The sequence below is a fragment of the Chinchilla lanigera genome, unplaced genomic scaffold (assembly GCF_000276665.1).
Source record: "Chinchilla lanigera isolate Chin_1 unplaced genomic scaffold, ChiLan1.0 scaffold00071, whole genome shotgun sequence".
Taxonomy (NCBI): Eukaryota; Metazoa; Chordata; class Mammalia; order Rodentia; family Chinchillidae; genus Chinchilla; species Chinchilla lanigera.
In genome coordinates this window covers 1,367,968-1,432,572 of record NW_004955472.1, presented here as the reverse complement: position 1 = coordinate 1,432,572, position 64,605 = coordinate 1,367,968, and the positions used below count along the sequence as shown (strand labels likewise).

Genomic DNA, 64,605 nt, shown 5'->3' with positions numbered 1-64,605 from the left:
GCAGGCCGGCGAGGACGCGAGGGCGCGCGTGGTCCCCTGACCGACCCGCGCAGGCGGAGCGCGCCCTGCGTGCCGGGCCGGGGCCCCGCCTCTCGCTTCTAAAAGATCTCGGAACAAAGAACGCGCCTTTGGTGATCGGGTCCCTCGCGGGGTCGGACTGATGAGGAAAGAACGAAGTAGTGGTTAGCCAAGAGCGTGTCCCGGGGGAAAGATCGTAAACACCTGGTTCTTAGCGGAATCCTGGGATTTGGTTTCACGTTCGCGTGACTGAGGTTGTAAAGTTATCGCTAGCGGCTCTGTCAGAGAGACCCTGGAGAGGCCGCGGCGAAGGGGCGGGCGGGGGTCGCCGGAAGCTTCAGGCTCTGCGGCAGCTCCAACGGGGAGCCAGCTGGGTCTGCGTGGGCTCGTTCATTTGCACCCGCGCGTGTGCGGGTGTGAGATCCATTTCATAGAAGAGAGCAGTGAGGTCATTTACACACAGTGTGAGTGTTTGAATAACAGGCTGCCTTACTGCTGGAAGCTAGCAATCGCTCATTTTTGAAGCAATGAAATGCTTTAGTGTTAAGGGATAATTTAAGATTCCCGGGCTCACAACACTCTCACGTTCAGAGGATGGTGATTTTGTAAATTTTGGAGGTAACTCTTCAGTTTTGCACTTCTAGAAGCAGCCATTAGTAGTTTTCCAGTTGGCTCCTGGCACACTAACATTCCGCAAAATGCGTGTTTTTAGTGTCCACAACAAGGAGATGTTGGAAACCCTTCAAATTTAAAATTTTGTTTTGTGCTCTGTACCTACTTTTACTGAAATACTTGTCCAGCTTGCCGTCTTTTGGAGCATCACCTTCGTCTCCTTTTCCGTTTGGGTCCTGTGTGTTTATGCTTCACACGCACCCAGGCCGTAACCTTACTGGAGTTTCGATAGGGGCGGGGGTGAGTGAGCGTAAAGGCATGTGTTTAACTCCTATTTGTTTTTGAGTTTTATAGTGTTGATCTTTTCCCTTATGACTTGGTTTTATGTCTTGTTTAAGAAGTTACTTTCTACATCAAGGTTATAAACACATTAATCTGTATTGTCTTCCATTACATGTATTTAAATACTAGGTCTTTACCTCATGTGATGAAGCTGTGATAATGTCAAGATGAATATATTTTTGTTAAAAGGGAAGAATCATTAAGATCTTTAAGAAGAACAGAAAGCTGGGTAACGAAAAAGTAAGCATAGCAATTATTCGGCTCTGCAGTGGACACTGTTCATGTGGTCACAATAGTGGGACCCGATCATGACCTGAATACAGAGCTCCTGGTCACTGTGTGTAGAGGGGGGAGTGACCCCAGAGAGCAGCTGTCAAGACAGCTGAGCCTTCACTCTGCGTGTGTGTGTGTGTGTGTGTGTGTGTGTGTGTGTGACAGGCTCTCACTAGCCCAGGCTCCCCTGGAACTCACAACCCTCTTGTTTCAGCCTCCTAAGTCCCGGGATTGCAGGCGTGGGCCACCACTCCCAGCTTCCCAGCTAAATCTTCCCTTTTTATAGTAGGAAATCAGCCAGTAACATTTAAAGGAAAGCACATGTGTGCCCTGGATGTGTGGCACTTGCCCCTGGAGGAAATGATTCAGGAGTTAAATGCGAGAGGACATGATGCTCAGAAGAAGATTCTGCTGCTTTCTGAAGTTTAGAGCCTCGAGTGTGAGTATTTGGTTTTTGCATTATGTCCAGAAAGAAAGAACAAGGAAACATTGTCAAAGATGGAGGCAGACAAGGAACGAGACCGCCATTCTTTGGCTAAATAAATAACACGTCGCAAGCCTACTCAGAGCAAGGCTCCAGGCACACGCCAGGCATGCAAGTGTGGTGGGACAATTCAGTGAAGTGTGAGGTTTGGTTGTTTTGTCTGTTTTTCCTCTCCTGTTAGAGCAGGCAAAGGTTTTGGCAGGGCTGTGAGGACAAGCACCCAGATATCAAAGGTTCTTCTGCCTTTTTTTTTTTTGGTACCGGGAATCAAACTCAAGACCTTGTGCTTGCCAGACAGGTGCCTCTGAGCTACATCCCTGGCCCTTCTTCTGCCCTTTGTAAAAGTTGAAGTAAACCTGGGATGAGATTATGCCCTGAAGGTGCGGGGAAGAGGGAGAGAACTCTTCAAGATTGCAAAGGGTGTTGGTGCCCAGCCGGGGCAGTCATTGGGCTGTAATGCCCAGCTGTGATGGAGCGAGTGGGTGGCTTTGACGGTGTGGTGGAGAGGTCAGTCCAAGCCTGGAAGTACTCAAATCTGAATTCCCAAGACTCCAGTTCGTCACAGGTCCAAAGAGACACCCCCACAGAGCCCACAGGGTCAGGGTGCGCCCTGGTGATGTCCAGTGGTGGCATCCCCTGGTTCTCAGTGTCTCCATGGCCTTTACACGGCCTTCGGCAGATGGGGTTCTCTGAGAGTGCCCACTGTTGAAATTTTCACCAGTGCTGCAGTGCAGGGGCTTGGGGTAGCGATTAAGTTCATTTAAAGAACATTCTAAAATTCTGTATTTATGCCGGGTGTGGTGGTGCACTCCTGTAACCCCAGCACTTGGGAGGCTGAGGCAGGGGATCACCACACGTTCGAGGCCAGCGAGGGCTGCACTGTGAGTTGGAGGCCAGCCTTGCAGTACACAGTGAGACCCTGTCTCAACCCCTGCCCACACGCTGTATTTCTCGCAGATCTGAGTTTGCAGGCTGAGAGCACGGCTGGTGCACCGGGATAGGAGGGGAGGCGCCCCCTCCTCACAGGTTCCGAGAGGAGTGAGGGCAGACACTAGTGCTCTGACTGGAGTGGTGGACGCGCGGCTCTGTCAGGCCTCAGGACGGGGCAGCCGCCCGGCTCCTTAGGCCCTCCCGGCTCTGAGCCCACTCTTCCCTTCATTGCCTGGCCCCACCCAGCGGCGTTGCCTCTCCCTGCTCGGGGCAGAGGGGAGTGAAGGAGGCTCTCTGTGCTGAGGGAGAGGAGGGGAGAGGAGCCCCACGAGACTGAGCTGTGTCTGAATCCTGGCCTCCAAGGCTTGCCCCTGGGGACTTGTGCCTCAGCTCCCAGAGGTTATAGGGGTGCGAGTGCCTGGGCTCCCCGCCAGGGGAGGAAGGAGGAAGAAGGGGAGGGGAGGAGGCTTTCCCAAGCGGGGCTACCCGCCCCAGATAGGAAGAGCGAGTGATCCAAGGCCAGTTGGGCCCTGGGAGGCGAGGGCAGTGCCCCGTGAACAGGGCAGGCAAAGTCCGCTCGTGTTTTCTCAGGGGATGAGTGCTCCCGGGCCCCCCGGTGGGAACCGTGCCCCGGCAGGTCTCAGGAGAGCGTGTGTTTGCCTGTGATACCAGTGAGTCTAGGCCGGCGGTCACCCCCGGGGACCCTTGGGGACTGGGAAGTTATCATTTGGCAGGTCCCCCAGGGAGGCAGACTCTGGTTAGACTGGAAAAGACGCAGAGATCCCTGACGGAGTGAAAGAGCCCTGAACAGGGTCAGGGAAGGGGTCTCTGCAGGGTTCCAGAGACCGGAAGGCCCGAAAAGCCATAGTGTGTGTGTGTGTGTGTGTGTGTGTGTGTGTGTGTGTGTACGCGCATGAGTGTCCTTTCTAGGCCCACTGGGAAAGTTTCCTTAGAGACCACGGCCCACCCTACCCACCGACCTCCCTGCCACCTTCCAGAGATCTAGGCCCCCGGGAGGGAAGGACACCGTTGGGGTAGATGGTCTCATAGAATTTGCCACCGGGAGTTCTTCGCTGGGACCCAGTGTGTGCAACCCCTGCAGTGACGCTGGCTTCCCTGTGGACACGAACCAGCACCAGGTATTTGGGTAGAAGTCTGGAACAGCTCTTTATTCGGCTAGATACAGCTCACATTTATACGGAAGAGAGGCTGCAGTGGGGAACAGCATCAGGTCTAGGGCCCTGGGTGACCCACCAGAGGGGACAGTCCCGCTGTCTCCTCTCCCGCGCCCCGGGGGACTCTCTTTCCTCTGCCTCTCTGGGCCTGGCTCTGTGTGGGCAGCTCAGCCATGCAAGGGAGGGAAGGGAGTGCAGGAGGGAGGTGGCAGCAGGAGAGGGGTGTGACAAGGCCAGCATGGGGTGGCTTCTTGGGCCCGACTGCTTCCTGTCTTCTGACCTTCTCGCCCCTTGAGCTGGGCGCCGAGCTCTGGGGAGGCCGGGCTGCGGGCCGTCAGTGGGCTACGGCCCTGGTGGTGCTTTCTCAGTCCTGAAAGCAGAGCCGGTGTGAGGGGCTGACCGAGGTTCCCCTCCACCCCGCCCCGCTCCTTCAGCGTCCTCACTTCTTGCAGCCCTTGGAGCCCTTTCCCTTCCTTCCAGACTTGGGGTTCCCTCTGTCCTTCCTACAGCCCTGGGCTGGCGGGCTGTCCAGACGCTTCATCAGCTGCTGCACCCAGGCCTCCTTGGGGTCTGCACATAGCTCTGGCTGAGAGCGCTTCCTGGGCAGGAACCTGGGGGGGGGTAGTAAGACTTCTTGGCTGTGCCCGCCGTCCCCCTCAGCCACCAGCCTGTTCCCACCCTCTCGTGCCCACTCACAGGACAGCTGGGATGGGGCAGCCTAAGCTGGGCTCTTGCTTCCGGTAGCCGCGGATAACCTTGTGGGGAATCTTCCTCTGGCTGTACTTGAGGCAGCAGTCCTGGGCACCGCCGTCGCTGCCTGCAGGGTGAGGTTGTGGGGAGCCGGGGCTGCTGGTGTGCCCTTACCCAGGTCTCTCCAGCCGGCGCTGAGGCTCCTTCCTCCCCCCTACCTTGTATCTGGGCGATGCAGAGGGCCAGCACCAGGACGAGGAGCCTCAGAGCCAGCGTCTGAGCCATGGGTGTGGCTGAGGCTGGGGTTGGGGTTGGGGCGGTGGCTGAGGCCGGGCTGTGCTGAAATGGACGGTCACAGGTGGGGGTCTGTGTGTGGGCCAGGCCGGCTGAAGCCTATTTATGTAGTCGGACACTTTCACTTCCCTCCCGCCTCCCTTCCTTCCCGAGAGCGGGAGTGGGCCTGTCCTGGCACCCAGCCGCACCAGAACTGGAACATGACACCATCAATCCCCAGCCGCCTGATCTAGCTCCTCAGTACCAGTTGACCACGATTCCTTCCTCTGTCTTCAGCCGCTGCCGTGGTTCAAGCCTTGGTCTTTGTCTGCAGGAGCACTGTGCTCGCTTCCTCACTCTGCTCCAGGCTCTGTGCACCCCTCTCCTTCCAGGAAGTCTGACTTTTTGCTGTTGTTTTGGAGACAGGGTCTCACTATGCAGTTCAAACTGGCCTTGAACTCACTGTTAGCCCAGGCTGGCCTCAGACTTGCAATGATCCTCCTGCCTCAGCCTCCTGAGTGCTCGGATACAGGCATGCACGGCCATGCTGGGAAAGAAATCTGATTATTGAATTGCAAGAGTTCTTTATGTATCCTCATAAAAGACCTTTCTCAGTTATATGATTTATAAGTATTCCCTCCCATTTGTAGTTATCTTTTCAGCCTGTTGGTAGTGTCTTTTGATGCACAAAATTTTAAAATTTTGAGGTCCAATATACTCGTGCCCCCCCCCAGCCCATTAAAGCATTGCCGAATCCAGGGCCACAAAAGTTTCCCCTACTTCTTTTCTTTTTTTTGCCTTTTTAAGACAGGGTCTCACTATGCAGTTCAGGCTGGCCTCAAACTCACAGCGATTCTCCTGTCTCAGCCTCCCAAGTGCTGGGATTACAGGCGTGTGCCACCATGCCTGCCCCCCCCCCATGTTTTATTTTAAGGGTGGTGTAGCTTTAGCTCTTACGTTTGGGCCTTTAATGTGTACTGAGGTAGGGCTCAGCTTCAGTGTGAAGACAGCTGGTTTCCCAGCACCGTGTGTGGAAAGGACGAGCTCCTCCCTTGTTAATGGCTTTGGTGCCGTGGCTGAAAGTAGCTGGCCATCTGTGTGAGGGTTTATCCTGGGCTCTCGGTTCTGTTGCCCTGGCCTCTTCTTCTGTTGTTATGTCAGTGCTAGACTTTTGATCACTAGTTTTAGTAAGCGTTGTTCTTCTTTTTAAAGATTATTTTGGCTACTTGTGGTCCCTTGAATTTTCATTTGAATTTTAGGGTGGGTCTTACTGTTTCTGGAAAAAAAGTTCTATGGGATTTAGATAGACATTGACTGAATTTATGGATCGCTTTGGATAGTATTACCATCCCAATATTAAGTTTTCCAATCCACGAGGAAAGGACATCTTTCCATTTATTTTGATCTTCTTTAATTTCTTCTGGCAATGTTTTGTACTTCTCAGTGTACATATCTGATACCCACTTGGTTAAATTTATTCCTAAGTATTCTTTTTGGTGCTATCAAAATGGAATTGTTTTCTTAATTTCCTTTTAGGATTGTTCATTGCTAGTATATAAGTATCCAGATGATTTTTGTGTGTTGGTTTGTATGCTGAAACTTTCCAGAATTCATTTATTAGTTTTTTTTTGTTTTTTTTTCTTTTTTCTTTTTTTGAGACAGGATCTGGATATATAGTTCAGGTTGGCCTTGAATTCACTATGTAGTCGAGGCTGGCCTTGAACTTGCAGTGATCCTTTTGCCTCAGCCTCCTGAGAGCTGGGATTACAGGTGTGTGCTGTTATATCCAGTTTTGTTGTATTAATTTGTGTGTGTGTGTATGTGTCTTTGTGTGTGCATGTGTGTGATTTGTTTAGTGTTTTCTGCATAGATCATGTCATCTATGAATAGAGACAAATTTTCAGTTTGGATGCCTCTAGTTTCTTTTCTTGCCTAATTTCTCTGGTGAGAAATTCAGTGTTACACTGAACAGAAGTGGTAGAAGTGGACGTCGTTGTCCTGATCCTGATCTTAAGGGGAATCCTTTTAGTCTTCCCCACTCTGAAGTTAGCCATGGGTGTTTCTTCTATGGCCTCTATCATATAGAAGAAGTTCCCTTCTGTTCCTGACTTAAGTCATGAAAGGGTGTCGAGTTTTCTCACATGCTTTTTCTGTATCAAGTGACGTGACCATACATTTTCCCCTTTATTCTGTTAATGCATGAATTAGATTAATATTTGTATACTGAACCATTTTTACATTTTGGGGATAAACCCTGCTTGGTCATGATGGATAATTATTTTGATGTGCTGCTGACTTTGGCTGTCTAATGTCTTCAGTCTCTTTACTTGTTAATGATGTATTCAAATTTTCTGTTCTTTAGTCAGTTTTGATACTTTGTGTGTTTTGGAATTTGTCCATCTCATCTAGGCTATTTAGTTTATCTTGATACAGTTGTTTATAGTGTTCTTTTTAAATTCTTTTTATTTTTGTCAAGTTGATAATGATGTTGCCACTTTCATCTCTGATTTTTGGGTCTTTTCTTAGTTTAATTTGTCAATCTAACTATAGGTTGGTCAATTTTGTTGATATTTTCAATGATTCAACTTTGACCTTATTGATTTTTCTTTCCTTTTTTTATTCTTTATTGTATTTACCTCTGCTTTAATCTGTACTATTTCCTTCTTTCTGCTATCTTTGGGTATAGTTTGCTCTACTTCTAATTCTTTAAAATGTGCAATTAGATTTGAGATCTTTGCTCTTTGATACAGGCACTTAGGATGGTAAATTTCCTTCCATGCTCTTTTCCCTGTACCGTATAACTAGGTACATTACATTTTTGTTCTCATTTGTCTCAAGTTCTTTTCTTTTCTTTTTCTTTTTTCGACACAGGGTCTTACTATGTAGTACAGGTTGGCTTTGAAGTCACTATCTAGCCCAGATTGGCCTTGAGATTGCAGTGATCTTCTTGCTTGAGCTTCCCAAGTGCTAGGATTATAGATATGTGCCACCATGCCTGCCTCAAATTATTTTCTAACTTCCCTTGTGATGTCTTCTTTGACTCTTTGGCTGTTTAAAAACAAGTTGTTTATTTTCCATATATTCATGAATTTTCTAGTTTTGTCTGTACTGAATTTGGGTTTTGTTCTTTTGGGACTGGGAAAGATACTTTGTATGATTTTAGTCTTAAAATTTATTAAGACTTGTCTTGTTGCCTTAACACTTGGCCTCTTTGGAGAATGTTCCACGTGCACTCGAGAAGAACACGTGTTCTGCTATTCTTGGCAAAATCTTCTGTGTTTGTTAGGTACAATTAGTGTGTAGTGTTTATCAAGTTCTCCATTTCCTTATTTATCTTTATCTGATTGTTTTTATTCTTTATTTCTTCTGAAATGGGGTGTCAAAGTCTCCAACTGTTATTGAAGAACTGTCAATTTCTCCTTTCAGTCCTATCAGTTTTTGCTTTATATGCTTTGGGGTTCTTTAACTATGTATTTATTACTGTTCTATCATCTTGCTGCATTATACTTTTCATAAACATCTAATATTCTTTGTCTCATGTAACATTTTTGGAAAATATTTGTGTGTGGGCCGTACTGGAACTCAAACCAAGGCCTTGTACATCCTGGCTGAGTGCTCTAGTACTGAGCTGCATCCCCAGACCTACAAGAAAAATAGAGAGAAAAATAAAGCCCACTCAGCCCTCTTTCAATTACTATTTGCATGGGGTATTTTTGCTATCTTTTTATTTTCAAGTTCTTTGTGTTTTTTAATCTAAAGTATTTTCTAGATCACACACAGATGATCATATATTGCCAGTATCTGCTTTTTAAATAAATAATTTGCTTTACAGTACTTATTTGTAAGGGAATAATTATTTCTGTCACTTAGGTGTTTGTTTTTTGTACATTTTCTTTTTTGTTGTTCTTCGATTCTTCCAGTATGTCTTTTTTGTATTTAGCTCATTGTTTTTGGTAGTATACCATTGTGATTCCCTTTTGCTTTCCTTTTTATGCATTTTATAGTTATTTTCTTTGTGATTACCTTGGTGATTACAATTAATATCTTAAACTTATAACAGCCTAATTTAGAGTTATTTATTTATTTATTTATTTATTTAGACAGGGTCTCACTGCATAGTTCAGGCTAGTCTTGAGTTCACTATATAGCTCAGGCTGGCCTTGAACTTGTAATTTTCCTGCCTCAGCCTCCCTAATGCTGGGATCACAGGTGTGTGCCATCACACCTGACTAATTTAGTTTGAATAATACCAATTTAGTTTGTGTAGTATATAAACACTGTCCCTGTACACCTTAGTCCCTTCTGCATATTGTTGTCACAGATTATATTTTTATGCATTGTGTACTCACTAACGTTTGCATTTGCTTTTTCAGTTATATAGGGGAAAAAAAGAGGAGCTACAAACCAAAAACACAAAAATACTGCTTTTTACATTTACTCTGTATTCCTTTAACTAGAGATCTTTTTTTTTTTTTTTTTTTACAAGATATTGGCATTTAATTGTCTTTTTTTACTTACTGAAACTGGACAGGAGAGGCAGTGGAAACTACTTACTTGGAAACTACTTACTGTACCAACAGTATTAGTACAAACCTTTCTTTTCAGTGAACTAGAGATCTTTATCTCTTTGTATGGCTGAGAATTACCACGTATTATCCTTTTGTTTCAGTGTGAAAAACTTTTCAGCATTTTTTTGTAGGCAAGTCTACTGGTAATAAGTCATCAAAATTTTTTTTGTATATAGCAATGTCTTATTTCTCTTTAATTCTTTTTCTTTTCTCATTTTCTTTCTCTTTAATTCTTGATGGATGGTTTTGCTGGAAATAGGACGTTTGACAATATTTTTGTTTTCCCCTTGAAGGACTTTCAACGCATCGTCCCTTCGGCCTTCATGGTTTCTGAAATCAGCTGTTAATCTCACCAAAAATCCCTTGTAGATAATGAGTTCCTTCTTCCTTGTTTTCATATTTCTTTTTTGTCTTGGGATTTTGATAGTTTGGCTATGTCTGTGAGAAGTTCCGAGATTCTCTGCGTGGAGTTCTGGAGCTTCCTGGGAACGAACATCCATCAGATGTGGGAGACTGTCAGATGTTCTGTCTTCACAAACTTTTCTGCCCTTCCTCCTCCTCTTCTGGTCTTGAGCTGAGGTCCACCTGGTGGCGTCCCCAAGGCTCTGCTGATTTTTCCGCATCTTTTCTCTCTACTTTTCGGGCCTGGCCCTTGCGATTGTCTCATCTCCAGGCCCACCAACCCCTTCTGCCAGCTCAGATCCGCCGCTGGATGCTCCTGGTGAAAATTTCACTTCCGTTAATGATTTTCAGCTCCAAAACTTCCGTTTGGGTTCTTCTAATGATTTCTATCTCTTTACTGATAGTCTCAGTTTTCATACACTATTTCTCAGATTTCCCTCACCCAAGATTTTCCTGTTTCCAGGATTTCCTCTAGTTATTTGCCCAACATTTCTTTTAGCTATTTGAGCACATTTAAGAAAGCTAATTTAAAGCCTTCAGTTATTATGCCTAATGTCTGGGGTTCATGGGGCTGGTTCCTGCAAAAAACTTCCTGTGAATGGGCTATACTGCACCTTCCTGCTTCTTTGTGTGTTTTGTGATTTTTCGTTGACTACTAGATATTCTGAGTATTGTAATGTAGGATCTTTGGAAACTCAATCACCTGCTCTTTAAGAGGTTGCTGATTCTGTCTTTCCTAGAAAGTAGACCAGCTCTTATATTAATTGTTGCTCCAAAAGACTCAAGAGGGCTTACTTTCAAGGGATGTCTTATTTTTTCATGTACAACAATCTACATTTATTCAAATGTAGTCATGTCATCTTTTTCTGTGTTGTTTTTTTTTTTTTTTTTTTTTCCTGGTACCGGGAATCAAACTCATGACCTTGCGCTTGCCAGGCAGGTGCGTGCCGCTGAGCTAAATCCCCAGTCCCCCATGTCATCTTTTTCTGGAGCATTGTTATAACTCTCCAAACTCCAAATTCCAGCCCAAATTTCTCTTCTTTTCTTTCTTTCTTTTTTCAGCCTGAATTTCTTGCAGCTCCATTTTCTGGAGAACCGTTGGCCGCGGCCTCTCCTGTCCAGCGGTAGATCTCCCCTTGTCCACGCAGCCTGCTCATCGGGCACCGGCAACGCAGCTGTCAGCGATTCCACCCCAGGCTGAAGAACTTGCAGGCTGGGCTTCACAGAGTTTCCACTAAATCAAATGTTCATTGGCGACTTTCGAGACCAAAGTAGCAACAAAAATGATGAAAGTTAAGGGTGATGGTCCACACAAAAGCGATGAAAAATTGTGGGCACCAAAATTCAGAAAAGGATTGTTTATGCCACACAAATGCATATGTCTGGTACAACACACAATGCATTGAATTGCGAAGTCTCGTATTAGACACACCTACATCCGTTTGTTATCAAGTGCACACGTCATTTGGGTGCTGTATCTGTGCTCTGATTGGCCATTGGGCAAAAGTCTCAAGTTCATCTGTTTATAGAAGGCACTTACCTCTCACCCAAAGACACCTGCCTGGGTATTTACCAATACTTAATTATAATATATATTATTTAAGTATTAATGTCTATAGTATTATTTATATTTAATTATATGTGAATATTATTACTTTATAATTCAAATTGTCCATTATGTGTTGCAATGGATGTACTAAATGCATCCATCTGGCTGACAGTCTCTGTTTTTGGTAGTGAGAATCAAATTCAGGACCTTGAAATTGCCAGGTAGGCACTGTGCCCCTGAGCTGTAACCTGGCGCTGGCTGACAGTCCTAACTGGGGCTTATTTTGGGGGTAGGGATGATACGACAAGTATCCTGAAAAATCATGCTAGGTCTTATTTTCTGCTTGTCTTATTTCGGGGAAATATGGTATTTACTTGTTGATGACTATACCATCTATTTTTTTTAACTTTTCCAAGCTAATTTTGCAAAGTGTATATTCTTTGCTGGGTGGGGCCACTGGACTTTTTATTCTGTGATCAGCCTACTGGCCTGAGAAGGGTGCCCCCCCGCAAAATTCTGTCCCTTTCAATGTTCTGACACGTGCGGTGGGGGAGCCTGCTGTCCCTCAGAAGGGGCTGAGACTAAGGCGAGCCTATCCTTAGAGAGCTGCCACGCCGACCAGTATGCACAATCCAAGTTCCCACCGGCTGCGCTGCCCTAGGAGGGATTTTACTTTTGGGGGAAGACGGGCAGCTGAGAATTGGAGATGGGGGTCTGTGGGATGGGAACGAAGAGGCGGTGTTTTACCCCGAGGTCCACAGAGGAGAGGGCTGGAGTTTGGGTGACCTAGAGGACGGATAATTGAGCCCTTGGCTCTGAAGCTCTCCAGCTGGTTGAGCTCTTAACCAGGAGGGGCCTGCCTGCGCAGAGAGCCTCCGCCGTGAGCCTCCGCCGTGAGCCTCCGCCGTGAGCCTCCACTGTGAGCCCTGGTGCTCCCGGAGGTGACTGCGCAAAAGCCAGGAGCTAAGAGTTCTGGGTATTTTACCTGGTCTGAGGGCAGATCCTGGCACCAGAAAGTTTTAAACTCGCAGCTTCCCCAGCTCCTTACCTGCCTCTGTGGAAGTGATGCCGAAAGTAGTGATTGTTTATCTCAGAAGTTTTCTGAGAAGTCAGGATAGCCGGGGTCTGGGGGACAGAGAGATGGAAACAGAATCGTATTGAATGAAAATGTTTCAATCTTGAGTACAGTTTGGAATCACCTGGGGAGTTTGGTTTAAACATACAGAATATAGAGAACTCAAAAAGTGGGACCCTCCCAAAAATAAGAGATGAGGAGCCCGGCGTGGTGGCGCTCGCCTGCAGTCATAGCGCTGTAAGAGATGCCCGCGGGAGAGACTTTCTGGCCGGGCACAGTGTGTAGAGGGGGATGTGTAAAGGACGAAGGGGGTTGTGCTGCCTCCCAGACACCCTCTCTCGCCCCAGGCCTTCTGCTGCCCCCTTGCCCGTATTTATGCTATTATGGAGGTGGGGGTCAGGTGGTGTTCTGTCAGAGGGTGCCCGCCACCCCGACAGGCCCCATCCTTGCCTGTCTTTCCTAGATCCAGGACGCATTTCCCAGCGCAGACCTGAGGTCCCTACCTCTACCCTTGAGCCTGCAGAGGGAGAGCAGCCTCAGAGAGGTGCTGTGTCCTGGAGATACGGGGGCCTCCTACTTGCTCTTGGGGACTGGAACCTACTTTAGGTGCCCCAGGAGAAAGAAGGCGAGCCGTGGGCCCTGGGCTGGAGGGGGAAAATCGGCAAAAGTCAGCAAGGAAACCGCTCCTTGAGAGCAGCGGAGACGGCAAGTCCCTTCCTCTCCATTTTCTGTGGATGCACCTGGAGGCAGGAGAGAGACGCTCCGTGGCAGCCTGGAAGGCAGTGAGCCTTGACAGAGGCACCGTGCTGGGCGAGGAGCTGTGACCCTGCTCTGGGACCCGAAGGCTGCAGACCTGTGCTTTTGCCCTAAGCTGCTACCCGGGCCTCATCCCACCTCTCAGACCCGCTTGAACCCTGCTCTGCATGTGGGAGTCTGGAGCTTGCAGCCCGGAGCCCAGGCCTGTTTTGGTCCTCAGGCCAGGCTGCATGTAGACAAGGGGACACAAGGACTTGGATGACTGTGCGTCTGAGATGTGAGGGTTCACCTGAGTTTCAGGCCTGACTGAAGATTTTGGCTGGGTGAGCTCTGAGACTCCTGTTTACAGCCTCTGGGGAGGCCCAGGTGCAGAGAGGAGCTGTACCGGTGGACACATGTCAGCACTACCTTGACGATGGCTGCTGAACCAACACACCTATTCGAGACTGAGATCCTGGAAGTAGCACTGTGTTTACTGACCCTTCCCTTGGCCCAGCACCTGCAGATCCATAACCTGTTTAAGACAGCACCTGGCCTAGTTCTGGGATAGACGACCCAGGTGCGGGTGTTGCAAGAGCCTGGAAATCCCCGTCTTGGAAAAGGGCGCATTCCCCTCAGCCCAAGGCTGCCTGCTCCAGCCTGCTGGAGGGTTTCAGGGCAGCAGATGTGCCTGGCTTGGCAGGCAAGAGCTTGGAGGGGATGGCAGGAGTTTCAGCTAAGGGGCTGGGCTCGTCCTGGAACGGGATTTGGGGTGGGCTGGGTCCCACGGGTCTGTATATCCAATGAAGGTCAAAGGGCCTACGCGTTTGGTGCCCCTGGGTTCCCAGCAGAGCTCTGAGGCCTCCAGGAACACAATGCCTCACAGGCTGCAGTTTTTCTAAAGGAGCCACCAAGTCGCCGAGGGTGCGAGTGACACAACCCTTCCTAAGAGTGTTACAGCATGTATTCCTGTGGCCAGTGTGAAGACATTCGCTACCCAATGTGTAGCTACTTTGGGGTGGGGGTAGGGTTAAACTTAAGCTTAGAACAGCAAGGACACTGTGGTTACAGGTTGGAGTTGGACAGTGGTAAGCACAGGGCTGGGTTTAGGTGATGTTAAAGTTGGATTTCGATTGAGTTTGTGCTTTCTGTTGATAAGAGCTCGTGTGTCTTGGATTAAGACTACGTTGGGCTCGAAATAGGGCACTGCTTGTATTTAGGATGGGATGAAGATTGACGAAGGAGTTAAATTTTGTGTTGGAGGTTAGTTTTGAGCTTCTAAGATAGTCTGGAGAGGGACTTAGGCTTATGCATAAGACCGGATATTGATCTGGTGTAGGTGAGAGGCTCTTCCTTCCACACTTGAAGGTTGTGAGTGTCTCCACAGTTATCCAGTGAGGGCAGGTAAATGCCCAGCTTTCTGGGGGTGGGAACAGGGAGTTTTCTGTGTCCTCTTACTTGGCCATGTGAACATGTTTGGTTAGCAGTAGGCAGCGTTACCTCTGAGGTACAGTTAGTTGTTCTAAGGACCACCCCCCCCAAGCTATGTTTGGAAATGGAGTTGGAGCTGTGTGACAGATAATCTTGCTTTCAGCTTGGTTATATTTAGGGATGGTTAGAGGTGGTGTGATTGGAAAGCTGCTGTCCCATCGATGGGTTAGCCCATGGATGACATCGCAGCTGAATGGGCTGTCGGGGGTTGGGGCCTCCTCGGAGGAAGCAGGTTCCTGGGGGCCTGCGTCTGAAGAGTGCATCTCTTCTAGGGCCTTTCCCTGTCTCTACCTCATGGCCACCATCAGATGAGCAGCTGTTCTCCGTCCTGGTCTTCCGACACGACCTCCTCCTTGGAGCCAGTGACCATGGCTGGAATCTGTAAAACATGAGCCAAAATAAACCTTTTCTCTGTCAAGCTGTCTGTATCAGATATTTTGTCCCAGCAACAGAAAAGTGATGAATACAAGTTGTTTTAGGGGCTTTGTAGGGGCGGAGTTGTGGTTAGAATTACTTAACATTTGGGTTAGAGCTAGACAGATAGTCGTGCCCTGTGCTAGGGGCTGCTCTGTGGGAACCTGGGACCTGGCTCTGGGTGCCCTGGGGGTAGCCTGGACTGGATGCATCTTTCTGGTTTCTTCTTCCCTTACGTTTGCTTTGTCCAGAAGTCTGGGGGTCAGGACCCTGCATGCATGGAGCCAGTAGTAAATTGGATGCCTCATCATACTGTGTGTGTAGGTCAAGGGTCCTGCTGCTGAAGAAGGCAGTGGACTCGCTCCTGCCCTTGACATTCTTCAAGAGCACGCAGCCAAGTTGTTGAAGCCAGGAATATGAACATGAATCCAAGACATACATATATAATTTATTTATTTATTTTAACAAGGTCTAGCTATGTAGTTCGGGCTGGGTTCAATCCTACCCTGATCCTCCTGCCTCAGCCTTCCAAGTGCTGGGATTACAGGTGTGTGCCACTAACTCTGGCAAGACTATGCTATTAAAGGACAAGCAGCAAGAGAGAAGTTACAAGCCAGAGCTCGGAGGAGGGAGACAGACCCGGTCAGATGCGGCCTAGAGGCTTGATGGCGGAGAGAGCTTTGAAGGATGAGTTTGGACTGCGTTTGGGTCTCTGGTTCTGTGCAGCAGGCTGCCCTTGTGTAAACTTACCTTGGTGTCTTCAGGGTTGTGCCCGTGTCTGCTCGAGCGTGAGTGCTCAGGGCTCAGTCTACAGAAGTGTGTTTACTGGACACGTCCTGTGTGCGTTCTGAGTTAGTTCCCGAGTGGCGTGCTTGACTTCGCTTCTTTCTCTCCGAGTGTCTTCGTGGCTGGATGGCTGTGTCCATGTGCCTCTGACTGCGTGTGTGTGTGTGCGCGCGCGTGTGTGTGTGTGCGCGTGAGAGAGAGATTCTTCTCTGGCCTCTGGTTTTGCCTTTCCCCTTTCCCTGACACACCCCAGCTGCCAGCTCCGTTTACCGCAAGAGTGCTTTCCCTTCCCGCCGCCTGGATTCCCATGGGGCAGGCTGCCCGCCCGGGCCCGCTCCTGTAGCCTCGGCAGCAAGTCTGACCTTGGCAGCGCTTCGCTCTGGAAATCCCCCAGTGTGCTCCCTGCTGGGCCTGCCCTGGGAGAAGTTACACTTGAGGAAAGGGGTAAGGCGGGGAAGGGGCGGTTGGCAGGACCTACCCCTCCGCCTGGAAACGGTTTCTCTCTGGCCCCTTCCCAGACCCTTCTGCTCCCCACGCTGTCATCCAGACCAGGGGTCCGGGGTCCTGGCCTCCCTGGCTCTGGGCTTGGGAAAGGCTCGTCCTCTGCAAGCGCCGTCAGACCTGCTCAGCGCCTGGTCCTGAGCCCCGCACCGCACCTGCTGCGCTGTGCTTGCTTCTCGCGTCGCCCGCGCACTCGGGGCGGCTCTCCCTTGACTCCTGTCCTCGCAGTGCCCGCGGGAACAGTGCTTGTCCTCCTGCGACGCGTCTGCTCAGGCCGCGGGCCCCTGGGTTCGGGCGGAGGTTGCTTGGCCGGTACAGCAGCAGAGGCCCAGCCACCTTCAGGGTACAGGAGGCGGTGTGTGCGCGTGGCTTCTGCTGTGCTCACCCTGGGATTCTGCCCTCCCTGCTTGGGCTGCAGTGAGAGGGTGTGGAAATGAAGCTGCCGAGGCCCCTGACCCGCAAAGCTCAGCATTTCGTAGAAGTGGCCGCGTGGAGAGGCCACGCTCCTCCCTCTGTGGCGACCACTTGCCTGGAATTCCTTCCAGACCGTTCTGGAGCGTTCTTCTCATGGGTGTGAGGAACGGACTGGAGACAGTCGGGGCCGTTCGCCGTGGCACGGTGTGCGAGAGGCAAACCCCGGTACCCCCAAAGCACTGGTGTGGTTCGCACCGACCCCAGTTCTGGATTAGTGGGCCCTTCAACTGCGCCCTCAGGAGACTCTTGTTCTCTGAGCTTCCTGTCTGAGGCTGGGGCGGGTGAAATGTGAGTGTATGTTAGGGCTGTGATACAGGTAGGAGGGCTTCACCCTCCGTCAGCTCCCTGCCTGAGCCGGAGGCTCTCCCGCTGTCTTCTATCAGGTCCCGACTTTGCTGAGAACTCAGAACCCTGAGCGTCTCTGCTCCAGCTGCTCTCTGTGCCCCCGACTCTTCGCCATAGGACTTTGTTCAGTGGCGTGAACTCGCGCTGGGCTATGACAGGTAGAGCCCGTGGGGAACCACGGGAAGGCCCTGCTCCACCCTAACCCAGGATGTGTGCGCGCTGACCCGGCTTCCCACCTGAGGCCGCCGTCACCCTTCCGAGTCAAGGCCCTTTGCTCCAGGCCTTCCTCTGTTCTGCCTCTGTGGCTGCCCAGCTCCCACCAGGCAGAGAGGATGTGCCTGTCACAAGACCTCCTTTGATCCTCAGGGACACTTCAGGAAAACACCTGGTGAGTGTTGTTCAGCGGGCTGGGCTTTGTGTCTCTCTGCTCGGCGGGGGGGGGGGGGGGGAACGACGACTCTGTCCCTTAGGCACAGGCTCACCATTCATGGGGGGCGCATAGCCATGCTTCTTCCTATCTGGGCCTCCGTAGCCTGGCAGAAGTAGATAGATTGTGCTAAACAGTGGGCTTCTATCAGAGGAAGCCAGGCCTGCCACCGCGTCCTCCTTGTTGCCGGATGCTGACAGATCCCGAATTTCCTTAGGAACTAAGATCATCCCTTGGTCTCCTCTCCCGCATCACACTTCCTGCCCTTCCTCCAGCTCATGGTTGGCGGGAGGGTGCAGAGGTGCTACCTTCTGAGCACATTCAGGGGCCAAACAGAGGTGCAGCCCATCTGCGTGGGGCAGCCGTATTGTCTTCTTGCTTCCCAGTTTGCTTCTTCCACAGGAAGCCCCCGGTGAACACTAGCGTGCATTCAGCTCTGCCTCTCTGCGTCTGGCCCCACGCCCTTGCTCAGCCCCACACATTTAGAGCTGCCTTTGGGGTCTTTCCTGCCACTCTGGTGCTCACTTGCTTCGCAAACGTGATCGGGACTCCAGCCCGTGTGGGATCGCACCGCCGCTCACTCAATAGCCCCAAAAGAATCTTTCCAGAATCCCTTCCCACCTCTAATTTTTTGGCTTTGACTTTCCATGTTGTCCTCTCCCCAGAAAGCCTAGGTTCCTCCTCCTTCTGTCACTCTTTGGGGTCTTTCCCCGTGTGCTGATTGTGGGGGAGAGCTTTCTTCTTTGGGAGCATAAGGTGCTGCCTTATTCACACTGCATTCTCTCTACTTACGTGAATAAAGTGTGCTTTAGCCCCAGCTGGGTCTTCAGACGGGGACTCGTTCCCATCGCTTGCCTTCTTCTGCTCCACGTGGTTCCTCAGCAGTTATTCTCTTGTTCTCCTGCATGCTTAATTTATCCCTGTCAACTAGACCTTCGCACAAACATCATCCTCTGTGTGGCCGGGCTTTTGGCGGGCCCCTTCTTCACACTGTTGCCCCTATTTCTGCACCTTTATGTGAACACAACTCCTGGAAGGACTCTGTGACCCTTGCTATCAAGACAGTGAGGGCTCACTGCCGTGGGACAGAAGCCAGGCCGCAGAGCGGTACGGGGCGGCCCTTTGTAGCATGCGTGTTGCTCCTGTGCCCCTCTCAGCAGACACGTGGTGAAACTCTGGTAAAGCACAGAAGCAGATCGCTTACACAGAAAGAGGGACTTGTTCCTAGAGGTGTGTGGGGGGCAAGAAACCTAGCTTCACCTGTCCTTGTTAGACTTAAAGCTCACCGTTCTGGAGGTCATATATCTGGGCAATACATTATTAGATTTCCACTAGCTATGCTGCAAACAGTAACCCTTAAAGTGTGGGTTATGCTAGTAGTTGCCTGGATTATTTTGTAGGAACTTGCTGAGAACACTGACTCTTCACTCAAACACAGATATATGATGGTGACTAAAATGGCATAAAGGCTGGCGTCTCTGTCTTCACATTGCATCTGTCCCCATGCCAGGTGATCTCGTTAACCTGAGTGGATTGTGACTCCTGGAGAGGAGACTGGATCATGGGGTGCTGTGCTCAGTGGATTAGATGAATATGCTGTTAGAAGGGGCTCTGGCTGATCATGGGCCCCTGGGGGTTCCTGGCACTGGTCCTCTACTCCTGGTTATCACTATACTGTTCCACCACAGAGTTTCTTCCTGAAGCCAGCGGACCCTGGACTGAAACTGCGACCATGGCTGCACTAACCCTCTCCTCTTTTAAATTGAAGGTGTCACACGTTTGGTCCCGGCAGCGGGAAGTGCAGCTCCTTTTGCTGTCTTAATCCTGGAGTCAGACCCTCCTCAGCACTGTGTGCAGACATGTTGATCATTTAGAAATGTTTATTCTGCCGGGGATACAGCTCAGCAGCACAAGCGCTTGCCTGGCAAGTGCAAGGTTCTGAGTTTGATTCCTGGCACGCCTGCCAAAACAATGTTTATTCCAAGTCTATAATTCAGGGTCAACTTGGCCTATTGCCTGTTGGAACTGGTATTTTCTTTTACCTTCTCTCTCCTCTCTTTTTCTGCCCCTACCCTTGTGACTTTCCAGTAGCTAAAGCAGCCCAAGGATCTAAATAAAGTTCTTTAGATCTACATAAAGCCTGGAGAAAATCACGAGGCCAGACTATTAAAATAGGCTGATAGCTCCAGTTATGAGAGAAACTCGGCAATTCCTCGGATAAGTTGGCCGTGACCACCTGGTAGTCTCAGTCTCCCAAGAAGGAGACATCTTTTGGAACCGTGCCCATGGCTGGTGGGAATCGACTGGAGTTTTAACCTACCCCATAAATCCATACAAATTCACACTTTCTTTGTTCTGGGAGCAGCCCGATCCCCCTTTTCTTAGTCTGTACTGACTTGCTTCAGCTCAGGTCTCTACCCTTCCTGCCTTCCATTAAAGCATTGCCTGTGTTTGTGGTTGAAATACTTGGTTAAGTCTCATTTATACCATATCTGAGTCAAGAACCCATTTGGTGGCATTATCACTAGGTGCTCCATTCTTTTTCTTTAATTAAGTTTATTGCTACATTTTAGATATTCATAATGATCACATTCATCATAGCGAATGTGTACCTGTACATGATATATTTTGTTGTTTTTTTTTTTTTTTGTTTTTTTTTTTTTGTTTGTTTGTTTTTTGTTTGTTTTTCTCCAGTACCGGGAACCGAACTCATGACCTTGTGCTTGCCAGGCAGGCACTTTGCCGCTGATCTAAATCCCCAGCCCCACATGATATATTTTGATTTCTCTTTTTTCCAGTCCCCTCTCCTCCCTTCAACTCCTCTTCCCCTCCTTACTTACAAAGTTTGTTTACATTTTATTCTTTTTAAGTAATTTATTTCCTCTTCTCTTCCATCCTTCCCCCTGCCCCTACCCCAGTTCTTCTTTCCTTCTGAAAAATTTCTTCCCATTTCACAATATCTATCGTACATTTTGATCCTTGTTTACTCTTTCAGTTTCTCACACCAGGGAGACGATGCAATGTTTACACATGTGAGTTCAATTTATTTCACCTAAGAGTATGGTCTCAAGTTGACTCCATTTACCTAGAAATGTCTCAAGTTTATTCTTCTTTATGGCACAGTAGTACTCCATTGTATTAAAAAAACCAGATATCTTTTATCATTCCTCGGTTGATGGGCATTTGGGTTGTTTTCAAGATTTACCTATTACAGATTGTGCTGCTATAAACATGGGTGCACGTATATTGCTGTGGCATGATGCTTTTTAATTCTTCCAGGAAGATACCCCAAAGGGGAATAGCTGGGTCAAATGAGATCTCTAATCCTAGTTTTTTGAGGAATCTCCATACTGATTTCCACAGTGGTTGTACCAGTCTGCACTCCCACCAACAGTGGAGAAGGGTTCCTTTTTCCCTATAGCCCTCTGGTATTTGTTATTGGTTGATTTGTTAATGATAGCCATTCTTTCTGGAGTGGGATGGAATCTCAGAGTTGTTTTAATTTACATCTCTCTAATAACAAATGATGTTGAACATTTTTCCACATATTTATTTGACAGTTGTATTTTTTTCATCTGAGAAGTGTGTATTCATCTCAGATGCCCATTTTTGGATTGGGTCTTTAAATTTTAGGGGGTCTGATTTTTTTTTCAATTCTTTATATGTTCTAAATAGAAGTCCTTTGTCTGAAGGACAACTAGCTAATTTTTTTTTACACTCTGTGGGTTGTCTTTTTGCTCTGTTGGTGGTTTCTTTTACTATACAAAATCTTTTTAATAGGATGAGATTTCCAGTTAATGATTCTTTTTATTATTTCCTGTGCAATTGGAGTTTTGTTCATGAAATCTTTGCCTACACCTATGTCTTGAACAGTTCTGCCTATTCTCTTCTCCCGAAGATTTAGTGTTTCTGTTTTAATGTTTAGATCTTTGATCCATTTTGGTTTTAGTTTAGTGCATGGTGATAGATATGGGTCTAGTTTTAATCTTTGGCATGTGGAAAGCCAGTTTTTCCAGCACCATTTATTAAAGAGGCTATTTTTCCTCCAGGGAGCATGTTTGGCTCCTTTGTTGAAGATAAGGTATTTGAGTGTTTTGGAGCTGTTCCTGTATATTCTAATTTGTTCCATTGATCCTCAGATCTGGTTTTTGCCAGTACCATGCTGTTTTTATTACAGTAGCTTTGTAGTATAGTTTCAAATCAGGGATTGTGATGCTCCTTGCTTGCCTTTGTTGCTGAGAATTGTTTTTGCTATTCTAGGTCTCTGCCTGTTTCAAATGAATTTTAAGATTGTTTTATCTAATTCTGTGATGTATGCTAATGATATTTTGATTAGGATTGCATTAAATATGTATAACAATTTTGGAAGTGTGGCCATTTTTACTATGTTGGTTCTTTCTATCCATGAGCAAGGGATATCTTTCCATTTTCTGATATCTTTTTTGATCTTTTTCAGAGTACTATAACTTTCACTGTATAGATCTTTTACTTCCTTTGTTAGGTTGATTTCTAAATATTTAATTTTTTTGGATGCTATTGTGAAGGGTGTGATTTTTCTAATTTCTCTCTTAGTAAGTTTGTTGTGTACAGGAAGGCTATTGATTTTTGAGTGTTGGTTTTGTATCCAGCTATACTACTGAATTTGGTTTTAAATCTACAAGTCTTTTGGTGGAGATTTTGGAGTTTTTTTGTCTTCTATGTAGAGTATCATGTCATCTGCCAATAATGATAATTTAGCTTCTGCTTTGCCTATCCTTATTTCTTTTATTTATTTCTCTTGTCTAAATGCTCTGCCTAATGTTTTCAGAACTATATTGAATAAGAGTGGTGATATCTTTCCCTTGTTCCTCATTTTAGAGGGGAAGGTTTCAGTTTTTGACCATTTAGCATGATGTTGACTGTTGGTTTGTCATAGACAGCTTTTATCAGATTGAGACAAAGACCATGTATTCCAGTTTTCTGTAGAGTGTTGGATTTTTTCAAATGCTTTTACTGTGTCTATTGAGATGATCATGTGATTTTGTCCTTGGCTCTGTTAAAATGCTGTGTTACACTTACTGATTTGTGTATGTTGAACCATCCCTGCATCCCTAGAATGAATCCTACCTAGTCATGGTATGTAATCTTCCTGATGATTTTCTGCATTCTGTTTGCCAATATCTTATTGGGGATTTTTGCATCTGTGTTCATTAGGGAGATTGGACTGTATTTTTCTTTTTTGGTTAGGTTCTTCTCTGGTCTTGGTATCAGGGTAATCCTTGCTTCCAGGAACGATTTTGGAAGTATTGCTTCCCTCTCAATTTCATTAAAGAGTTTCAGAATTAGTGGCATTAGATTGTAGAATTCAACAGTGAATCTATCAGATCCTCGGCTTTCTTTTGTTGGTAAGTTTTTAATTACATTTTTAATTTCATTGACAGATATTGAGTTATTTAGAATATTTATATCTTCTTGATTCAGTTTTGGCAGTTCTTCTGTGTTTTCCATCTTATTATGTAGATACTTTTGTGGGGTACATCAATATGGATTTGAGAATGTTTTCTCTTAGGGCTTGAAATATCTCACTCTAAGCTCTCCTTGATTTAAGGGTTTGTGTTGAGAAGTCTGTCATGATTCCTTCATAAGTGATTTTTTTTTCTTTTCTCTAACTGCTTTTTTTTTGTACCAGGAATCAAACTCATGACCTTGTGTTTGCCAGGCAGGCACTTGTGCCACTGAGCTATATCCCTGGCCCTCTAACTGCTTTTAATATTTTGTTCTTGTGCTGAATTTCTAGAATTTTGATTATTATACGCCTTGGTGTAGATTTATTTTCATCATGGATTTTTGGAGTTTTACATGCTTCATTTATTTGTATGTCACATTCTTTACTCATGTTTGGGAAATTTTCTGCATTATTTCTGTGAAGATGTTTTTTATGGCATTTACCCTGTCTCAGGTTTTCTTATTGACTCCAATAAATCTTATGTTGTTCTTCTTTGCTTCATCCTTATAGGCTTGGATTAATTTTTTACAGTCTTTTACTATTTTTAAGGTATCTTTTCATGGTTGCTAGCTGCAATCCAGTCTTCTAGCTCTCATATTCTATCCTTAACTTCATTGAATCTGTTGCATATACTTTCAATGGAGATTTTAATCCCCTGGATTTATTTGGATCTGTTTCATAGATTCCATTTCTTTCCTATGTTGGGCATTCATGGTTTCTTTCATTTTCCCAAGTTTTTCAATTTTTGAAAAATCTGTGTCTGCTCTAATATCTTTCAGTTTGATCATTTCATTTTGTACCTGAGAAATTAATTTTTCTATAGCATCTTTCATTTGTTTTTTCACTTCTGTTGCAATCATTTCAGAAAGTTCTAGTGATTGGATTTCAATATCTTCTATCTCATTGTGCTCTAGACTTATCCTGGGTGGGCTGGGAGTCTGGGGTTGCATTTTGTTTCTGTGTCTTGTCATTTATTATTTTATTTTGTTTTCTGTGTTGATGCTTGCCTTTTTTTTATCACTAGTATCAAGGCTTCCCTAGGAAATGTCTGTTTCTCAGGGATGTCTTCTAGATGTAGGTGGTTCTTGATCTTTATGTCTATCCCAAGAACCTACTTTCCTAATTTGTTAAGGATGAGAAGTTGCTATCTCTTTGGCTCAGCACCCAGTACTTTGGTACTGGACTATGGTGATGGTTATGACCCCATGCAATCATAATGTTATCACACAAGGGAGAAAACTGATTATAATATGCATGACATCATGGCTAAAGTATTACAGTTGGCAATAACAATAGCATCAAGTACAGCCTCTCTACTGACAAACTGTGGTAACCATTAACCTGATACCTTTAACCACAGGAGCAAATTCTACAGTTACATAACAAAATCCAACACATATCAGCAACTTGTATGCAATGATTTTCCCCTTAGTGCAGTGATTGTACCCTGTTGTGGGGAGGGGAGATTCAAGAGGGATAGGGGACAAGATAGATGAATGACATCAAATATAGTAGGAGCACGGCTGGAGGGCAAAGAAGGATCACCCAAGTTTTGGGAAACTGGAGGACACAGGAGAGAAAGAATGGAAGAGAAAGCAGAGGAGTATTGAAGTGAACCAGAAAAAGAAGAGGCAGTGTTCACACACATGGAAATATCATAAAATTAAGAGATAGTGAAGGAATGAGAGAAAGAAGATGAGCAGAAGACAACAAAGAAATAAGAAACCTAAATAGTGAAAAAAGAGAAAAAACCAAAAAGCAAAACAGGTGGTGGGCATGGCATTGGGGGCATGAATAAAAAAAAAAGCAAAACAAAAATAACCTCAAGCACCAAACCAAACCAAACCAAACCAAAACAAAACCCTAACTAGACAGAAAAGGGATAACAAATCAAAGAGAAATGAAAGCAATGCAATTGCTCTGGTGTCCTCAGTTCTGTGGTAGTCCAAGTTGGATCCCAGAAATGCCCTCTGTACTCCAGCCAAGCTCACAGTGGGATTTGTGCTGGACAGGGGCTGATGTCTGCCAAATCTGCCATGTGCTGGGTGTGGCGGCTGGGACTGGTCTTCTGCTACTGGAGCTCTGTAGAGCCGTTGGGTATAGAACGGCAGCCCTGCCTGCTTCTGTTCTGGCTCTGTGTGGAAGCACAAGCTGGCTCACCTAACTCACCAACTGCTGGCTCACATTCTCACTGCTGCCTCAGACTTTTCCACACCGCTGGTCCTGCTGCCAGTGTGTGCACCCATGCCCCAGCCTGCTGTCTCTGGTCCCACTGCTAGCATGTGTGCCTTGCACCCGGCCTGCTCTCTCTGGTCCCACTTTCTTCATTCAATTTGAATATACTCCAGTTATACCTTATCTGACTCACATACCTGAGGCTGTTTTTCTTGAAGTCATTAATAATATTTTTGTGGCTAAATCAGATGGTCCTCATCTTACTTAGCTGGTTGACAACTTCTCATGAAGTTGTTATGGTTTGTGTCTGGATGTCTGCCCAAAGCCTCAAGCAATCATGGGGCAACTTCTAGAGTTTATGATTGATCCGTGGTCCAGTGCTGGGATTATGGGTGTGAGTGCTACACCCGCCCTGGGGTGGGTAGTCTGTATACAACATAAGGGGTGGGAAAGAGGCCTGCTCTCTGCCACTCCCCCCTTTTCGCTCTTGCTGCTTTTGCTGCTGTTGCCCTCTGCCATGTGCCTCTCTGCCTTGGAGCCAGCTGACTATGGACTGAAACCTCCACAAACTGTGAGCTAAATAAACCTTTCCCTCTTTAATTTTGGATGTCAGGTATTTTGTCCTAGCAATGAGGGAAGAGTAACCAAGACAGAAGTTAATTACTTTGTCCTTAGAAACATTTTTTTGTTTTCCTGTTCACCTCCCTCTCTTGTGTTTTTTTTTTTTTCTGGTACCGGAAATTGAACTCATGACCTTGCACTTGCCAGGCAGGCACTGTGCCACTGAGCTAAATCCCCAGCCCCTTCCCTCTCTTGGTTTTCCTGCCACCTCATGGGGGGGCCACTGACTTTCAGTGTCCACTACTTAGTTTTCCTCCTGTATTGTACAATTTCTGAAAGTACCCAGGGCCCAATCCTTAGATTTCTCCTTCATTTATACTCACTCTCTTGGTGATCTTAGCTGAGAAGACAGTATTTTATATATGTTTATATGTGCATCTTTATCTCCCTGCATCTACCTACATCTCTCATATGCAGTCAGGACTCCCCGAGGACAGCATGTCTCTGTGTCTAGACAGACTGTCGGGGGTCTGGTCTCAGAATGAAACTCAGAGATTACTTATGATGCTACCGCAGTCCTGGTAGCGGTGAAGGGTGTGCTCAATGGTCGCAGTCTGGTTGCAGGTTTGAAAGTAGAGACAACAGATGTGCTGATGGACACAGACTATTAGGGGGAAAAAGGTCAAGTTCAAGGCTTCACTTTTGGATGACTGAGATGAATGTTGGCTTCAAATATACCTGCTGAATTGACAATTTGGGCATGTGAGGACATCTACTGCATGAAATCAGGAGCTCTGTTGTGGCTGAGCCTGTGTCTTGTTCATTGCTGCGTTTAGCATGGTACTGGCATGTAGTAACTACTGTATATTTATTGTTGAGTGCAAGATGCTTCCCACGGTCATTTTATTGTGACCCACATCTGGAGAACTCATCAGCTGACTCTTTTCCTCCTGTGTCAGGGCCCCAAACTTCACAGTACTCATGACACTGATGCAATGCACTGTCTAGACTACTTGCAACTAAGATTGATTTTTCATTGTGAACTAAACACCATTAAACCAAAACTCGAGCAACCAAAGGACCCCTTAGTTAAGCTCATATCTGATGGATAGTGGTTTATCAAGTCATTACGCACACTAGCCAGGCAAAGAAAGAACGAGTACCAGGCACAAGTTTTCACAAGTTCTAGCAGCAGGGTAGGTAACAGTTGGAAAATGGCCATTGGACCAGAACTAAGTGCACTTTTAAAATAAACTTTGAGAAAGAAAATACTGCAATGTAATTGGCTACAGATAAGAGAGGTGGGGTAGCATGAAGCAGGCAGCCTTTTGGGGTGAGAGTTGTCTATAAGGACAAATATTTGTTGCTTCTAGATTGGTTGGGGCTAAGAGTTCCCAAACTTTATGTGTAAACAGGGCATGATGATGATGGGATTTAAATCAAGCTCAACCTTAACAGTCAATTTGTTCATTTAGTTTGTAGCTGATGACTGAATTTCCCTTATCTCTTCTTCACTCTAATCTCAGCCTTTGTAATTAAATTTAGGACATCTCAGAATGTTTCTTTTATGGCTGCTATCCTTGGCCCTAGGGATATGAGACATGCAAAAGAATTTGGTGGCCATGGATGGTAAATTTTGGAATTCACTCCCTACCTTTATCTTCACTGTACTTTACCCAGAGGGACTTCCTTAGCATATTCCTTCATCTGCAGTTGCTGTGAAATACTGACCCATCTGAATGAATGGGTTAAACTTCTGTGGACAGAATTCACTTTTTAGCCTAATTCAGGACTTCTTTTACCAAAGTACAATGGGGACAAGGAGGACACAGACAGCTCTTTGTTTAGAGATATAGGGTATATTTCAGGGGGCACTCTGCCCCTCCTGTTTTTTAGTGGAAATGGCAATAGTGCAGCTCTTCAAAGGAGACAGAAATTGGGAGGTGTAGAAATGCTTAGTCAATACTCTGAGTGTTCTCCTTGGGCAAGAAAATGTTTCTGAGGTAAGGGATGGGATTAAGGGCGGTTGCCCTGATTGGAGGGCACAGCCACTCCAGGACAATGCCTAGGACAGTGGTGGGGGTGGCCTGGGACGGAGGCAGATCCACGCAGCTGGGAGCGTAGCCGGAGCTTACTGTGTGGGGAATGGGAAACATCCGATGAGGCCAGGCCCACCGGCCTCTCTGTGGGGAGCGATGGGTTCTTGGGGCTCCTCCCTGGTGTGTCAGTCCTCGTCTTCTCCGTGGGGCTTTTGGCTGGAACCAGCCTCCTTTCCACATTTTCCTTGCTGGTGTTGGCCGCCTTGCCAGGTGTGGACAACATGGAGTCCGCGTGATTTTTGTCTTTTGTCACGGCGCTGATGTAGTGCACAAAGAATTTCATCTTACTCACCAAGCCAGACTCTGGAGGGCTGGGCCTCTTGTGAGAACGGGCTGGCGTCACCTGCCCCTGCAAAACCCGACTTTGCAAGGTTTGGCCCTTGAAAGGCTTGTGCGGAGTCGGTTGGCCCGGGAAAGGCTGGCCCTGGGAAGCCTGGCCCACTGCAGGATGGAAATTCTCAGGGACCTTCGCAGGTGTGAGGAGGGCACTGACGTTTCTTCCATGGTCCTGCATGTCGTGCTCAGATTCTTTTCTCCCAGGGAGCTCTGTAGGCGGCTCTGCAAGCTTAAGCTGAGGGTGGTACTGGGGAGTGTGTTGCTGGGGATCCACAAGAAGACAGCTGTGGGTCCATCGCCAGGAGCCTTGGGGTCTTCTCTTCAGAAGCATCTCTTCTGGCTTCTGCTCTTCCTCAGGGTGTCTTTCTGCACTGGTTAAGGAGTGTCCAAGCCCTGCATCCCCTTCTCCGAGGTCCCCTGCTGCTTGGGGTTTCCCTGCCTCCTCTCTCTTTCCTGCCGGCGTGGGGATGTGGGCTGAGCCCTTGCCTGCGCGTTGGGGCTCAGGGTCCCAGTGTTCCCCCAGGCCGGGGCTGTTTACAGCGGCCTCCACCTGAACACAAAGCACCTGCGCCTCAGTCACGTCCCCGCTGACCTGTGAGATCTCGGAGGGCTGGTGGCTAGGAGCAAGGGGCGCTGCTTCGGAACCAGGTGGCTTTGGGCTGTGCCGCAGCGTCTGCAGCTGAGAGGCCGGGTGTTCTTCCAGGTGGACACGCTCTGAATGTGGGGCAGGCAATGAGTCTGGCGGGGCGGGCAGTTTCTGGAGCACTGTGCTTCCTTGCTTGTTTTGACTAGTCAGACGTGCCCTTGAGGACTTGTTCTCTGGGCCCGCTGTAGTTTGTTCCCGGGACTCCCTTGCCCGTATGGGGAGTCCCAGTTTTATCTCTAGGACCTTTTTTCTCAGGTGGAAGTGCAGCCTGGACACCAATCGCGTCTTGAACGCGTGGAGGATGGCGGGATGTGTCTGGCTCTCCGGAGGCGCTGACTCCATTGTTCCTTCCCTCTGCACCTCAGGCTGGGAATCTGTGCTGTCTGCCCGAGTCTCGCTGTCATTTTGAAAGCAGGGCCCAAGCCTCCTACTTGGGTCTTGCGGTGTTGTAACTTGAGCCAGAGGCTCCTTTGGGGCTTCCACTGGCCCTGGCGCCATCCCTGCTGCTGGCGAGTGGCTAGCGATGGCTGGAGCCGTCACTTCAGACAGAGCGGAAGAGTAAAGGGTGGGCAGTCCCGACAGGAAGACGAGGTACTTGTGTCGCACGGTCATCTCCAGCCTCTCCATGGCTGCCGAAGTCAGGGCTCGGTGCAGCTTAGGGCGTCCAGCGGCAGTGTCTGGTGAGGCCTGCTTTTGCTGACCAAGGGCCCTTGGCCCCCAGGGCGTAACTCGGTCATGTAGGTCGGAGTCGCTGGCTGCCTGCAGCCCCCGGGGCTGGCCTTGTGGAACGCAGGGGAAGGGAGCCACTGCTACGCCCCCAGGAGCTGTGCCTTCCCAGGAGCTAGATACATGGCAAGGGACCATGCCTTGGTGGATCTGTCCACATTTGGAGTCAATGTGGCCCTGCAGTTTGGCCTTGGCCTGGGTGAGCAGGTGTGGCATGGGGAGTGACATTTGGGCCAGCATGGGTGAGAAGGGGTCGCCATCCCCCGTGCCCTTCAGGGCCGTAGGGTGGGGGATCTGCACCCTGGGGAAGGTTGTGCTGCTACAGGGCAGGGTCTGCTGGTCAGCAGAGGAGAGGAGCAACTGGAAGGACTGCTGGATCTTCTCGGGCAGGCCCCAGCGAAGGCGAATCAGCTGCTTCTGGAAGTGAAATTCCAGCAGCCTGTGGGTGTGCTCTGGGAAGAAGGGTAGTTTCCTGGTGAAGACTGAAACAGGCTTCCCTGGCCAGGACGTTTGCACAGTCTCGGGAGCCTGGGCTTCGTCACAGGGCTCAGACTGCTTGGGGCTGTGGGCATGGCAACATCTCTGGATGATAGCTGGCAGCCCCCACCGAAGCTGGAGCTGCCTCTGCAGCAGGTGCCATTCCAAGGTTTTATATTCAGCTGGAGTCAGAAATGGGGCACTGACGTGAGCTTCTGGATGTCCAGCTGGAGACACACGATTTGGAGACAGTGGCGAGGAGGGCAAGCATACGTCTGGTGGCGTTTCCGGCAGCAAAGGGTGGAAAGAGAGCCCCTGGAGCAGAAGAGGCTCCTTCGATGGGGGCCTGGACGTGTTTGTGTTCGTGGCGAGGCCTTCAGAGCTCAAGAAAGAGGCAGTCAGGGACTCACTGTGCAGAGAGGGGAGGCCACAGAACAGCTGCCTGTGTTTCTGGTGCAGATGGCTCCCGGGGTCATCAGCCTGTCCCCCAAGTGGTAGACAGAGGCCAGTGAAGACTTCAGCAGGTGGAGAGGGCAAGGCTAATGTATCATAGTTTTGGACTTGCTGGTAATAGTGTCTTTGTTGTGGTTTTGTAGAAGACCACTCAGAAACCCAGATAGACTGAATGGGCTCTCTGGTTATGTATGAACACCAGGTCTGTTGGGCAATGATCCCAATTTTGTCACAAGCAACCTTAGAAGTACTATTCAGAATGGAGGAAAGTTGTAAGTTTTTTCCAATTTTGCTAAACAATATTGCGTCTGGCATAAGCTGCCTCATAAAGGAGTCCTCCACACGTCTGGGGAGACCCCACATCTGGAAATGCTTCCTTTTTTTTACATGTCCCTCCAGAAGCCTCAAAACTTTAGGCCTGAAGAATGGCAGGTGCGCTGGAAAGACTGAGTCCACATGCAAGGTCATAGGACGTGTCAGGTTATCTGGGAATTCTGGATGCAGTGATGGTAAGGAGACCCGGCACTTCACATGATGCTGCCTTTGGTTCCCCTGCACAAGGTTAGGTTTATTCTGCATCATCTCCTGCCCACTTACTGGAACCATAGGTTCCTGAAGCTCAGAAGAATCCCTACTCTCTTGGACCACGGGTGTATTTGCCCATTGAAATTCCTGTCCTCGCTGGAGATGATCCGTAAAGTACTCTTGGATACTGATGTCATCAATTGTCGGGGTTAAATCTTGTTCCATCTGTTGTGATAGTGCCGGGGTTGCGGATATCCGTAAGAGGTCTCTGGAGCGCTGAGGATGAGGTTCCCGATTCTTCTCAGAAGACACAGTTGACATGGACATCATCTGTAGGTAAGAAGAGCCCTGCAATGGCCCTGATAAAGTTGGGGAAACCTGGCTCTTCTCATCCTCCAGCAGCTGCTGAATCTCCAGACACACAGCGTTGCAGGTCTGGCAGGAAGGATCTGCACACAGGAGCTGCCGCACACTTTCCTGCTGGGGAAGCCAGTGCTGGCTGGGAAGGGAAACACGATTGTTAATGATGTGGAACATCTGCCTCTTTGGAAGAGTGTGGTATGGGTGTTGCTACTGCCCCCCACAAGTCCTATAAATCCTGAATCTGCACTGTAGGAAATGAAGTCTTCATGAGAACTTTGCACTATGAGAACTATGACATCACTCTGCTACTACACCTAGAATTTGTTGGAAATCAAACTTTTTCTCTAGAAATTTTAAGAAGAAGACAATAGACTTCTGTGTGAATGTTTTCCTAGGAACTGGCCTCTGTGAAGCCAGAGCAGGACCCTGCTGGACCTGGGAGTCTGCCCCTGACAGAGTATAGCTCAAAGAGAGTCTGACAGTGATGACTTCTTTATGTAAAATCCATCCTCTTGACTGGATAACCTGTCTCACGGCTGTGTGAAAACCCAGGAGCATTTTCCATGAATTGTGCATCAGTCAAACCCTGAACTGCAGAACTACTGTGACCCCAGCAAGTCACAGAACCGAATGACTTCTGCCTTCTCGGATGTCTGAACGCCCTCGGCCCCGGCACCTTTCCTAATCAGTGAATCACCCCTACAGTGTCTGTCTTCCTCCCAGCCACTGCCTCCTTTTTCTGAGACTAGGCCAGGCCAGGCCAGGCCAGGCCAAGAAATCATCACAGGCCCGCCTGGGAGCTTGGAGACTGCAAAGGGAAAGAGATCACCTTTTCATGGTAGAGAGCAGATCCCACAGCTTCTTTGCTTCTTTCCTGGGACATCTCTTAGCTGTTTGAGGAAACAGGACAGTGTGTTATACGCCATCAGAGTGTTGTAGGGGTGTCCATAGGAAGCTGACTAGTAAGACTGAAAACACAGAGTCACTGCTCTCAGGCATGTTTCCATATATTACCTTTTACAACATGATGTCCCTTACTAATTTCATTGGATCTTCATAACTACAATGTGAGGGAGGGATTGTCAGTTATAGCTATTTTACGGATAAAACTGCAAGATGAAGGGTCATCAAACTAACAGATCACACAGGTAAGGACATCTGCCTCACTCCCTCAATTCTTTAATCTCAGGGGAATAAGGCAGGGAGTTTTGGAAGGTTCCCACATTCTGAGTTTCCTTCCACCCAAGTCCTCCATGACAGTGATCCATTTGGAGAACTGAAGCTCCCCCAGCTCCTGGTTCTCCTGGCACCAAGGGTCCCAGAGGGACATGGGCAGTGGGAAGCTGCACTGCAGTGGGAGGGGGCAAGAAGCAAATCGGGATGTTACCTCTTGATGCTGCATCTCTTGCCCTTTGCCTGATTTTTCGGTGACACTTGAAGAAAAAACAGAATGTGAAGCTGGAGTGTCATTTCTTTCATATTCAAAATGAGACAAAGTGAACACATTTCCCATTCCCCTTCTATGTATTTGTCTGCATTTTATCCACTCTCCTGCGCTTCCTTCTCCTACATTCCACTTTTCACCCCAGTATTTCCCTGCTGTGCCTATTTCTGATTCACTCTGAGGCTTTCCATTCTTCGGCTTCCCATTACGTCCCACCCTCACCACAAGTTATGCGGGGAGATTGGGATGACGCGGGTGAAATGGTAGAACAGATTAAAGAATGAGTGCTTCTATCCACCCAAGGGCTTCTGCTTACAAAGTCCAACTAGAAAAATCCCCTCTACTGGGAGGTCTTCTGAGATCTCTAAGTTATACTTTATCTTATCTTGTTTTCAACCCAAACCAAACAGAGTTCTTGGCTTTTTAACTAGAATTCTATACAGAGGTAAATGAAGGTGTGGTATGAAAGTGGGGGTAGGTGGGAGAAACACTGAGAATTTCAAGCTTAAACTAGTTCAGTTGTGGTCATGGTGTTTCCCTACCCGGCAGCAGTTCCTTTTGGGTTTAAATCTCAATCCATAGTAACTCCGTTTCACTTGCCAGATAAGTAGGATAATGATAAAGATGGAGCCATAGCTATATAAGAGGTATCCAATATTCTCAACAACCAGTGAAGGGGTCAACATGGCCTAACCCTCATTAGCACGAGGAGACCAGCCATCCCTCTATGTAGGCATTCAGAGTTCCAGTGACTAAGGGTGCTGGGCCTTGTCACGTCCGCCTCGCAGAGGGCGGAACCAGGTCACCAGACTGCGTCACAAAGCCTTTCTGTTTCCTGGGAGACGCTGATGTGATGACGCACTCTGTAGCTGGGGGTTTCTGGTCACCTGTAAAAGTGATATAACCTGCGTCTAGAGGCTCCACACTCACAAACTGAATCTGTCCCCCACTTCTGTCCACTCTCCGCTGCCCACACCAGCCTGTTGCCTCAGGTACCACCTTCACAGTTGCCTGGTCACCAGCCCTCAGAAACCTGCATGCTTTTTAAAGTTAATTAAGCTTATTGGTACATTTTAGGTATCCATAATGATCACATTAATCATAGGGAGTTTGTACCTGTACATGATATAACTTGATTCTTTTTTTTTTCCTATTCCTCTACCCTCCCTTCAGCCCCTTTCCCTCCTTATTTACAAAAACTTTGTTTCCACTTTTTCTTTCTTTTCTCATCATTTTTTTTCCTCTTCCTTCTTTCCTCCCTTCTCTATCCATAGTTCCCCTTCCCATTTGAATATAGATCCTATTTCACAATATCTATTATGCATTTTGGTCCTTATTTCTTACAACAGAGAAACAATGCAGTTTTTACATGTGTGTCCAATTTATTTCACTTAAGGGTATGGCCTCAAGGTGCATCCATTTAGCTAGAAATGTCACAAGCTTATCCTTTATGACAGAGTAGTACTTAATTGTAAAAAAAAAAAAAAAAGATCTCCTTTACCCATTCATCAGCTGATGGATATTTAGGCTGTTTCCAAGATTTAGCTATCACAAACTGTGCTGCTATACACATGGGTGTGCATATATTACTGTGGTATGATGCTTTTAATTCTTTTGGGAAGATACCAAGAAGAGGAATAGCTGGATTGAATGGAACCTGTAGTCCAAGTTTTTTTGCAGACTCTCCACACTGATTTCCACAGTGGTTGCACCAGTCTACACTCCCACCATCAGTGGAGAAGGGTTCCTTTTTCCCATGGTCCTGCCAGCAATTGTTATTGGTGGATTTCTTGATTATAGCCATTTTTTCTGGGGTGAGATGGATCTCTGCATTGTTTTAATTTTCATTTCTCGAATGACCAATGATGTTGAACAAGTTTTCATGTATTAATTTGCCATTTCTACTTCTTTATCTGAGAAGTGTGTATTCATCTCAGGTGTCCATTTTTGGATTGGGTCTTTAAATTTGGGAGGGTCTGATTTTTTTGGAGTTCTTTATGTATTTTAGATAGTAATCCTTTGTCTGAAAAGCAGTTGACAAAAATTCTTTCCCAGAGACACTGTGGGTTGTCTCTACTCTGTTGGTGGTTTCTCTTGCTGTGCAAAAGTTTTTTAATAAGATGAGATCCCAGTTGTTGATCCTTTGTGATAGTTAATGTGCATTTGGGGTTTTGTTCTTAAAGTCTTTGCCTAACCTATGTCTTCAAGAATTCTACCTGTACTATCTTTCAGCAGATTTAGTGTTTCTGTTTTAATACTTGGATCTTTGATCCATTTTGATTTTAGTTTAGTGCATGGTGAAAGATATGGGTCTAGTTTCAACCTTTGAATGTGGAAAGCCAGTTTTTCCAGCATCATTTATTGAAGAGGCTACCTTTCTTCCAGTGAAGGAATTTGGAACCACTGTAAAAGATAAGGTGGCTAAGTATGTCTGGTGTTAGAAAATCGAATGCTTTGACACACAGGGCACCTTGTGAGAAAGAGTGAATGAGACAGAGGAACTTCTACCTACTCCTCTACTTCTCTTAGTAATATGTTTGAGAAGAACAGAGGAGTTATGGAGTCACATATGTCAGAGTTAGGCTTGAAAATGGAGAGCTTGGATGTTTCAGGCAATGAGTGATCAAAAACCAGAACTGCAAGAAGTGGAGGGAAGGTCTAGGATCTATATCTTTAAACAACATTGTCAGGAGAGAAATCCTCCAGTCTGTGTGGCTGGGAGGTTATAAACATTGTCTTCCAGAGAGGCACATGAACGTAGTTTACTTCTGGAGTGCTGTCAAAGGTTTGGTTTTCCAGAACTATTTTTACCCATGAGATAGCATTCTTCCTGCTCAGGGAGATTAAAGACTACAGAGGTGGGTTAGTGAGTATTATAGTTTGGGGTTTTGCAAGGGGAACAATATAGTATAGGATACATATTTTATAAGATTATTTGTAATAGTCACCCAAAGAATCATATACAAGAGAATGCAGGAAATCTATTCACACACTAAAGACCAAAGAATCCAACTGAGGGCCTGGATCCCATGATATTTTCCTGCATGAGTCCAGCTGAAGACCTAGAGCCCATAACAATGCCCCCCATGAGTCCAGCTGGAGGCCTAGAGCCCATGACAGTGTCTCATGCAGGCCTGTTTCATGGACCTGAGCTGGGAAAGTGCAAAGTTCAGTGGTGGAAGCTAGAAAATCTGTGCCAGCTGGATGAAAGAGCTGTGCTAGTAGGCTGAGGGATCTGCACTGGAGCTGGGAAGCAACGCTCAGAAGAATCAGAACTCCCCTGAAAGGTACCACAGCCATCCTCAGCAACAGTGAGATGTCAAGCTCCTCCAATGTAACAGCCAAACTCCTATCAGGATAGCCAACATAACAAGCTTCTCCAGGAGACTGAGCAGTGCACCATCTTCCCCTCGGGAGCCAGGAAGCGATACTCAAAGTGAGGACCAGAGCTCCCCCCAAGTGAACTGAAGCTATTCTCAGTGACAACAATGTTACAAACTCTTCAGACAATGAGAACAGCTGAGTTCAACAGAAAAGCGAGCGTGATGAGCTCCTCCAACAGAACCAACAGCTCCTTATAGCTTCCAACAGCTCCCAACAGCCTTTCCTCTGCTCCCAACAGCCTCACTTCCCCTCCAGTCCTGCCTCTTCTGCTGCCGGCAACACTCCTCAGGTGGGCCTCCCACACCCAGCACCACGCTGGTTCAGTTCAGCTGGGAGTTACAATATGACCACCAGTTGTCATCCACCACAGTGACCACTTCCAGCCATGGGCCACAACCTACTTGCTGTTCAAGTTGTGATATACTTCTAATACTGAGAATATGCTATTAATCTGAAGTTCCTACCCTGCTTCCTCAATCTGATGTGAAAAGTTTTAAGCAGAACAGTTGTTTTCCAGTTCAGCCCCAGGACCTATGTGTTGGTTTGAGGGATACTGCAAAGGGAAACAATATATACAGGACAATATTTTATAAGATTATTTATAACAGTCACCCAAAGAATCATATACAAAAGAGTGCAGAAAATCTGTCCACATACTAAAGGCCAGAGAATCCAACTGAGGGCCTGGATCCCACAGAAATGTCCTGCATGAGTCCAGCTGAAGACCTAGAGCTCATAACAGTACCTCCCACGAGTCCAGCTGGAGGCCTAGAGTCCATAACAATATCTCATGCAGGCCTGTTTCAAAGATCTGCACTGGGAAGGCCCAAAGGTCAATGGTGGAATCTAGAAAGTCTGTGCCAGCAGAATGAAGGATCTGTGCTAGCAGACTGAGGGATCTGCACTGGAGCCAGGAAGAACTGCTCAAAGTAAGAACCAGAGCTCTCCCGAAAAGTCATCCTCACCAACAGTGAGGCCCAGAGCTCCTCCAATGATCAGGACAGCTGAGTTCCTATCAGGAAAGGCAATGCAGCAAGCTTCTCCGGGACACTGGTAGTGCATCTTCTTCCCCTCCAGAAACAGGAAGCGATGCTCAAAGTGAGGACCAGAAGTCCTCCAAAGTGAACTGAAGCTATTTTCAGTGCCAGCAAGGTCCCAAGCTCCTTGGAGGATGAAAACATCCAAGTTCATCAGGAAAGCCAGCATGACAATGTCCTCCAAAAGAACCAATAGCTCTTTACAGTTTCTACCAGCTCCCAACAGCCTCCCTTCTTCTCCAGTTCTGCCTCTTATGCTGGTGGCAACAGTCCCCAGGTGGGTCTCCCACACCTAGAACCACACTTACTCAGTTCAGCTGGGGGTGATAAGTTGACCACCAGTTGTCAATCCACCACAACCTATAACTCCTATACCTTATTTAGGTTATCTACATGGCCTCTGTGGATATTGTGATATACTTCTAATACTCTAGCATTTCTAATTTCTTTAAGAGACTTGCCCTGATGACACTGGTCTCAAGCCAATAAGTCCCAGGCTCAAAATCTCCAAAGAAGTTATTTGGTTTTAAAGCGAGGGATATTATAGTAGGAAAGGCCAAATGGAAGCCATTAGAGTTGCCTCTACCTGAGAAAATAGTAAACCCCAAATAATATCACATCCCTAGAAAGATTGCAGAGATTAGTGTTACCTTAAGAACTTCAAAGATGAATGGGTGGTGGTCCCCACCACATTTCCATTTAATTCTCATATTTAGCCTGTGCAGAAGATGACTAGACCTTGAAGGAGGGTGAATAACTGTAAACTCAAGTAGTGACTTTAATTTCAGTTGCCATGCCAATTGTGGTTTCCTTGCTTGAGCAGATTAATGTATCTCCTGGTACCTGGTATGCAGTTATTGATTTGGCAAATGCTTATTCTCCACACCAATCCTTAAGAACATCAGAAGCAAGTTGTTTCAGTTGGCAAGGCGAGCATCATACCTTGACCCTCCTGTGTCAGGGATGTATCAGCTGTCCATCTCTGTGTCACAACTCAATTTGCAAGGATCTTTATTGTCTTTCTTTCCACAAGGTATGACACTGATTCATTATTTTGATGATGTTAAGTTGATTGGTGTGGGGAGTGGCTGAAGCTGGAGACTGATCACACACATGGGGCTGGAGCAAGGCCAGTCCCAAGAACAAAGAGCATCACAGGGGAGCCAGGTGAACAAGCTGTTCCAGTTCAGAGAACACCCGAGCAAACAGGTTGCTAGGCAGAGGGGTGTCATGTGACATCAACTTGCCAAGTGTATAAATAAATGGGCTGCAGTCATTGAACCATCCCTTTTCTCTCACCAGGAGAGGGGGCTCCACCTGACCTCAGCTTTCTATATTCTGACTCTTTCTCTATTTCTTCATCCTCCACCTTCCTTTACCCTGACAATTTTGAGAGCTGTGCTGGACGCTGCAGATTGGAGCAAGTGATCAAGACATAGCAACCATTCTGGAATGGTTGTAAAGCATTTACATGTCACCATGTAAAGCACCAAGTAAATGCTTGGTGAAGCATTTACATGTCAGAGTATGGGAAGTAAATCCAACTAACATTTAAGGCCTCTGCCTCTGTGAAATTTCTACAGCTGTATGGGGCATGCAGAGATATCCCTTCTAAGCCTAAGATTAAGTTGTTGCATTTGGCCCCTCCTACAACCAAGAAAGAGCCACAATGCATAATGAGCCTGTTTGGATTTTAGAGGTAATACATTCTTCATTCAGGTGTGTTACTCTGGCTCATTTACTGATTGACTCAGAAAGCTAACTAATACAGACAGTGGCCCTGCGAGTGAGGCCACTGCTGTGGCTGTACTTGATGATGTAGTTTAGAAGCATTTGGAACTGGTTTGTAGATATTTGGAAAGCTTTGAAGATGCAGGCCTGAGGAGAATGCTGAATGCTGTAAGCAGAGTCTGATGGATGGTTTTGGTTGGAGCTCAGAAGACCAGAGTGCCGATAGGAATACATACAATAAAGGCCACGGTAAGGAGGCTTCAAGGGTCCATTGGCACTTGAACTAACGGTCATGTGTGTTATATTCAGGGAAAACATTTGTCTATTTGTTCCCATGTCCTGAGTCTTTGTGGGAGACTGAGATTGAGGGAAGTGGACTAATTGATCTAGCAGAGGAAATTTCAAGGCTGCCTAATGTTTGGGTTGTGGTGTGGGTACTGCTGACTGCTTTTAACCAGATCTACAGTGAGAATCAGGAGGAAAAAACCAAAGTGAATGACTTGAAAAGTTTTCAGGAAGCATGGGTGTTGAAATGATTAGCATTAAAAAGAATTCAAGTATGATAAGAAAGCCAGACAGTAGAAAGATGGCTTGAAGGCACATCAGGAATTGGCCAGACCCCACCCCTCACAGGCTCAAGGATGTGAAACAGAAGAGCCTTCATTTGAGAAGAGAGTCCCTAGGGCACCTGCTCAAGAAAGGCTTCCTATGGAATTCGTTCTCTGGGATCCATTTCATCATGCTCAGCTACTCAGGTACTCAGTGACCACTACAGATGTAGTCCCACTAGGCCAGGCTACTGCTCAAGCTGGCAGCAGACCTTGACATCATCTATCTGGTGTTCAGGCATGCAGAATTCAAGAGCAGTGGGGTCATGGAGGTTTCCATAAAGATTTCAAAGGGAGGGCTTAGGGAATGGGGCAGGAAATGTGCCCCCAAAAGGGCAGTGCATGAAGCTATGAGACTGAAGCCAAAGGTGCAGTGGAGGACCCCAGGAAGTTAGAGATGCCAGGAATATAGGGTGTCTGCTGAGGAAAGCCACAGGCAGTGAGTGAAGTTAGCCTAAGAGAGAAGCCACGTGGACTACAACTGGCAATACCACAGGGGGCCACTCATACCCTGTGGAGTTCACATCTTGCTCACCACTTGCCCCGGGTGCTGGACATGGAACTACAGGGTTTAATGTTTGCCCTGTTGGGTCTCTATGCTTTCTATTTCTAGAAACCCACAGTTTCTATGCTTTCTATTCTTGGGCTGCAGATATAGCTCAGCGGCACAGTGCATGACTGGCAAGTGCAAGGTCCTGAGTTCAATTCCTGGTACCAAAATAAAAGTCTATGGTTTCTATTCCTTTTTACCTCCCTATTTCTCCCTTTTGGAATGGAAATGTTTACCCTGTGTAATTATACATTGGAAGTATTTAACTTTCTTTTTAATTTTTGCAGGGGCTCTTTAGGAGATTTTAGACTTGGACTTTTCAGCAACATTGGAACTGTTAAGACTTTAATGATTCTTTAGAAGCACACTAAATGAGATGGACATGAACTTTTTGTGGGCCAAGAGTGGAATGTTATAGTTTAGATATAAAGTATCTCCTCGAAGCCTCATGCTTGGAGGATATTTGGATCATGAACTCATACTAAGCAGTATGAGTTCAGTAGCTCAGCATGCTACGAGGAGATAGGACCCGATTGGTTGTGGTTCACAAGAGGCATGCCGTGTGTGTTCCAGGCCCCTCCTCTTTCTGCTTCTTGGCTGTCATGGGTTGAGCAGCTTTGCTCTGCAGTGTTCCTCTGCCATGTTGTCTGCCTTGGAACCAATCAACCATGGACTGGGTCCTCTGAACTGTGAGCCAGAACACCCTCTTCTTTCAGTTGTGGGTGTCAGGTATTTTGTCCCAGTGATGGGAACACTGACTAGTACAAGTAGCATTTCTGAATGTCCTTGAGAGGTTTATTCCAGTGACACTGGTCTCCAGCCAGTAAATCCTGGGCTCAAAGTCTCTGAAGCAGCTGTTTGGTCCTTCTTCCAGTACTCAGCCCACCCCTGTTGGCATGGTGAGCTTTCAGGGACAAGGACACAGAGACATTCAAATTGTGTAGTTGTGCTCCTGCCTGTTCTCAAGGAACTTCAAAACCTAGTTTCAATGACTAATTTATGCAAAGCAAGAGCCAAAATTTAGAAAAGAATTTTATATTTATTTGTGAAGCTCCGATTGCAAATCCCCTTTCAAAGGAGAGAAATCATAGTAAGGGTCTTGGTCATTAGTAAGGCTTTTTTGGTGTTGAAGCTGGGATTAAAAGTGCAGGCTGTGGGGTAAAGCACTGCTCCTGGTGGAGGGAGGCTGACCAACCAATACGGAACCATAGGAATGCTCTGGCTCTAGCAGAGGCACAAGTGGATTTAATGAAGGAGGAATTTTGGGGAAAGATAGAAGAGCAGGAATGAGGTCTCCTGAGGATGGGCTTGACTTTTTTTTATTTTTTATTTTTTATTTTTTTGGTTTTTCTCCAGTACCGGGAACCGAACTCACGACCTTGCACTTGCCAGGCAGGTGCTTTGCCGCTGAGCTAAATCCCCAGCCCCTTGACTTTTATTTTATTCAATCACTAAGATCATTTTTAAAAGTAGGTATACAGATATATGGTATAAAATTCAAAAGGCAGAAGGCATATACATAGTGCATCTCTTCTCTGTCCTTATCTTCACCCACATTTTTGTTTGTATATCTTTTAGAATTAATTTAGTATAAGAAGCATAAGTAGATATATTTTTCTTCATAAATGGAAACATGATAGACCTTGTTTTCATTTTTCTTATTTTATTTAGATATATGAACATATTATCTCTCTCTGTTTTTTCTTGATGCCTGTACAGTCTGCTTTGGTAGAATTACACAATTTATCTTCAATCTTATATGCATGGATATTAAATTATTTATATGTATCAAATAATATGGTTGGGAACCTTATTGTATAAATCCTTGCACATAGGTGTAGGTATATATGTAGGAGAAATTCTTAAAAGTTGAATTTACAGATCGGAGTGTACTAAAACATTATTATCTCTAATTGCCTACCAAATGTATAGATTTGCACCCTCAACAAAGCCATGAAACAATGTCTCTCTTACCAGGCATAGTGGTGCATACCTGTAATCCCAGCTACTCAGGAGGCTGAGGCAGGAAGATCACAAATTCACTTAGCGAGACCCTGTCTTAAAATAAAAAGGACTGGGGATGTAGCTCAGTACTTGTCCAGCATGTGCAAGGCCCATGGCTCTGAGTACTGAAAAAAAGGCTCTCACTATATAGTTCAGGCTGGCCTCGAGCTCACTATGAGCCCAGGCTGGCTTTGAAGTCAGGGTGATCCTCCTGCCTCAGCCTCCCAAATGCTGGGCTGACAGGATGTGGCACCACACCCAGGTAAAAACCTTCTCTTTTTGTACTTGCTGACTCAATACTATCACATTTTCAATTTTTGTCAAGCTGAGAGGTGAAGAATGGAATTTTACACATCTATAAATTTGTTTTGAGGTAGGCTAATTACCTTTTGGTACGTTTACGTCCTTTTCTGTAAAATATCCCTTCCTGTTCTTTGCCCAAGGATTACTAGGCGCAGCATTCATTGGGCAAACATCACTTAGCTGATTTATAAGCACATTTCAATATTCAATATTTCCATAATATTAAGAAAATTATCTTTGTTTATGTGTTCCAGATTTTTCCCCAAGTTTGTCATTTGATATTTTTCAGTGATGAGTTTTTGCCACACAGAAATGTTTGCGTTTTATATATTTAAATTGATTAATCTTTTAATTTGTGGCTTCTGTGTTTTAAATTACACTTAGGCTCCCTACACCCTGAAGTTATAAAAACAAAGTTTCTCTATAATTCTTCAGGTACTCACGGTTTCATGTTCTTGTTTACACTTTTTCACATTTAGACTTTATTTTTTTTCAATTAAAAAAATTTTTTTGAAGACAAGGTCTTGTTCAGTAGTTCATACCAGCCTTGAACTCACTGTGTAGCCCCGGCTGGTCTCAAAACTCATGGTGATCCTTCTGCCTCAGCTTCTCAAGTGCTGGGATTACAGGAATGTGCCACCACACCCGTCTGCACTTTAGTGCTGAGCAGTGAGTGAAGTTGGTATTACTTGAGAATTGCGTTCAGGTACAAGACACAGAAATTGAGCTAGAAAGTAGTTTCTGAGAAGCTTCAGATTCCACTCAGGATGAAAGAAAGCTGGAAATAGCTTTGCCTTTACTCTTCTAACAACAAACAATGATAAGAGCTGCAAATTTACACTTTTTTCCTGAATTTATCAGGAAGCTGAGGTTCTAGGGCAGCTCGGTTAACAGCAGTCTGAGGGAAAACAGCTGCCCCAAGGCGGTGTGGCACGGTGCACTTGCTTATTTGGGGGTGACTCTCTCGCCTCCCCATCAAGCTAGCCAGATTCTTTTAAAATTTTTATTTGTGCATACTTATGGGGTACAGTGTGATATTTTAGTATGCACATTATAGGTGTGTGCTAATCAGAGTAATTAATGTTTGCAACTCCCTATCATTACGTTGTGCTTGGAGCCCCTAAAGTCCTCTCTTGTAGCTGCTGACAAAGTAGCTAGAAGTTGTAACGAATCCCTAAAGGTCAACTGGGGGCAGCATGAGAACACAGAAGCTCTGGTGCCCACAGATAGGCGGGGAATTCACATTCATTTGCAAGCTCTTCTCCATAGGCCTAGCTGTGTGTTCGTAAGAAACACGAGGGCGCTGGGGAAACCCTGAGAAAGTCTCCCTTGTGAAGCAGGCCTGGGGGAAAGGGAGAACAGCTGCTTCAGGGGAAGGCACCAAGCCTTTCCCGGATCCCTGCTCTGTCTTCTCCATGGGAACAAAAGCCGCCAGCTGCTGGGTAAAGGCAGCAAATCCATCACTGTGCAGTAACTGTGTACGAAGCCACGACATCCACAGAAAAGGACGACAGAAAACAAAAACAGAAGCAAAACAGAAATACCTTCCGTCCTATGGCCCTCACACCATTGGAAGTCTTCCGGCCGAGGGTGGGGCAGGGCTGTGGAGCAGGTGCATCCCCGAGACCCAGGGGCACACAGTGCCTGTTTAAAGCTGATGAGGAATCACCTGTCACCTAGTGACGCTACCACCACTAACACCCAGGTTGCATTGAGTAACGGGTACCGCAGTCCACTTCTAGAGCATGGAGAAAGCCCTTTTAACAGCTCAAAGGGAACATGTACACCAAGGGTGGGACAGACACTAAAAAAGATTTTAGCAAGACCACCTGAACCGTAGACATGAAGCAACATTAGAGAAACTTGGAGCCCTGGGCTCCCGGACAGGAATATAGTGAGAACAAAACCCAAACGCAGCTGACTAGATTGAACCAGTCTTGAACACTAAAGGCCCAGCAGCAGAAAAGGGTTGCCTGACTTCAGGCATACAAATTACTTAAATCAGTCTGCAATGTCCTGCAATAGATGTTCACCTTTTGACAAAATACTATTTTGAGTCAGCCCTTCTGATTAGATGGATAATTTCAACAGAGAGATGGAAACCAAAAGAAAAATCAACGTCCAAGAAGAGTCAAATTCTAATTGTGGAAATGGAAACATGTTGATAAACATCAAGTTGCTTTTCTCAGGCGCATCCGTATAGGAGAGAATCAGTGACACTGAAGATAGTTCAATGGAAATTATTCGTATGGAAGCACAAATATAAAGGTGAAAAAAATGAAAACAAAACCACACCAGGAAAGAGCGCTGAAGAGCTGGACACAACACCAGATAGCCTGACACACAAGCAGTCGGCACCTCGAAGAAGAGTCAACAGGACAGGAGAAATAGTAGAAGAAATAATTGCTGAGAGTTCCTAAAAGTTGATGACAAGTACTGAACCAAAAATCTAAGACGCCAGCAACTTCGGTGATTTGCTACTAAATAACATCACGTGCAAATCTTCGTATGTTTTCTTTCATGAAAAGGAAAGACAATTTAAGTTCAGCGTATGCCCCTTTTGTTCACTTCCATTCAACAGACGTTTTGCTGTGTGAGGGAGAGAGCATGCCGCGAGCGCATATAAGCTGGGAACTGCGCACCCAGTATCATTTGGAATCATTTGTCAAGTGTACAGGACAAGAGAAAGGTGGATAGCTGCTGCTCTAAAGAACAGATCTTGCCCAAATCAGGTAATCTTTGGTGCAGGGACACTCCCAGCCGATGGATTTGGCAAGGTTTGTTTTTGTCCAGACCCGTGATGTACTCATTAATCACCTGCACCACCAGCCAGAGGGGACTTGAATAGGGAGCCAAGGGTTTCGTATCACTTGACAGCAGTTCAGCCGCAGAGGCAAGAAGAGACAAGGTCACCTCCTAGATAACAGGCTGGGGCAGGAGCTGGAGGCCTTGCTGGTATGGCTGCTAATGGAGCGTGGTGGGTACACTGAGCACAGCGAAGCAGAGGAGGGGTTAGAGCTCGGAGCCAGCTGTCAGACTGTCCTCCATAACCACAGCAGAGGAGACGTCAGGAAGGAGTGGACGCAGGCGGAGTATCAGGTCTCCCCAGTTGGGTTATGGTCAGCACTGACCGGACTTCCCCTCCTACTCCTGCACATGTGCTGTCTTGGAGCCGGAGCTGCCCTGGCCAGGAGGACCACCAGGGAGAGTCACTCCCTGTCCCACCCATCAGTCAGCTTCGCGTATGGGCCAGCTGGTTCACAGGAACGGAAGAAGTAGGTCTTCCCTTGGAGAACAACAAACAACAAAAACAGAAGGGTAAAAGAAAGGAAAGAAAATAGAATTTAATACTTTTTGTGGAAAATGGTATTTATAAAGAGTAGCTGGGTTAAAATGCTGATTAGAATAAGGTTACAGGAAAATCAACGTGTGAAATTATTTGAGAACAAAGAGTATAACCAGGTACAAAGGTAATTCTGAAAAAAGACCAGGGAGGAATGCTGTGAGTATATTTTTGCCATCTTTCTGCATATGATACTGTACATCTACAGTGTTAAAAAAAAAGCATTTCCAAAGTAACAGTGAAGGGAGCTTTCAATGCAGTGATAGGATAAGTTTATTCAGATCACTCTTTCTTCTCAGAACTGCTAAAGGATTGGCAAAATGTATTTTAAAAAATCTGTTGGGATGCCTTTCATGACTAACTACCAAAGCACTGAGCAAGCATGGGGTCAAGACTGAGGTGAGAAGGGAAGTTTACTGAGACGAACCTGAGATTTGGGGCTATGCTTCCCCTTCAATCTATTGTTAGTGATGAGAACTAAGAGGCGGAGAAGAAGAAAACCCGTCGGATTTTTAGGATGGGGGAATAAGAACTGGGATTCGGGGCCTAATAAGGAAGAGAGATTCTGGTCAATACCACAGGCTTTTGGTCCACCCTGAGGGCTGTGCTATTACAACAAACCCGAACTGCAGCTAGACAAAGCCTCAGAGAGTGAACCCACCCCGAGCCCTTTCCGTCCCTGATTGAACTATGATAATCTGGCTTCTCACTGCCTCTATTTTAGGTCGCAGCCATAAGGTGCCAAAGCCTGAAACCCACAGTGTAAGAAAGGAAAATTACAGGCTAATCTCATTTATGAACATAGACATTATAGACTTAAAGCTATTCCCGAATCAAATCCAAAGATGGTAAAAATAACACACTCTAACCAAATTGGACATATTTCAGAAGTATAAAACTGGTTTAAGATTGAAAAAAAAACCAACCAATGCAACTCACATAAAAGGAAGAAAAGTCATATCATGTTGATAAATATAGAAAAATAACCTGATAACATTAGGCACCATTCATTACAAAAACTTTTCTCGAACAAGGAATACAAGAACTCTGAGGCTGGGGCTGTAGCTCAGCCCCACAGTGTCTGCCTGGCAAGCGCGAGGCCTGAGTTCGATTTCCAGTAACAGCAACAACAAAAAAAGGAAATCTGATAAGGCAGATTACAAAGCTAAACAAAGATAACGCAATTGGCCCTCCCTATCCACTGTTTCCACAGCCTGTAATCACTAGCCATAGATGAAAAGTATTTGAGAAAATTTGTGTCTGGACTGAAGGTACAGGCTGTTTTCAATTATTGTCTAAAACATACAGTATAGATAGGATTTATATTGTATGAAGTATAAGCAAACCAGAGATTATTTAAAGGATACAGGAGTATGTATGTAAGTTGTACATAAAGCCTATACCATTTTATAAAAGGGACTTGACTATTATCAGACTTCGGTATTTGTGTGTGTGTGTGTGTGTGTGTGTGTGTGTGTGTCCTGAAACCAGTTACCAAGGGATGATCCCATTTAAATGTTGAAAGCTTTTACCTCTGAGATAAGGATAAGTCGATTATGCTATCACTTTTTACATCCAAGGAGTAGATCAAGACATTAATGAATTGTTCTTTTCTTATTGATTTATAAAACTTCTCTATATAACCTAGGTACAGTCTCTTTATTGGCTAGGAATTTTGTATATTTTTCCCCTTCTGTGGCTTGAATGGATCATTGCCTGAGCGACCGTTATAAAAGTGAGCTCCCTCTGGCTAGCCTTCTCTCTCCTCCCATGCAATGCCCTGTGCCATGTCATGACTCAGCAGGAAGGCCCTCTCCAGATGCCAAGTAGATACTGGTGCCATACTCTTGGACATCCAGAACCATGAGCTAAATCCACCCATTTTCTTTATAAATTATTCAGTCTGTGGTACCCATTATAGCAACAGAAAATGGATGAAGACCAGCCTGTTTCTTTAGGGTGAGCGTAACAAGCAAGCTTCTAGACCAGTGATGGCGAGCCTTCTAGAGCTTTCAGTGATACAGAGAGCCTGCTGTTGCACATGTGCCGTACGTGTGCCACCACTGTTCTGGGCCATAATATACAGGAGTACCTTCATTGGAATATCCTTCAGGATAGGGATAATTTCCTTAAAAAATATAAGAAGCACGAATCACAAAGGGAAATTTTATGTATTATACAGATTGCATTAAAGTCAAGATCTTTCAACAAAAACATCAGGGGGGTAATGGCAAGCCACAGAAGGGGAAAATATACAAAATTCTTAGCCAATAAAGAGCTTATACCTAGATTATATAGAGAAGTTTTATAAATCAATAAGAAAAAGTCGGAGCTGGGGATTTAGCTCAGCGGCACAGCACCTGCCTGGCAAGTGCAACGTCGTGAGTTCGATTTCCGGTACCGGAAAAAAACCAAAAAAAACCCAACAAAAATAGAAAAAGACAACAAAAAAAGACAAATGGGCAAGACACCTGAACGGACACCTCACAGAAAAATATAACTAAATAGATACAGCAGGTGAAAGAATTCTCAGCCTCATTACAAATCACAGAATTTCAATAATTAAAACACAAGAGATAATAACCATAGGCTCACCAGAAAAGAGAAAAGAAAAGCTATTGACAATGCTGGGAAGACAAGAATCTTCAGCGACTTGCCCCGCCCCCTGCTCCTGTCTCAGCACTGCGGAGTTAGAGAGGCGCGCTGAGCCCAGGAAGGGCTGATGCCCACTTGCTCCTCCAGGAGAGGCTTATTTACTGATTGGGCCCTCGGGGGCGGAAGGGGCCTATGTGGATGGGACACCAGGGTCAGAGTCTTCCTAGACAAAGCCCACGCGGTGAACACAGGCGGGCCTGTCATTTTAAATGATGCAGGCATGGGTCATCACTTTTTCCCTCCTGCCTCATGTCTTGAGCAGCAAATAATGAAATACATGACAAACCTCAGACTCAACCGTAAAAGATTCTTATTCATTCGTTTTTAGGAGACTTGCTTAAGTGCAGGGCATTATACTGCTGCCAGGCCACAATTACTGTCTTTGAATTTCTTCGTGAAACTGTTTATGGTTGCTGACTCATAAGTGCTACGGATCCTACAGCCTTGCAGCGAAAACTTCTGACGCATGTCACTGCAGTGAGTCTTGTCCCTCCGCACCAGTCTTTCCAAGCAGGTTCTTTGTGTCTCTGGTTCAGAAAATATTGGACAGCAGCTGAGATGTGCCAGCGTGCTGGGGACAGAGATACAGTCGCTGCCACTCAGCAGCAACGCTCTCATACATGAGCATCTCTGTTAGTGCCCAAGGGCTAAACTTTCCAGGGAGTCGGGCAGGAAACACCAGAAGAGTGTCAGGCAGCAAGACCGTCAGAGGTCCCCGTGCGACAGCGGGGCGGGCATTGCTAGGGGACAGCAAGAGGCACTAGAGGGCAGCACCCGCCCAGCCGATCCCAGGCGGACTCAGCCGTGACAGGAACGGTGTAAGGTCACCTGCGCCGGTGGCTCTCGATCCTAAGTCAGAATCACTAGCAGGTTGGTTTAAAAATAAGACTGGCCAATTACAAAACGAAAATGAGGAGCCCTTGTTCGAACAGCAGGGCAAGAATGTTGTTAAAGGTACTGATATTTAAAGCACCCCCCATTTGTCGTGGTATCTTTTTTATTTGCTATTTAATGTTATAAAGAAGAACTGAAACTTTAAATAACCTCTGTGATTTGTTGTTGATTTTATACTGTGCAGTGCAGACATCAGAACCTTATGTAGAATCACCAACATTATACAGTTCGTGTTTTGTAGCTTGTTTGTGCACGCGTGCCTTACTTTCACTACAGCAGTGCAAACGCTGCGTAACGCTGAGTCAATGATTTTTACTTTACTTCTCGGTCCTTGCACCTCTGCCAGCACCCCATTTGGGCCTATGGCTTCTGTAACATGCCTGTGTTGTACTCATTTTGAGTCCTGCTGAGCTCTTACACATCCCGAGTTCATCAAAATTCTGTGTTGTGGCCACTGCGGATGCTACGTGTGAATGAAGGACAGTTTGCACTAATCTCCCCTGCTGTGCACGTACCCCGTTAGCATGCTGAATGGCAGTTACAAATGACAAGGTCAAGGTTAAAATTATGTTCCACACACAAATGTGTATGCTATTTCAGAGGTCATGGGCAACTGGAAACATCCAGAGATAGGGAGACCTCGTAACCTGTCCCAGAACCTCAATCTGCATCTTGCCAGGCTACAGACTGCATTCTAAGCTGGGGTCCTGGAGCTGGAGGGCTGGGGGTAGCTCAACAGCAAGCAGCTGTTTAGCACACTCAGGGCCTTGAGTTTGACTCCCAGAACCACCAGAAGAAAAAAAGAGAGATACAGATCCTTAGAAAGATGGAAGTCCTTCCTACTCCCTCAAAGTCACAGCCTTGTGCAGCCCTCAGGGGCACCCTAACGCTATGGTAGTCGAGACCGGTTTCTTCTGGATGTAGATGCAGTCTATTTTAGCGGACTCATAAAAGTGTTATTATTATTCCATAATTTTCTCCAAATCTTTTAATTGGTGCATAGCTGTTATATAGATTCCTTGGCTTCATTTTGGCAGACTGTTTTGGCACATAATATATTTTAATCATTTTCACCTTCCCATCACTCCTGTGCTCCACCTTCCCCTACTTTCACATTTTGGCAGGAGGGAGAGGGTTCAATATGTTTAATATGCCTTGATTATATCCGCCCCTCATTACCCACGCCCTATTACCCAGAATAGTCTCCCTTTTACATATCATCTTTTTTTAGATCCAACATATTTGGGGAACCTGTGATGCCTGTCTTTCTGAGTTTGACTTTTGCTCAACATAATGATCTTCAGATCTGTTCATTTTTCTGCAAATGACAAAATTTTGTTCCTTATGGCCAGATAATATTCCATTGTGTATATATCACATTATCTTTACCCATTCATCTATTGACAAGCACCTACGATGGTTTCATATCTTGGATATTGTGAATTGCCATGATAAATGCGGATATGCAAGTGTCCCTATAATTGCTGTGGGTATATACCAAGAAGTGGTACAGCTGGATCAAATGGTAGCTCTCCTTTTACTCTTTTGAGGAGCCTCTATACTGATTCCTGTGGCTACTGCACTACTTTACATTCCAGCAGCAGGAATCCTTCTAGGATTCCTTTCCCTCTGTACCTTTGACAGTATTTATCATGCTTTGTACTCTTGACGGTAGTCATTCTGACTGGGGTGAGATGGAATCTCAATGTGGTTTGATTTAGATTGTTGAATATTTTTTATATATTTATTAGAAGTTTGTTCTTCTTTTGAGAAGTGTCTGTCCATTTGCCTATTTAATGACTGGGCTATTTGATTTTTGATGTTAAGTTTTTTGAGTTCGTTATATATTCTAGGTGCTAATCTTCTGTGAGAAGAGTAGCTGGCAAAGATTTCTCCCATTCTGTACTCCTCAGACAGAGGACTAATATCTAGAATATATAAAAACTCAAAAAATTAAACCACCTAAAATTAAAGACCCAGTCAAAAAATGGGCAAGAGAAATGAACAGATACTTCACAGAGGAAGAAATACAAATGGTTAACAAATATATGAAAAAAACTCAACATCTCTGGCTGTCTTAGTTACTTTTTTTGTTGCTGGGACAAAATATTTGACACCCAAAGTTAAGGGAGGAAAGGTTTATTTGGCTCACAGTTTATAGAGGTTTCAGTCCATAGTTGGCTGGCTCCAAGGCAGGGTGGCACATGGCAGAGGGCAGCAGCTCATGGTGGCGGAAGACAGCAAAAGCAGCAGGGGAGCGTGAGGAAGCCTCTTTCTGTCCCTGACATTGTATTCAGTCTGCTAGGGTTAGGGCTGTGCCAATTCAGTCAGTGGACTGATCCAGCGAACACCCACACTTCATCCCAGCATTGCACTATGAATCAATCACACGTTCTAGTTTCAGCCACCTCTGAAAAAACTCTAAGATCGCATGAGGCCTTGGGGGAGCATCTAGATGCAAACCATGACACTGGGCATTAGAGAAATGCAAATTAAATAATGCTAAGACTCCACCTCATTCCAGAAAGAATGGCAATCATGAAGAAATCAAACAGTAACAAATTCTGGCATAGCTGTGCTGAAAAAGGGACCCTCTTTCATTGTTGGTGGGAATGTGGACTAGTACAATCATTATGGAAATTAGTATGGAGATTTCTCAAAGAATTGAAATGAAAAATTCCATATGACCCAGCTTTCCCCCATCCAGGGATCTTCCCCAAAGAGCTTAAAAGTCATATTACAGCAATACTTACATACCAGTGTTTATTGCAGCACAATTTGTAATAGATAAATCTTGGAAGCAGCCTGTATACTCATCAACAGATGATTGGATAAAGAAAAATGTGGTATCTATATACAATGGAATACTACTCAGCTATAAAGAATGACAAATTTGAAATATTTGTAGGAAAATGGATGGACTTAGAAAATGTCATGTTGATTGAAATAAAGCAGACACACACGCTTAAATATCATTTAGTATCTCTCGTTTGAGTGAGGCAAGGTACAAACAAGGAGAAAAATAAAGGATGGATAGAAGGGACTAGGGGACCGGTCTCTTGCAATAGGGAAGTGGTCCAGGAGAAGAAGGGCGAGGGGTGAGGAGCAGGGGAAGGGGAAGTAAGTAGAACGAAGAATACCACGCACAGGAGCCTAATGACCTCAGTGGGTGTAAACATTCTACGGCATAACATGAGCTAAGATTAACAATGCCAACAAGAATGAAAATCAGGACGGGGAATTAGAAGAGGAGGAAGGGAGGGGAGAAGAAAGGGGAAGGAGATTTAAAAAACAAAAAAACAAGCTATAGTGTGTACATGTGCCCATTCCTCAAGATGACTGTAACCTGCACGTATGCAAACATATACTAATAAAATAAAATAAAAAGCTTTAAAAAACACTGGACATGGTGGTGCACAGCTGTAATCCCAGCCCTTAGGAGGCTGAGGCAAAAGGATCCCTTTGAGTTAGAGGTCATCTTGGGATACACAGTGAGTTCAAGGACAGCCTAAACTGCATAATGAGACCCTGTCTCAAAAAAAAGTTAAAAAAAGAACATCTGAAATGAAATTATGGTCCTACAAGGAAAACACAGATTGAAATAAACTACCAACTGTTCAGGACATGATGGAAACTCAGAAACAAAGGGCAAGTGAAAACAATGCAGATAAATGATAAACAAATAAACAAACAGACAGATGAAAGAAAGTTTTCTCCCACTGTGTAGGCTGTCTCTTCATTCTGTTAGTTGTTTCCCTTGCTCGGCAGAAGCTTTAATTTGATGTAATCCCACTTCTTGATTCTTGCTATTATTTCCTGTATTACTGGAGTCTTACCCAGGAAGTCTTATGGCTTCAAGTGTTTACCCCTATGTTTTCCTTAGCAGTCCCAAAATTTCAGGTCTTATCCTTCCATCTTTGACTCATTTTGAATAGATTTTTGCACAAAAGGAGAGATAAGGACCTAGTTTCAATCTTCAGTCAGGTGGATATCCTGTTTCTCCAGCAACATGTGATAAGAGGCTCCCTTGGCTGGGGAAATGGCCCATAATGCCAGTGCTCAGGAGGCTGAAGCAGGATGATTGCAGCAAGTTCAAGGCCAGCCTGAATTACACAGAAGGACCCTGTCTCAAAAGCAAGGGGAGGGGGCTCTCCTTTCCCAGCATATGATTTTGGCTTCTTTGTCCAGAACTGGATGGCTACAGTTGTGTGGATTTGTTTCTGTGTCTTCTATTGTGTTTCATTTGCCTATATGCCTACTTTTTGTGCCAGTACTGTACTGTTTTTGTTACTGTGGCTTCATAGTACAACTAGAAATTGGGAATTGTGATGCCTCCAGCCTTGCTCTTTTTGCTTAATATTGCTGTTGTCGTTCTGGCTTTCATGTTTCTGTATGAGTTTTAGGATTGTTTGCTTTAATTCTGTGAAGAACGCCATCGGCATTTGATGGAGATGGCGTTGCACCTGTAGCTTGCTTTCGGGAATGTAGCCATGCTAACAGTATTAATTCTGCCAGTCGATGCACTTGGGCGGTCTTCCTGTCTTCTCTTGTCTTCTTCAGCATTATGCACTCAGCATCCTTTCAGCATTATGAAATTTTCATTGTTCAGGTCTTTCACCTCCTTAGTTAAGATGATTCCTAAGTATTTTTTTTTTGAAGCTGTGTTAATGGAATTATTTTCCTCATTTTTTTTTTCAGCTAGTCCATTTTTGGTGTATAGAAAAGCTATTGATTTTCTTCTTCTTCTTTTTTTTTTTTTGTGGTGCTGGGGATTGAACTCAGGGCCTTATGCGTGCTAGGCAAGCACTCCACCACTGAGCTACATCTCCAGCCCAAGCTGTTGATTTTTAACGTTGATTTTATATCCTGGTGCTTTGCCAAATTTGTTTGTCGGCCTAAGTCTTTTGGTAGGGTCTTTGAGTCTTCTGAATAATGGATCATATCACCTGCAAACAAGGGTAATGGGACTTCTTTCTTTCCTATTTGTATTTGCAAGCACGGAGCTCAGCAGACAGAAGCAGCAGAAGGGGCGGCTGGCAGTCTGCGATTTGAGTGAGTCTCGGCGTGTGGTCACATCCTGGCCGGCAAAGGGCAGTGCGTTAGTCAGGTCAGCGTGTGGCCCCTCACACCTTAGAGCAGTGTCGAAGGAAAGAGAGCAGCCAGTTAGTAATTAACGGCGGCTAACAGCTCTGGGTGGTATCAGGAGAGACATGCCAGTTTACACGGGCATGACAGAGACACTGTGGGCCTTTCCGCGGCTGCTGCTTCTGAGGAATAATACGGACGTGGCACTCTGCAGGAGAAAGAAAATGTCAGTGACTCAGTCCAGCCATATCAGTAAACAAGTAAGAACAAACAACAACAACAAAGCCCAGATGTCCAGTTTTCAACAAAACATTATAAACCACAGGATGAAGCAGGGAAACACGAGCCAAATCAGGCAACAAAAACTGCCTCGAGTGGTTGCATGTTGGAATGAGAAGAGAAAGGCTTCAAGGCAAGCATTTCTAAAACACATTTTAATGTTGGATTTTTAAGACAGAATCTCACTATGTAGCCAGTGATGGAGCTCAGTGGCACAGCTCCTGCTTGGCAAGCCCAAGGTCCTGAGTTCGAATCCTGGTACCAAAAAAAAATCTCACTATGTATCCCAGGCTGGCCTTGAACTTGCAGCAATTCTCATGCCTCAGCCTTCCAAGTGCTGGGATTACAGGCATACACCACCACGTGAGGCTGGTATAGTCAAGTGTGGTGGGGCATGCTTATAATTCCAGCACTCTTGTAGGCCGAGGTTACAAGATCTTGTAGGAAGATTACGAATTCAATTCCAGCCTGGGCGATTTAGCAACTCAGTGAGAACTTGTCTCAGAGTAAAAAATGAAAAAGGGGGGATGTATTTCAGTGTGAATACCCTGAGTTCGATCCACAGTACCACACACACAAAACAGCTCTTATAAATTTGTTCAGAGAGCTAAAGGAGTTGGGCATGGTGGCTTATGCCAGTAATCTCAGCACTTGGGAGGCTGAGGCAGGATGATCACTGTGAGTTGGAGGCCAGCCTGGGATACATAAGTGAGTTCAAGGCCAGCCTGAACTATATAGCAAGACTGTCTCGAAAAAAAAAAAAACCAAAAAACCAAAAACAAAAAAACAACAAAAGAAAAAACAACAACAACAAAAAAAAACAATTAAAGGAAACTATACCCTAAGAATATGGGAAGACATGTCTCACCAAATAGAGGTTATCGGTAAAGGAATAGAAATTATAAAATAACTTGAAATTTGGGAAAGAAATGGAATTTTTGAAAAAAAAAGAAATGGAAGTTTTAGAGTTGAAAAGTGCGATAACTAAATGAAAATTTGCTAGTGGGGATACATGTTAGACTTAAACTGGCAGAAAAAAGAATTAGTGAACTTGACAATAGATTAATAGAGATTATGTAGCCTGAAGGAGACAGAGAAAATAATTTTTAAAATGAGCATAGTCTCAGGTAAATGTGGGGCAACTTTTTAGTGGAAAGATAGAAAAGAAAGAAACAAAAAGTGTTCAAAGAAGTAATAACTAAAAATTTCCCAAAGCTGATGAAAAATGTTATTTTACACATTGAAAATTCTCAACTCTAAGTAGGATAAGCACAAAGAGATCCAGACATATTATAGTCAAAATGTTGAAAGACAAAAGTTTGAACATAGAAAGAGAAAATTCATCACCTACAAGGGAACCCCAAGAAGATTAACAGATGACTTCTTGTCAGAAACAGTGGAGTCCAGAAGGCAACAGGACACCATATTCAAAATACAGTTGCTCCTCCTCATCTGCACGAGGTGTGTTCCAAGACCTCCAACGGATGCCTGAGACTGTAGACAGCACTGAGCCTGTATTTACTATGATTTTTCCTATACACATATATCTATGATAAAGTTTCATTTATTAATTAGGCATGGTAAAAGATCAACAATTGTTAATAATAGAATGATTATAATATATTTTAATAATATATTTAATTGTTAATAATAGAATGATTATAATATATTTTAATGTTCTCTCCTCTCTCTCAGTACCTTATTGCTCTGTGCTTACTTTTCTTTTGTGACTAGAGGATGTAAGAGGAACGCCTACGTGCTGAGGTGAAGTGAGGTGAGTGACATAGGCATTGTGCAGTGGCATTATTCTGCTATGTGAAGGCTATCTGAGCACAAGAACTGCTCTATTTCAAAAGTCAGTTTGATAACCAAGACTGCCACTAAATGACTGATGAATGAGCAGAGTATACACTGTGGATACGCTGGACAGAGGGATGATTCATGTCCTGGATAGGACAGGTGAGAAGGTACAAGATTTCATCAAACTGCTCAGAATGGTGTGGAAATTAAAACTTATGAATTATTTATATCTGGAATTTTCTGTTTAATATTTTCAGATAATGGCCATGAGTAACTGAAGCCATAAAAAGTGAAAGCAGATAAAGGGGGACTACTATAGAAGAAGAAAAAAATCTGGCAAGCAAGAACCCCCTCTCTTTTTGGACACATAACTGTACACATATATGAGATGCATTGTGATGTGCTGATTCATGTATTCACTGGACAATGACAAATTGGGGTAATCTGCCTACCTATCTGCTTATACTTTTAATAAAATTTCTTTATGGTGAATACATTCAAAACCTTCTCTTCTAAGATAAACTTGAGTCATTTATAAGAAAGTAGATACACTTTGAGATCATAATGTTAAGTGAAATAAATCAGACATAAAAGCTTAAATATTACATGGCTTTTATGAAAAAACCAAAGTATAAATAAGGGCGAATAAAAGATGGATGACTGGAAGGAGGGAGGTAGATCTTTCCCAAAGGTGAAGGGGAGTAAAGAGGGGGGGAACGAGGATGGAAAAAGCCAAGTCACTGAATAAGTTGGAATAAATTCAAAGTGATTGACCTCATACAAGGCACACTGTGATTACAATGGAACGAAATTAAAAGTCAGTATGAGAAAGAAATTTGGGGAATTGATGAACAGGTAGAAATAAACAAATCCTAAGTAACTAATGAATCAAAAATCATAAGGGAAATTGCAAAATATTTTGAGATGAATGAAAAGGAAAACACAGTCACCAGAACTTATGAAATGCAGCAAAAGCAATGGTTGCAGGGGAGTTTATAACTATAAACACATTAAAAAGGACAAAGTTCTTGGGCTGGGGATGGTAGAGCACTTGCCCAGCATGTGTGAGACACTGTAAAAAAATCCACACTGCTCTCAAATCTGTAACCTAACTTTCCACTTTATGAAACTAGAAAAAGAAGAGCAAACTAAACTTAAAACAAACAGAAAAAAGCAAATAATAAATATTAGAGCAGCAATAAATGAAAGGGACATTAAATACTAAAAATGATACAGAAAAAAATAAACTTGAAGCTTAATTCTCAGAAAACATTGAATTAATATTTTTAAAACTTTCCACAGAGAAAAGATCCTAGATTTTCTTTAATATGTCTATGTGTTCCTAGGTAGAAGATCAGAAGATTAAATATTAAGATGGCCAGTGTTTCCAAAACTGACATACATATCTAATACAATTCTTTTGTTTTTGTTTTTTTGAGACAGGGTTTCACTATGCAGTTCAGGCTGCCTGGAATTCACTATGTAGCCCAGGCTGGCCTCAAGCTTGCAGTGATTCTCCTGCCTCAGCCTCCCAAGTGCTGGGATTATAGGCATGTAACACAATATTTATTAAAATTCTAGGGGCTGGGGATTTAGCTCAGTGGCAAAAAGCGCCTGCCTGGCAAGCGCAAGGTCGTGAGTTCGGTTCCCGGTACCAGAGAAAAACCAAAAAACAAAAACAAAAAACAAATAAAATTCTAGTTGACTTTATTGGAGAAACTGACAAGCTAATCCTAAAATTCATAAGGAATTTAAGGGATCACCTGATATCCAGAACAATCTTGAAAAAGAAGGACGAAGTTGGGGAAATCACAGCACACAATTTCAATACTTATTACCGAACTATAGAATTCAAAACAATGTGGTACTGGCATAGCATACACATACAGACAAGTAGAATAGAGCTCACAGCAAATCCTTAAATATATGATCAACTGATTTTGAAAAGGGTGCCAAGCCCATTCAACAAGGATGAGATAGTCTTCAAGAAGTGGTCCCAGGAAAACTGGATCTCCTATACAAAAACATGACTTTGGACCTTTACCTTATATTATATGTGAAAACTAATTTAAACTGATGAAAGATCTAAATTTAAGAGCTGATACTAGTAAACTCTTAGAAGAAAGCATAGTAGGAAACCTTCATGGCCTGGGATTTGGCAATTGTTTTCTAAGTATGATATGCAAAGTCTGAGCAACTGGAGAAAAAAATGAATTGTTCATGATAAAAAAATTTAAACTTTATGCATCAAATAACACTATCAGCAGAGTGAAAAGATAACACAGAATTGGAGAAAATATTTTCGAACACATACCTGGTAACAGTCTAGCTTCCAGAATATATGAAGAAATACTACAATTCAATAACAACAGCAAACCCCCCCGCCCCAAGTAGCTAATTTCTAAAATAGGCAAAGCATCTGAATAGACATCTCCAAGAAGATACACAAATTGTCAATGAGCACATGGGAAGATGCTCCACATCATCATGGATTATTAGGGAAATACAAGTCAAAAGCCTAGTAAAGTACTTTCTCAAAAAGATACCACTATCACACCTACTAGTAAAAGGTGAAAGATTTATACAATCTGAAGAGAAACCAGAGTATAACACACCTACTAGGGTATTGATTAAATAAAACAATAGATAATAACAATTGTTAATGAAGAGACGAAGAAATTAGAACCCTCAAATATTGCTGATGAGAACGTAAAATGGTACAGCTGCTATAAAAAAGATTGCCAATTCCTCTAAGAATTAAATATAAATTTTCATACTCTATCCAAAATAATTGAAAACGGAGACTAAGAGATACATGGACATGAATATTTATGACATCATTATCCACTGAATATGGCCAAAAGGTAGAAACAAGCCCAGTGTCCATCAACAGATGAATAGCTGAACAAAATGTAGCATATACATACAATGGAATATTATTCATTATAAAAAAATAAAGTTTTGAACCTTGAAGACATTATGCTAAATGAAGAGCCAAACAAACAAGAACAAATATTATTTGATTCTACTTATATAAAGCACCTGAAATGGGCAAATTCATAGGGACAAAAAGTAGCATATAAGTTACAGTGTTATGGGGGAGAAGGGAATTGGGAAGTTATTGCTAAATGGATGCAGTAAATGTTTTGGAAATAGTGGTGATGTTTGCACAGGATTACAAATATAATTACATCAATAAGTTATAGATAGGTTGAGCATCCTTAATATGAAAACCCCAAATCCCAAATGCTCCATCATCTCCAAGCCTTAAGAGCACCAAAAGTGCCATAAGTGCAAAAATTCCACACACCTAATTCCCAGTCACTGTGGCAGGGTGACCCCAGAAACCCTGAAGTGTAGTTGTTCTGTGATTCAGTCTTGAACAAATGGACCTTTTCCCCAGATGGCTCCTGATTAAGCACTCTCAAACACGGTAGGTACTGGACCGGAGAAGATTCTCTAACTCTAGCCTGCCATGTGCAAGGAGTCACTTTTGGGGTAAAATCCTGTGTTATTTTTGGATGTTGAAATTATGGCAAATGAATTATATAAGCTGTTAGAAAAGTATTTAGGGCATTTAGTTTGGAAATCTATTAGTTCAATTCCACCACTTTCAGAAATCAGAAGCAAGCCATTCTCAGAGAATTTTGCTCTTCTTTCCATCAAGTTGAATATAGCAGTTGTCTGCATAAGTCTACATTTGTAACCAATGCTTCTGTATTTCCCAGAGGAAGAACACAGCGACTGAAAGTGCATTGAATGTTCCTGGTCAAAGAGGAAACATGGATTCTGGGCAGAATGTCTAAATCTCTACATCTTAAGGGGACATGAAGTGGAAGCATAATAGGGATACAACTCTCAACAATTCATTGCTTCACTTACAACTTCTTTATTCTCCAGCAATTTTGCCTCACTAATTCCACTGGTCCTTTATGAAAAGTTGAGGATTCTTTCTTGGGCTGGCTCAAGGTCACAGAGCTATTTGAAAACCAAATGGCTGCAAATTCAGATCTGTCTGAATTTCCACAACCTGTCTTCCATTCCAGTGACCTGTACTTTAGGGAGCTGGGGAGCAAGAGCATGAAGTAGAAGAAGCACTAGATATTCTAACAGCAAAGTGGACCCCTCCAGTCCCTGAGGCAAGGAGAAGTGCCTGAATGACAGAAGTATTTAGGAATTCATGGAAAGTAGCCCCTCTTCCATGTTTGAAAGTTTCCCAAGTACGCCATGCACTGTACAAAACAGACATTAGAAAAGCCCCAGACCCAATTTACTGCTTGATAGGAGGAGCCTAAATAGTGGTGGTATTTGAGGGATGGGATGAGGTTAGGGATACCTCTCTGCTTTGAAGCTAGACCTTTAAGCGAGCGTGACTTATCCAAGAATTAGGCATCTGCAAGCCATGAAGCGAAGTCTTGCACTCAAATCCCAGCAAACATCTAGGTCCTTACTTTTGATGATGCCTGAAGTGACAAATTGACCAGAGTGAGAATGGCAGTAATATGCGTTGACTAAGAAGCTAAACTGTGCTGGTGCTGGATGCCTGCAATCCCAGCGCTCAGAAGGCTGAAGCAAGAGGGTCACCAAAAATTTGAAGACAGCCTGGGCTGCATAGTGATTTTAAGCCCAGATTTAACTACACGATGAGACCCTGTCTCAAGAAAACAGAAGGAGAAGGAGAAAGAAGAAGAAGGAGGAGGAGGAGAAGGAAGAGGAGGAAGAAGTCAAACTGGAGTCCAGGTTGTATTTAGGAAATTTGAATTTATTTGGTGTTCTCTGTAAGTGACCTAGAAAGCACCAAGCCGAGCCCACCGTGCCATACTTCATTTTCCGGAGTCAGGTTGCACTTTGTTTTGGTTCTACTTATGACCTTTTTTCCTCATTTCTAGCTTTGCTCCTGTCTCCAGAATTCCCATGTGATCTTTATTTTTCAGCTTGACTTTCAGTTTTAAGAAATTTGTTTAAAATTTGAACCTTCTTGTTTTTTGTTGGCCTCCTCCCAGTTCAGTTCCTGGAATTTAAATCCTATTAATGATAGGCTTAGCTGATGTTTCAACTAGGACTACTAGGAAATCAGGCAAGCCACACTGCTTCATCTTATCCACAAATATTTTATAAGACAGCCTAGCGGCTTATTGAAATCCATCTTCGCTTCTCATTATATTGATAACTGAAATCATCTATCCCTACACAACTTATTGTCTACGTTAACATGATTTTAACATTTGTCTTCACAACTTCATAGCCATTATTCCAGGGGATTTTTGCACAAGAAAATAAAACTTTATTGCTCACTATAGGAAATAATTTTATCCTTCTTTTAGGAACTTTAACCTTCAATAGAAAACATCAGTGGTTCACACATCCCAAGACTTTTGAGCTTTGAGCCTCAAAACTATCCCTTTTCTCTTTCTACCAGTGCTAGCATTCCATTAGAATCTTTACCCAGTCCTGATTACACATGCCCCATCGCCCACACCCCTGCACTAATAGACCTGCCTTGAATAAGACTTCACAATCTGAATAAACTGAATCTTGTCTTTTCTCCTCCAAGTAACTGTAAGATTCTGTTGAGGTGGGACACTCCCCTACAACTGCAAGCAATGAAGTCACATCGTCTTACCAACTAGTGGTTCTGGTGAAAATAAGGGACCCTGTATTTGATACAATTTTAAAATTAATTTCCTAATGTTTTTGTTACTGACTAGAAAATGAACTATGGTATGAGGTGGGGCTTTTAACTTGGTGATCTCTATATTCACTTATAGAGAATACCAAATACAAGAAATAGTAGTTTTATAAATACAACCTGAACTCCAGTTAAACTTTTTTGAGACAGGGTCTCACTGTGTAGTTCCAGCTGGCCTTGAACTCATTATGTAGTCCAGGCCATCCTTGAACTCACTTTGATCCTGCTGCCGCAGCTTTCCAAGTACTGGGATTGTAAGTGCGCACCACCATGCCCAGTTGAACATCTTAGCTGGTGTATATTATTACCATTCTCACTCTAGTCAGCTTGTAATCTTTTGTAATCAATTGGTAATCTTAACTTCTCTTTGAGACCAGCAGTACTCCCTACGTCAGTCAGCTTTCCCGTTGCTGAGACACCATATCCAACATCCACAGTTAAAGGAGGAGAGGTTTAATTTGGGTCACAGTTTTAAGGGATTCAGTCCACAGTTGGCTTCAAGTCAGAAACACCATGGCAGAAGGACATGGCAGAGCATAGATGCTTAGTTTATGGAGGCAGGGGAGCAAAACAAGGAAAAAGTGCCAGAGAGGAGGGAGCCGGGGACCAGGTACAGTACTCAAGGTCCTGCCTCGTGACTCACCCAGACACACCCAGAAGTATGCATTACTAATCTCCTCAGTGGCTCCGAAGCCAATCAGACTGACACAAGCTTAACCACCACGCTGGCCATCCACTCACTGAATTTTTAGCTGGTATTTTTTTAGCACGACCTTTGAGCTAGTTCCAGAGCAGCTTCTGTGGGTAATTTCTATGCATGGCTGACAGCCTCATTTTGATATAAAATATTCTCTAAGGAAGAGTGTCCGTAAATAGACTTGCTGCTACAGCTGGTGGAAGCATCTTGCCTTGTAATTAGGGTTTCTTATGCAAGAATTTACACAGTTTTATATGTGCATAAGTGAAAGTGTGTATGACATGGGTAGGCAAGTGTATCCAACTTGTCAGTGGTGTTCTCAGCTAGGTGTTCACGCTTCTGAGGAAGAAAATAGCTACTTATTTTACCAGCTCAGAATTCAGAGGGGATTTTAAAAAATACTATGATCTTTTCGTCTTGTAAGGAGTTACAAGATTGGAAGAAATCCTATGAAGTTTGAGCAAGGTTCAGTTTCTACCGGTACCATAAAATAATACGGTGGGTGCAGGGGGATACCAGAATTAGCACATGGTTCAAATTTACATTTTGATTGCTTGTTGGCCTTTTGGCTAAGATCAAGTGCAAATTTACATTTTGAGAGTTTATGTTTTCTGACTTTTGATTTTGTGTGTGCAGGATGGTGTCAGAAGACAGAGATTCTTTGCTTGATGACTTCCCCCTACTACCTTTGTACTCTAGATTTTTAATTGGCAGCAAAGAAGGCAGAGCCCTTCTTTACAAAGAAGGCAGAATGAGATCAAAGGAGCCCTCTTCAGTTTTCAATGAGTACTAAGGAAATATAGCTACCATTTCCTTAGCATTTAAAATTTTGAAGACAAAGACATAATTTTTAAAAAGTCTTATTGCTATGTGTTTGCAATACATGATGATTACATGCACCCCGGGAGTTGGTGCAGGTGAAAAGCATCTTGGGGCTGGGGATTTAGCTCAGCGGCACAGCACCTGCCTGGCAAGCACAAGGTCGTGAGTTCGATTCCTGGTACAGGAAAAAAGACGAAAAAAAAAAAAAAAAGAAAAGCATCTTCATTCTTTTTCTTTCCCACCCTCCCTGCCCCTCTCACCACCTCTTGGCTCTCTTCCCCCAGTATCAAGCTCCCTGTCTCCTCTGAATAAAAAGATGAAGATCAGTTTTGTAGACATATGGAACATTACAAATTGAACTACCTTAAGAACTATTATATTGAAAAGCCCATTTTTTGAACTTTTTTTTTGTACCAGAAATCAGACTCTTGGTCTCGAGCTTGTCAAGCAGGCACGGCTCCTCTGAGCTACACCCCCAGAAGAAAAGCACATATTTTCACGTGATATTCTTCTAAATTCAATGAAAATGTTTCAAGTGCTTCACAAATGTTTGTTTTAAATCTTTTTATTGATTAAGTTTATTGGTACATTTCAGGGATACATAATGATAGCATTCATCACAGGGAATCTGATAACTTGATTCTTTTTTTCCCCCTTCCCCTCCCCACCCTTCAAACCCTTTCTCCCTTGGGTTTTTTTTTTTTTTTTTTTTTTTCTTTTTGAGTCTCCGGTACTGGGAACCGAACTCACAACCTTGCGCATGCCAGGCAGGCGCTTTTTTTTTTTTTTTTGTCATTTTGAGACAGGGTCTCGCTATGCAGTTCAGGCTGGCCTTGAGCTTACTTTGTAGCCCATGCTGTTCTCAAACTC

The 64,605-nt window shown here is 44.7% G+C and overlaps 2 protein-coding genes and 2 long non-coding RNA genes across 4 annotated transcripts; 2 read left to right on the top strand and 2 right to left on the bottom strand.

Moving 5' to 3' along the window:
- The first annotated feature begins 1,022 nt into the window (after positions 1-1,022).
- LOC106150323 lies at positions 1,023-11,184 on the top strand. The gene is made up of 3 exons (XR_001237064.1): positions 1,023-1,212; positions 1,532-1,684; positions 10,830-11,184. It is a non-coding gene; the product is annotated as an uncharacterized LOC106150323 (long non-coding RNA).
- On the bottom strand, positions 3,802-4,913 carry Ccl21 (chemokine (C-C motif) ligand 21). The gene is made up of 4 exons (XM_005401042.1): positions 4,743-4,913; positions 4,531-4,651; positions 4,278-4,445; positions 3,802-4,204 (listed from the first exon to the last, which is right to left on the bottom strand). The coding sequence occupies exons 1-4, from the start codon at positions 4,807-4,809 to the stop codon at positions 4,177-4,179; spliced, it is 384 nt and encodes a 127-aa protein (XP_005401099.1). The 5' UTR covers positions 4,810-4,913; the 3' UTR covers positions 3,802-4,176.
- Positions 11,185-27,624: 16,440 nt separating the features above from the next.
- LOC102019162 (protein FAM205A) lies at positions 27,625-33,650 on the bottom strand. The gene is made up of 4 exons (XM_005401041.1): positions 33,397-33,650; positions 32,798-32,843; positions 32,240-32,300; positions 27,625-31,546 (listed from the first exon to the last, which is right to left on the bottom strand). Exons 1-4 carry the CDS (start codon positions 33,538-33,540, stop codon positions 27,802-27,804), a joined length of 3,996 nt encoding a protein of 1,331 aa, XP_005401098.1. The 5' UTR covers positions 33,541-33,650; the 3' UTR covers positions 27,625-27,801.
- A 61-nt stretch (positions 33,651-33,711) lies between these two features.
- On the top strand, positions 33,712-57,030 carry LOC102018823. Its single transcript, XR_263542.1, has 3 exons — positions 33,712-33,846; positions 56,462-56,686; positions 56,785-57,030. It is a non-coding gene; the product is annotated as an uncharacterized LOC102018823 (long non-coding RNA).
- The last annotated feature ends 7,575 nt before the right edge of the window (positions 57,031-64,605 follow it).

Coding starts and splice junctions, on each gene's coding strand:
- Ccl21 (XM_005401042.1), bottom strand. CDS start 4,809: ATGGCTCAGACGCTGGCTCTGAGGCTCCTCGTCCTGGTGCTGGCCCTC. Junction 4,446..4,530: donor TGCCCCATCCCAGCTGTCCT/GTGAGTGGGCAC, acceptor ACCCCCCCCCAG/GTTCCTGCCCAGGAAGCGCT. Junction 4,205..4,277: donor GGCTCCAAGGGCTGCAAGAA/GTGAGGACGCTG, acceptor CTCTGCTTTCAG/GACTGAGAAAGCACCACCAG.
- LOC102019162 (XM_005401041.1), bottom strand. CDS start 33,540: ATGTTGACCCCTTCACTGGTTGTTGAGAATATTGGATACCTCTTATAT. Junction 32,844..33,396: donor CCAAAAGGAACTGCTGCCGG/GTAGGGAAACAC, acceptor TTTTTCTTCAAG/TGTCACCGAAAAATCAGGCA. Junction 31,547..32,239: donor CTGCTCTCTACCATGAAAAG/GTGATCTCTTTC, acceptor TTCCCTTCCCAG/CCAGCACTGGCTTCCCCAGC.